At 38.6% G+C, this 72,089-nt stretch overlaps 2 protein-coding genes and 1 long non-coding RNA gene across 6 annotated transcripts; 1 reads left to right on the top strand and 2 right to left on the bottom strand.

Moving 5' to 3' along the window:
* The first annotated feature begins 25,770 nt into the window (after positions 1-25,770).
* Positions 25,771-30,346, top strand: LOC115982265 (thioredoxin reductase NTRB-like). Of its 3 annotated transcripts, none has more exons than XM_031104813.1 (3): positions 25,771-26,194; positions 27,221-28,322; positions 29,929-30,346. In XM_031104813.1, the coding sequence occupies exons 2-3, from the start codon at positions 27,233-27,235 to the stop codon at positions 29,997-29,999; spliced, it is 1,161 nt and encodes a 386-aa protein (XP_030960673.1). In that variant the 5' UTR covers positions 25,771-26,194; positions 27,221-27,232; the 3' UTR covers positions 30,000-30,346. The 3 variants fall into 3 exon arrangements, with proteins under 3 accessions (XP_030960673.1, XP_030960671.1, XP_030960672.1); XM_031104811.1 differs by having other exon boundaries at positions 27,206-28,322; XM_031104812.1 differs by having other exon boundaries at positions 25,772-26,194; positions 27,212-28,322.
* A 1,708-nt stretch (positions 30,347-32,054) lies between these two features.
* Positions 32,055-45,307, bottom strand: LOC115978719. Of its 2 annotated transcripts, none has more exons than XM_031100563.1 (5): positions 42,507-45,307; positions 36,449-36,973; positions 35,021-35,758; positions 32,790-34,082; positions 32,055-32,444 (listed from the first exon to the last, which is right to left on the bottom strand). In XM_031100563.1, exons 1-4 carry the CDS (start codon positions 45,288-45,290, stop codon positions 32,811-32,813), a joined length of 5,319 nt encoding a protein of 1,772 aa, XP_030956423.1. In that variant the 5' UTR covers positions 45,291-45,307; the 3' UTR covers positions 32,055-32,444; positions 32,790-32,810. The 2 variants fall into 2 exon arrangements, with proteins under 2 accessions (XP_030956423.1, XP_030956424.1); XM_031100564.1 differs by having other exon boundaries at positions 32,055-32,438.
* A 50-nt stretch (positions 45,308-45,357) lies between these two features.
* LOC115978712 lies at positions 45,358-55,626 on the bottom strand. The gene is made up of 3 exons (XR_004088833.1): positions 55,361-55,626; positions 54,822-55,011; positions 45,358-45,755 (listed from the first exon to the last, which is right to left on the bottom strand). It is a non-coding gene; the product is annotated as an uncharacterized LOC115978712 (long non-coding RNA).
* Between the last annotated feature and the right edge of the window lie 16,463 nt (positions 55,627-72,089).

The raw sequence follows: 72,089 nt of genomic DNA, 5'->3' as shown, positions 1-72,089 counted from the left end.
ACTGTGTTATATAAATTACTCATTCTTCTCATCATTATTTAATGTGAGACTTCACTCATACATATATACTCAACAAATTATAAATGAATCTTTGTACAAAACCTTCTCTCTCTCTCTCTCTCTCTCTCTCTCTCTCTCTCTCTCTCATATTATAGATTAGTTGAGAAGGTTTGTGCGGCACAATAATTATTTTTACAAATAAATGTAATCAATAATTTAACCTATTACTTTTCTTTAAAAAAAAAAAAAAATCAAATGGAATGAGAAAAATGAAGAGGAGGGGAATTTGTCTTCCTATTTGTCAAATATAGGATTAGTGATGAAAATTCAGCTCACTTCATTTTGCATTGGTTACAGATTCCTCCACAAGAGAACGAAAATATAACCTAATTTTAAAAATAGGGATTGATAAAGGAGAGTGACAAGTCTCTCCCACTCCATTTCGTACCATCTTGTCAAATTTTAAACATATATATATATATATATATATATATATATATATATATATTATTCTTTAATTTTTTATGAATTATTTTGCATACCTTCAATAATACCAAAATTATTCTTATATATTAACAAATGAGGTGATAGTAGAAAACTTTTATTATTTAGAATAATATGAATGAGTTTTGACTGGGAAATAAAAGGAGTGTAAGTAAATAAGGGTGATCACACCATAATATGGTGCATGCACATTTTTGCTAAATAATACATTGAAAAAGACGTTTACCAAAATAGTAATGTTTGAAAGTTCTTTGAAAAAAAATAATCTTTTTGATATCTCGTATCTTGTAGAGACAAGTTCAACATTTGTACTAGACATCATATCCAATTGAAAATTGTCTTCTAAAAAGATGAGTTCCATTTTTCAAAGGCTATTTTGACAAGTAGGTATCAAACATTGCTATTTTGACAAATATATGTTTTTAAAGTATTATTTAGTAAAAAATGGCCCATGGTGCATCCTCATGCAATTTGCCAAAATATAAAATACGAATTAAAAATGCAAACCCCTTGAAAACACTAAATATGTTGTCAAAGAAGAAAACCCAAGCACCTGGGCGAAACAACCTCTCTGTGGCACCTTTGTTGAAACTCCACTAGTGAATAATTGCAATTCAAGATACACAAATAAGCCCTCTACACTAAAGCTATCCTAGTACTTGAACCCTACAAGCATGTATCAAGTATCAATCGACTAGACCAAGTCCGTTCTTCACCTAGTCTCTAGAGTCCACGCATTGAGCAGCCAACAATAAGCCACCATGTCCCCTTGGAAATGTGGCTTGCTCCAAAATATTTCTAGCTCCAAGCCAACTTTTAACACTCAAGTATGTTGATGAAGATGATGGAAACAATCTCCTCTCAAAGATATGTCTATAATGAGAGATAAAGAGAAGAAAGAATGGTAGGGATTCAATCTATGAGGAGGGGTTCTCTTTCACACAAAGGGATGAGCAAAATATTGCTCTAGACAAGCTCTCCAAATGCTATCTTTGTTTTTCTCCTGTACAAATACAAATGAAATGAGTTATGTCTCTTTTGGACTTAGAAGTTGGCCAGGTAATAAGAATGACTTGCGGGACTTCGTCCTTGAGCAAGTTCCAATAGTGAATTGCTCGCGAGCAGGTCGTGACTTGCTCAGTAAAAATGTCTCTCCTTTTATCTACCACATGTCCAAGTCACGAGCAAGGCAAGTATCTCATTGGTGAGACTAGTTCATGACTTCTTCTTCACTACAACTTTGACTAGGGCTCAAGTTCATGTACCCAATTAGAAAATATTTTCATAATACATGAAAATTAAGCATAAATACAAGTAAATTTGGCACAAAATTAATTAAGTTAAGGAAAAACAAGGACTCAACAATTTCCCACTTTGACGAAACATCCCTAATGCAGTCTCTAAAGTTAAATGTGACGGAAACAACACACTCACATCTAATCTAAACCCAAACTTGAACTTAAACCTGACTCTTGAAACATTCTCACAAGATGAATTAGACGTTAGATGTAATAGTTGAGGACAGTTAAAAGTATCGAATACAATGATATCGAGTAAATATGATATATCTTTATGAATGCAACTTGATCAAAAAAGTGAAAACTGAAAGTTCAAATAGTGTAAAAACACCCTTGAACGTTTAGATCCCCAATTTACAAATAAACCAATTCACGCTTTATGTCAAACAACTAGTGTGCGGAAAATGAACAAAAGCTATAATGTAGAATTGGAAAAACTATCTAAGCCAAATTAAAATCACAACCCACAGCAGATAATAAAAGGCAAAGATAAAAGGGAATGAAGATGCAAACACAAAGACAACATGCGATGTGTTATCGAAGAGGAAATCGAAGCCCTCGGCATAAAACCTCTCCACCGCCCTCCAAGCAGTAAACAATCCACTAGAAAATGTAGTTGGGATACATGGACAGCAATAGACCCTCCAAGCCTAATCTACCTAGTGCACCTAAGCCCTCCAAGCTTCTTGCTCCAACGAGGTTGCGCTGAACTTTTTTCTTTTCTAACTTCCCGGATTCCACTACTTGACCATAGTATTAACCAATGTAGATTGGTTCCTTCCTAACTGCTTCCCAGAACACCAAACAGCCCTCTCACAGTAATGAATATGGTGAGAACAAGGTTTTGGTAAAATGCCTCTCAAGGGTTTGACAATGGAGAGGAAGAGAGTTGAGGAATTTGAAGAGACTCTAATGTATAGATTGTAGGTGAATCAATCTTATTTTACTCTAGGGTTTTTCTCTTAAAATTCTCTTTGGAAGCTCTTTTTCATTTGTGGGTATAAGGGGTATTTATACTGAGGTGAAAGGAGAATGTGAAACGTCAGGTTTTTCAAAACAGGGGTGACTCGCAGCTTGGCCTCGCGACTTGACTGAGTCGCGAGATCCAGTCGCGAGATAACCATATGGCCAGTTGTCCTGTTTTGTCCTGTAGTGCTCCAGCTAGCATGACTGTTCACCTTCTAGCATGCTTGGCACGTGTGCTGCATCTGGCGGATTCCAGCCGCGAGTCACCCGTGAGATCAAGCTGCGAGTCTCTGTTTTCTTGCACACTCTTGAGCAATCAACACTCTATCTCACTCACTACCCTTACAACAAAATCCACCTAAATATAGGGTTACTAAATGCTGAAATACAAGCAAATTTGGCACGGAATAAAACCAACAAGATGGTTGATTAAATTCAACCTTACAAAAACCATTAACTACAATGATAATCCGAACATATAAGCAATTAAGTACAAACTTAATAAGTTAATAGCATGTCGAATATTATATTATAAAATAAAAAAATAAAAAACTAAAAGCAAGATGTAATGATTTGTATAAGCACATAGTATCTAAGTACTAAAAGATTAACCATAACATCAAACATAAAAAATAAAAAAAAATAAAAAAATCTCAAAAGAAAACAACATTGTATCAATGTCAGTGTGAGTCTCCCCCTATCAATATATCTCCTCCTATGCATGTGCACTAAAGTCCAAAAATTTCTCAATTTTTTCGTCATGAATGTCAAAGGGATCAAGTAGAATAAGAACAAATACCAATTGGGGAATGAATGTATGATATGTATGAACAAACTTATGAAAAATGCAAAGTATGGATGCATACAGACAATGCTTAAATAAGCACAAATAAGCATGCAAAACAATGACATGGACAAAGTGAAAAAATTGGCACAAACCAATTTGTATGATAAAAAGAATGTCGTGATGCATAAGTAATGTTCTTGTTAGGTTCTAAAGTTTAGGATTTTATGTATTTAGAACTCTAATGTGTATTGTTGGCAAACCATGATCAAAACAATGTGTTTAGAAGTATTTAAGTCTAGCTCAAAGTTGTGCGTCTATGTAAAGTTGGAATCGAGTTAAAGCAGGAAAGGATTGTGCCTTTCGGCCTGGCTCGATCGATCGAAAGACAGGCTCGATCGATCGAAGCTCGGGCAGAATGTTTTTCTGCAGATTTGTCTAACTCAGCCCTAGTTGTTTTAAAACGTTTTTAGGGTTTCTTATTTGTCCTAAGTATAAAAGGCAAACCCTAACCCTGTTTTAGTGTTGCTCATATTTACGGTTTGTGTAAATCTCTTTTGAGATCTAGAGGAGCTTTCCTTTACACAAACTTAGGGTTTTCAAGGAGAAGATTTATCTACACCTTGATGATTAATTCAGTTGCTGCCATTGAAGTTTAAAGAAAACACAAGCGAGTGTGCTTGTGTCTGGAGGTGAATCCAAGAAAGAAGGAGTCCGTGGATTTGAAGTTTGCACATGGTCGTATCAGTAAGTTCTACTGATTGGTAGCAATAAGAAGTCGAGCGTGGGGGCTTGTAAGTCTTATTGTATGAACTTCGATTCTTTCAAGATAGTGGATTCAAGTTTACCTTGAGGATAGATAGGTCAAATCCTCCCCAGGTTTTTACCAATTTGGTTTCCTAGGTGATCATATCTTGTGTTATTTATTTTCCGCTGCTTTGAATGATTTGATCTTTTATATTGTGATAACCTAGACTTGTTTAATTGGACTAAGTAACTACTTAGCTAATTACCTAGGTTTAATCAATTGTTTAAGGGGTCTAAAAACCATCAAGTGGTATCAGAGCGGGTAGCTCTTTTGTTGTTGATCCTTTGATCTAAGAGCTGATCCTTGACCCCTTTGATATGGATTTTTGGAAATTCTTTCTGCTTATTCATCAACTTGCTTACTTTGTGTATTTGTCTCTTGTTGAGTTTGTTAAATCATTCCTTGAACATCTTGGTCTTATCATATGTGGTAATAATTATTTGTGTTATACTGCCTTAACCACCTTAAAGGCACGTGATTCTTGTCTGTGGTATTTGGATAGTGGTTGTTCCAAGCATATGACAAGAAACAAAGGATTATTCAAGACCCTTTTTGAAGGAAAGATTCGGACAGTCACTTTTGGAGATGGAAGCAAATCTGTCATCAGAGGCATTGGAACTGTGGACATCCCAGGGTTACCGGTCTTTGAAGATGTTTGGTATGTTGATGGACTAAAGGCAAATTTACTCAGCATCAGTCAGATTTGTGACAATGGACTAAATGTTCTCTTCACTAAGTATGAATGTGAGATACTTGATGGTGGAGGTGACTGTATGTGTGTTGGTGTACGAACAACGGACAACTGTTATGGATTGACACCAAGCATAAGCAACAAGTGTTTTAGTGCAAAGATTGATCAAGTTGATTTGTGGCATCAACGGCTGGGGCATGCAAGTCATAAGCAGTTAGAAAAGATTTCAAAATGTGATGTTGTTATTGGTTTACCTAAGTTTAAGAAGATAGATAAGTGCATATATGGACCATGTCAGATAGGTAAACAGATAAAATCTAAACATCCGTCTGTGGCTAGTGTTCAAACTTCAAGACCTCTGGAGTTACTGCACATTGATCTTATGGGTCTTGCTTGAGTTCAGAGTTTGGGAGGAAAGAAATATATTCTAGTGGTTGTGGATGACTTTACTAGATATACTTGGGTTGTGCTCTTGAAAGATAAAGCTGAGACTCCTGAGAAGATGATACATTTGTGTAAGAAATTGCAGGTTGAAAAAGATACAGTGATAGCCAGAATCAGAAGTGACCATGGAAGAGAATTTGAGAATACCAAGCTAGCTACCTTCTGCAATGAACAGGGCACACATCAAGAATTTTCATCACCCAAGACACCGCAACAAAATGGAATAGTTGAATGAAAAAATAGGGTCGTTCAAGAGATGGCACGTGTCATGTTGCATAATAAAAAATTACCAAAATCTTTCTAGGGAGAAGCAGTTAACACTGCTTGCCATACAATCAACCAGGTGTATTTTAGACCTGATTCCAAGAAGACTCTTGATGAACTCTGGAGAGGAAAGAAGTCGGTCGTCAAGTATTTCAAGATTTTTGGCAGTGATTGTCACATTCTATGTGATAGAGAGTACCTAGAGAAATTTGATGCTAAGAGTAACAAATGATATTTTCTAGGGTATTCCTCTACTAGTAGGGCATATAGAGTGTATAATCTGAGAACCAAAACTGTCATGGAATCTTCAAATGTTGTGATCAATGATGAAGTATGTCCAGAAGCACATTCAGAAAGTACTACTCAGGTTCAAGATAAGCCTATGGAGGTTAATGACTTTCTTCTTATTGATTATGTTGTGAAACATAGTGATGAGGAGCTAATGGTGTTGAATGATGCAATTTCTGTACCATCAAGTCCTGAACCATCCACTCCAGTTCATGAGACTCAATAGGTTCAACATAAGTTTAGTCCTTCATCAGAACAGAGAGGTACATCCACATCTCTAGTTAAAGGTCCTTCCTCTAGAGTAAGGTTTAATCATCCCTCCTCAAATATATTGGGAAGTCTGAATGACAACATGAGATTAAGGTCAAAAGCCTTAAGTGTAATTACACACTCATGCTATCTGTCCCAATTTGAACCGAAGAAGGTAGATGAGGCACTTCAAGATGCTGATTGGGTAAACTCTATGCATGAAGAACTTCATCAATTTGTTCGAAATGATGTGTGGGAATTAGTTCCTAGACCAAAGGGTGTGAATGTAATTGGAACTAAGTGGATCTTTAAGAACAAGTCAGATGAACATGACATTGTCATCAGAAATAAATCAAGACTTGTTGCTCAAGGCTACACACAAGTGGAAGGGATTGACTTTGATGAGACCTTTGCTCTAGTAGCAAGATTGGAATCCATTAGGATATTGCTGGCTATAGCTAGTCATTTGAACTTCAGGTTATATCAAATGGATGTCAAAAGTGCTTTCTTGAATGGAATGCTACAAGAAGAAGTTTATGTTGAACAACCTAAAGGATTTGTTGACCCTCACAGACCGGATGATGTGTATAAGTTGAAGAGAGCACTGTATGGTTTGAAACAAGCTCCATGGGCTTGGTATGAGGTATGATAGATTGACTGCATATCTTACTGAGCATGGTTTCAAAAGGGGATTTGCAGGCACTACTCTCTTCATAAGAAAGGATAAGAACAGTTTTGTTGTAGCTCAAATTTATGTAGATGATATTGTTTTTGGTGCTGCTAATGACTCTCTTGATCATTCTTTTGCAGATGAAATAAAGGCGATGTTTGAAATGAGTATGGTCGGTGAACTAACATATTTCTTGGGATTACAGGTGAAGCAAACGGATTCAGGGATCTACATTAACCAAGCAAAATATGCAAAGAATCTAGTCAAGAGATTTGGACTGGACCATGCTGTCCATGCTAGAACACCAATGGCTGCCAATGCAAAATTAATAAATGATCCATCAGGTGAGTCTGTTGATGTTCCATTATACAGAAGTATGATTGGATGTTTGTTGTATTTGACTGCTAGTCGGCCTGATATTGCATTTAGTATTGGTGTTTGTTCTAGATTTCAATCTAATCCTAATGTTTCACACTTAAATGCTGTCAAAAGAATAATTAAATATGTTGCTGGAACTTGTGATTATGAATTATTTTATAGCAAAGAGTCTAATCTGTCTTTGCTCTTTTTTTTTATTCTGATTAGGCTGGTAATGCTGATGATAGAAAAAGCACCACTGGTGGATGTTTTTATATTGGTGCTAATCTTGTTGCCTGGATGAGCAAAAAGTAAAATTCTGTGTCTTTGTTTACTGCCGAGGCAAAATATATTGCTGCTGGAAGTTGTTGCTCATAACTTCTTTGAATGAAAAAGGTTTTAACTGATTATGGGATATCCCAAGATACCATGGTGGTTTACTGTGATAACTCTAGTGCTATTGACATATCTAAGAACCCTGTTCAACATTCTAAGACTAAGCACATACAGATTAGGTATCACTTCATTAGGGATCTTGTTGAAAGAAAAATTGTGTGTCTTGAGTATATTCCTACTGAGTGTCAGAATGCCGACATTTTCACCAAACCTCTTGATAGAAGTAAGTTTGAGACTCTTCGTCAAGTGATTGGTGTGATTCTGTGTCCCTGATTTGTCATTGTCTTCATGGTCCTTGTGCTTCATTTGCTCTACCCTTTGTGACCATTGTTCTTTGGTTTTGTTTTGTTTTGTTTTTTTTTTTTTTTTTTTTGGTTTCTAGGATTTGCATAGCATAACATTCATGCAATTCATTCTAGGTGTTTTTTTATTTTTAATAAAAAAAAAAAAAAGGGAAGAAAAAGGAAGCACATTTTGTTTTGCACTATTCTTCTTGGTTTTTGAGAACAAGGTTAGTCAATTTATTTTCACATAACATGTCTTTTGTACCTTGTTTAGCTTTGATGAGCTTATTTATTGCACTTTACTAGTGAAGTTTTGTAGTGCATGTTGTGTGGGAAAGATGTTTATGGTTTTTGATTACTATGTCTTAATCTTGAAGTCACATGTTTTTAAATGTTTGACTTGAACTTTTAGAGAAAGATATAAATAACCATCTCACCACAGTTCACTAGCCAATCATGAACACCTCATTCTAGGTGTTTTTTATTTTTAATTAAAAAAAAAGGGAAGAAAAAGGAAGCACATTTTGTTTTGCACTATTCTTCTTGGTTTTTGAGAACAAGGTTGGTCAATTTATTTTCACATAACATGTCTTTTGTACCTTGTTTAGCTTTGATGAGCTTATTTATTGCACTTTACTAGTGAAGCTTTATAGTGCATGTTGTGTGGGAAAGATGTTTATGGTTTTTGATTACTATGTCTTAATCTTGAAGTCACATGTTTTTAAATGTTTGACTTGAACTTTTAGAGAAAGGCATAAATAACCATCTCACCACAGTTCACTAGCCAATCATGAACACCTTAGTGCATATCATAAGATTTTGTACTCGAGAAAGTGTAGCACATGCATAAAAGGAACATAAGGTGAAGCCTCGGATTAAATTGCTTAATTCTTAAAATCAAAATTGGTGTGTACTATTAGGCTTGATACCAAACTCACATAACTTAAAATTGGAATGTATATTATGAGGCATAAATACAAGAAACTTACATGATTGCAAGCATATGATCTAGGAGATGTAGGAGTTATATGATGTAACTCTTTAGGTGATAGTCTCTTTTAAATTCTTTGTGATGAATTTTGTAGACTTTGTGATTGATTGATATTCACATATCACCTCACATGTATCTCAAGTTTTTGCTAGTTGCACACACTATACGAGTTACTCTTTGCTAAACATTGTACATGTTATTGTGTGTGTTTATGGTCTGACCAACCAAAATTTTCAAATACTTTGAATTATGTGCAAAATTAATTTGTTGCTTGAAAATTTGTAGAAAATGCAAGAAATTTTGTTTTTGGGAATTTTGGGCTTAAAATCCTTGATTTGAAAATCATATTATCCTATACTCATGCATTTTTATTCTTAAATTTCAATGCTTTGGTTTAAATCAACTTGTTTTTCAAAAATTGTGTTTTTCCTCAAAAATATGGTGAGCCTCTGCCTAATTCGATCGGTACATTCTGTTTTTCGATTGATCGAAAATTTTTAAATTTGAGAGAGAGAGTCTTTGTCTGTTTCGATCAATCGAGGCTGATTTTCAATCGATCGAAACTCGTGAATCAAGTTTTTAAAAAGACAGATTGGACTTTTTCAAATAGTTTTCAACTTTTCTCTCTCTCCGCGTTGTCTCTAGGCTCCACCATCCAATTTTGTGTCGTTTTCCTTCAAGATTTTTGCAAGGTTTTTGTCCTTGGAGGCCGGTAAGTCCCTTTTGCCCTTCCTTTTCCATTTTATTTCATGATTTCATGCATTTTTCATGCATTATAATGGATATTTTCGGCACTTTCAACATATTGGGGTTTTTGATGATTCGAACCTATTTTGGTGAAATTGATCAATGGGTTTTTGTGCTATAATGCTATAATGATGTTCCCTATAGTTTAATTTGATCAATTTTGTGGTTTTTGAAAAATTGGAAATTCTAGGGTTTTGAATTTGATCCGAATTGGGGATTTTGTCTAATTGGGTTAAATTGATGAAATTGCTTATCACATTGATGTATTTGGTCATTATTTTTGTTATTATATCATGTGTAATGATCAATTCGTCAATATTTTTCAAATCGATCAAGTGGTTTTCCAAATTTTGGGGTTTTTGTGTTAAAACCTTAATATTCAAGCCAATTTTGTAAATTTGAACTTTTTGGACTTAATTCGCTGCATTAGAACATGCATTATGTCATTTAAACTTGTTCATGCATCATATAGATTTTTATTCTATATTCTGTTTTTGTGCTAACTTGCAGTCTGCCCTTGGTTTTTGTTTTGTGTTTTTGTTGCTCTGTGTTTTGATTCTTATCTTAGCACCATGCCTAGGAAAACTAGAGCCCATATGACCACTTCCACTTCCTTTGAGTCTCCCACTAGGATTGAGCTATTTAAGAATGATAAGTATAGAGAAGCCTATGAGACTTTGAACTGTAAGCGTAAGATATAGTCTAAGCGAGCTGTTGTGTTAGATGAGCTTGATCCGGCCATTAGGGCCAATTTTGAGTCTAGAGGTTGGTTGCCTCTCTTAGCGATAGATCATCCACCCCTGACCGCCCTGATTAGAGAGTTCTTTTCTAACCTCTCTTGCCACATCTATGATTCCAACACCCTTGTTATGAGTTGGATACGAGGTGTAGAGTTCACCACTACCCCTCGAGTAGTGGCTGAGGCTCTTGGGGTGCCGGCTGTTCGGGACGCTGACTATCCCTATGATGAGTCACCCTCATTAGATGTTTTCATGTCTTACATCACTAGGTCATCTATCCAATGGGATTCTGATCCTCGGATCACGTCCGCTGAGCTTATCGAGACGGCCTATCTCTTCTTTAGGATAGCATGTCATTCCTTGTGGCCTATCTCTCACTTCTACACCATCCCTCTAGAGTGATGTGTGTTTTTGTATGCCTTTGTTTCTGGAGCGTCTATCAGTTTTTCTCACTTGTTCCTTCGTTCTTTGAACGAGGTTTATAGGAGTTCTGCCGTAGGGCATGCACTAATTCATCCTATTTTCATTCATAGGATTTTGCTCTTCTTAAGTCTAGATGGTTTTCCATCTGGTGAGCCTATTCATGTGATTGCTCCCATAGGTGCCACTTTTCTTCGTCAGAGGGCTGCTCAGTTGAGAGTTGCTCCTTCTCATCCTAGAAGTGCGTCATCTAGTGGTGTTCCCCCTCCTTCCTCTTTTATAGGTACAGTTGTTGCTGAGACTTCAGGTGCTATTGCTGATGTTGATGTTCCTCCACTAACTGCTTCGGATGATTCAGACATTTGTCGCACGTTGGATCATGTCTTGACCGTTCAAGCGGCTCAAGGACAGATTTTGGTGGACGTGCTCGATGAGATCCGTGCCTTGCATGCGGAGTTGGCGTAGTTTAGACCACCTCCCTTTTGATGATGGATATCTTGTTTGCCCTTTGGCATTCCGTCACAAAAAGGGGGAGTACTTTGTAGAGTTTTTGTTTTCAGGGGGAGTTTATTTGTTTTTGATTGGAGCTTGTGGAGTTTAGATTGTATCTAGGTGCTTCACTTTGTACTTAACATTTTTAGCTCTTACTTTGTTTTTGATGGGATATTCTTGTTAGGGGGAGTTTTATGTTTTGTTGGTACTTTATTTGTTTCTTGTTTCAAACTGTTTATTGATTTATATTTATGAGTTATTCATTGATATATGTCTTTATTTGTGTGTTGTTTGAAATCAAGAAGTTATTTTGTTTACTTGTATTGTTTCCACACATGCGGTTATGCATTTTATTTAGTGTTTCAGGAAATATATAGGTTGATTCAATTGAGTTGCTGTCTACACTTGCAACTGATGGATAGTAGTTAGGATTGAATTTGTTTTATGAACATTATTTTGTAAAGGGCTTTTTATTTTGTAAACTTTGAGCTTCTAATTGTGTTTTGTCACGGATTGCCAAAGGGGGAGATTGTTAGGTTCTAAAGTTTAGGATTTTATGTCTTTAGAACTCTAATGTGTATTGTTGACAAACCATGATCAAAACAATGTATTTAGCAGTATTTAAGTCTAGCTCAAAGTTGTGTGAAGTTGGAATCGAGTTAAAGCAGGAAAGGATTGTGCCTTTCGGCTTGGCTCGATCGATCGAAAGACAGGCTCGATAGATCAAAGCTTGGGCAGAATGTTTTTCTGTAGATTCGTCCAACTCAGCCCTAGTTGTTTTAAAACGTTTTTAGGGTTTCTTATTTGTCCTAAGTATAAAAGGCAAACCCTAGCCATATTTTAGTGTTGCTCATATTTGCGGTTTATGTAAATCTCTTGTGAGATCTAGAGGAGCTTTCCTTTACACAAACTTAGGGTTTTCAAATTAATCTATATGATCTGTTTGGCATGGCTTGATCACCATCCTCATTATGCAAATGGATGAGTGTTGAGTCCTAATTGAAGCCCATTCTTTTGAGATGCAGAGCCCATTCTTGAGCAAACCCAAGCTGGTCTAACTTAGGTTTTGGAAATATGGGGTAATCACAACTATGAATAATATTTGGAACTTGATTTTGTCACTTTAAGCTTGAGCTGGGCTCTGGCTGTTTTTAGTGCTTGGTGACCTGAGATTGAGTGACATGAATGTATGAATTCTGCGCAAATTTAAAGTAAGCCTGTGCTTAACCTTAATCTCACAAAATGAATATATTGCAAGATACTTGAATAGCCCTGGATTGTTTGTCTTTTTTAATGTGATTTAAAAAATAAACAATAAAAAGGCTACATTGATGTGGGAAAGTGTTTTTTGTTAATTTTTTTAGTTACTTTGGGATGCAGAAAATTTGAATGTAATTCACTATAAGAATTGTGATGATACAAATAATTGTCAGTGGCATATAAAATTTATGAAAAAATAGTCAGTGGTACATATATAAAGTATAGCAAGCTGTAGCTTTACTGACTCCAATCTGAGTGATTCTATTATTAGGAACACATGTCTTTGTAAAATATTCATTTTCATTCTTTTTCATTGACCATCACATAGAAATCATGTGAGCAGTGGTTTTCATTGTACCATTGTTGTGTTGACCTATTTCTGTCACCAATATTTGGGTTTCTTGAACAACCAGAGTTATCATTTAAAATTTAAATAATAAGACAAGTTTCATTTAATATATGTTTTATTCACAGGTTATGTATTAAAGGCTTCTCTATTTAGTTGACTTGGTTTCTTTATGATGCAAGTTGCATGGCAGCCTTGGAAGCAGAACATTACTTGCAAGAGATTGAATCACGAGAGGGTAAAAGTGATTGACTACTAGGATGTGCCTGGGATTTAAAAGTTGCTCAATTAGGAGCAATATTTAATCAAGGACAAAAAAATTCTCTTCAAAACAATGACATTTTGGCATGTCACTATTGGATATGCATTAATAGATTTCTACATTATGCCACATCAACTGTAATTTTTTATGATTGATTGGCTTGGATAACCTATAAATCATAAGGCTTAGCTTTTTCTCTTTTGGTGGCTTTTAATCATGCTGGTTGTAGCATTTTCTCTTGGATCATGGCTACTCTGCTGGTTTCTTGAAAATTTGAAATATATTCTTGCTTTAGCAAGGAGGGCATACCAATAGGATCGGCTGAAGTTCAGGTTTGTAGAGTACTTGAACTTCAGCTGATCCAATTGGTTAATTACTCATCTTTTTGTGAGAGAGCATGCTAATTTGAATTATGGCATATAAACGGATTTGTGTTTTGGGTGAAAAAAAAAAATTTTGGCAACAATTTTGCCAAAACAAATATAAAACAAAAACCAAAAAATAAATTTTTTTTTTTAAAATACCAAATAGGCCCTACAAAATACTACTATTCCATATTAGAATTTATGAAAAAATGGTCAGTGGTACCTATATAAAGTACAGCAAGTTGTAGCGTTACTGACTCCAATCTGAGGGATTCTACTATTGGGAACACATGTCTTTGTAAAATATTCATTTTAGGACCAAGATGGGGGGAGAGAAAGGCTGCTGCTTGTTTTTGTTTTATTCTTGTTCATTGACCATCATATAGAAATCATGTGAGCAGTGGTTTTCATTGTACCATTGTTGTGTTGACCTATTTCTGTCACCAATATTTGGGTTTCTTGAACAACCAGAGTTATCATTTAAAATTTAAATAATAAGACAAGTTTCATTTAATATATGTTTTATTCACAGTGTATGTATTAAAGGCTTCTCAATTTAGTTGACTTAGTTTCTTTATGATGCAGGTTGCATGGCAATTGAACTACACTCTCCGGAGTATCTTAATCCACTTTTATCAAAAAAAGGCTTTTGATGTGCAAGCACTTCGTCAAGTTTCTTGGAGGCAACGCGCTCCACTTTGGCATTAGCTTGAATTACTTCAAGCTCGAGAAACTTGATCTTGGAGTAGGCCTCAATTAGTTCTCCATTTAGTGCTTCAACTTCACACTTTGTTTCCTTGTATCTTACAAGTATGCTCTTGTAGTCTTGTTCCGCTTTCTTCATTTTTTTTATGGTTGCCTTAGACACTCTAGCATACTCTCCGATTTTCTCAAGAAGAGATATAAGATTCTTGTAGTTCCTTGGTTCCTTCATCTTTATCATCTGATTCTTCCCCAATTCCATAGACTCTACTTTGGTGTGCTCACCAAGTTCTTCCACTAGAAGGCTCAAATCTTCTGATAAGTCCATGGGTGCAATGGTCATAAATGCGGAGTAATTTCCTTCTTCATCACAATTTTCTTTCAAATCAGCATTTGAACCATATGAGTCACTAAGGGTAGTTGCAAAGACTTTACCCTTCACTTTCAAATACGTGGGGCATTCTTTCTTCATATGCCCATGCCCTTTGCACTCAAAGCACGTGACCATTTTAGACGGTGAGGAATCTCTTGAATCCTTCTTCTTGAAGTCTTTCTTGTCCTTCTTGAACTTTGAGAATTTGTCATTCTCAAAGGACTTTCCATCTCTCTTGAACTTTAGGAACTTACGGAAGTTCTTAGCAAGATATGCCACATCTTTTTCAACCTCATCCTCATCTGAGGAGTCTTGAGCTTCCAATCTCTCATTGACTATCTTGAGAGCAAGAGATTTGCTATTCCTTTGAGAGGGGAGAGATAGCTCATAGGTTTGAAGAGAACTAATGAGTTCTTGAATTTTAATCTCATCAAGGTCTTTGCTTTCTTTGATGGCAGTGACCTTTGCACAGAAACTCTTCAGCAATGAACGTAGAATCTTCCTCACAATCTTGGAGTCCTCCATCTTTTCTCCCAAGTTGAATTTCCCAATCACCACTTCATTTAGCTTCCCATAAAATGAGTCAAATGACTCGTCTTTCACTCATCTTTAGCTCCCTAAAGTGTGTGGTAAGCATTTGCAACTTGGTTTCCTTCACCTTTTTGGTGCCTCTATAGGTCATCTCCAAGATTTGCCACGCCTCCTTAGCAATTGTAACATGAGAGATCCTGTGAAATTCGTTAAGAGAAACACCACAGAAAATAACATTTAAAGCCTTGTTATTAGCATTAGCTTCTGCAAGAGCTACCTTATCCCATGTGGATTTGGCGGTCTCTGCCCTAGTCCATCCTATCTCGATAGCGTCCCAAACACTATCATTAATAGGACATAGAAATGCCCTCATACGGACTTTCCAAAGAGCATAATTGCTCCCATCAAAGTACAGAGGAGCATTAAGTGATTGAGATTGATCCATCTCAAATGGGTCTAGGATCACACTTAAGTAATGAAACCACATCAACTGTACCCGCTTTGATACCAATTGAAAGCTCGAATTTGTGTGAAAACACAAGAGCTGTTTAGACCCCCAAATTAAAATTACGGCTTGGTTGATTTTACTCTAAATTAAACTAAGTGCAGAATAGAGTAAATGAGAGTGGATAAACAATATAACTACTCTAAGCCATATTAATCAAATCGCAGTAGTAAAATGAAAACTAAAAGAGTAGGGAAGAAGAATGCAAACACAAGATAACATGTCGATGTGTTATCAAAGAAGAAATCGAAGAACTCGGCAAAAAACTTCTCCACCGCCCTCTAAGCGGTAAATCGATCCACTAGAGAATGAGTTGGAGTACATGAATAACAAAAGACCCTCCAAGCCTAGTCTACCCCATGTACTTGAGCCCTTCAAGCTCTTGCTATCAACTGACTTAACGAAGCCTTATCTTCTCTAGCTCTCCAGATCACGCAATTCGGCCCGATCCGCCAAACAAATGACTTCTTCCAATGCTTCCTGATTGCACCAAAACCTCACTTTACATTCAAGATGGGTGTGGTAAGTGTTTGGGCTATCAACCTCTCAAGGATTTGGAAATGGAGAGGAAAGAATTGAGGAAAACCACAATGCATTAAGTAGAGAATTGTGGGTATGACAATCTCTCACTCTCAAGGGTAATGGCTAGGGTTTTCTCTCTAAAAAGCACTCCTCTCAATATGTGGGTAATGTGGGTATATATAGTGTGGGTAAAGACCAGGTGTATTAGATATGTCAAATTGGCAAAACAGAATGTTTCATGGGTATCTCGCGGGAATGCCTTACCCGCAAGACATTCACAAAAACCAACTGTCACCATCTGTCATGACTCTTTGCATTCCAGTCATGCGTTGGGCACATGCTTCACTTCACAGGAAGACTTCTCGCGAGCTACCCGCGAAAACATCTTTGATCTTCAATGAGTCTTAAGTCTTCACACTTTCTTTCACACACAACCCTTACAATGAAATCCCACATAAATTACAGGGTACAAAAAATTAAACAGAATTACAATCAAAACACATCGTGTGTCGTGGTTACAAAAAGACCCCAAACACATGCTTTATTTATTTATTTTTTGGCAGGAAGAGTAGGCACAAATAAAAAGAATGATGGAAATTGAGAGATGACAAGCCAATCTATAGACATCACATACCTAAATAAGGATAGTTTTATTTTTTATTTTTTTTAAGGACCCAAATAAGGAGATTTAGTTATTGGAAATTAAGCTCTATTTTCTTGCATAATAATCATTTTCCACATCAAAATTCAATAATAATGTTAAGAGTCCTATACATCAACTATATCTCTCGGTGTTTTTTTCAACGGAAATGTTCAGAGTTCAAATCTCCATTCTAATGATCAAATTATTAAAAAAAAAAATCATTGTAATGAGCTATGTTCATGTAATTTCATAGAATTCCTTCAAAATAAATAAGAACAAAAGATGCGGTAGATGAATCAAATCATAGGGAAATAAAGAATTCCGATACTACTGTGCTATAATTTGAACTTCAGAAAAAGAAAATAGAGAGAAGCAAAGCAAGAGGCAACATGATTACTAAAAGCACCTACTTCTCTTTTACAACTTTGACTTAAAAGAGTGCAAAACGGAATTAGCAACTGGAATGAATCAAGAAACCAAGATCAGAGTTTTGCAGTGAAACATTAAGTACAACAAAAATGGCAAAGTGTGTAGAGCTTGAAGAATGAATTATGAGGAAAAAGCACACGGAACCAATAAAAGCATTATGGGGAGAGTTAAAGGCACAAACAACCGATAAAAACTATTTAAAGGCAGATTTTTTTTCTTCCTTTTTCTTTTCAAAGGCCTATAATAAAGGCACATTCAAACAATCGAAATGAAAGCCACCAAACAAAAGACAAATGATATGGCCCACCAGGTAACCAACCATAAACCACAAAGAATAATGATAACGGTTTTTAATTCGTCACAAACCCAAAAAAACAATGAGAGCAAAAAGCTCTGTTCCACAGTCCCACTCACCAAAGAAAAGATATTATTCTTACTCAATATCACTGAAGAAGGAAAGAAGATTTAAAAGAGTTAATTTCCTCGAGGAAGTAAAGAATATTTGAAAATCTGTAACCTTTAAATTAGAGGCACTTTTATTTTTTGAGTAAAAATTAATAATTTACATTTATTATAATTTAGAATTATATTTTTTTTTCAAACAAATAAAAATGATAAATTTTAGAGATAAGTCGTAACTGTAATTTTTTTTTTTTCAACGTGAAGGGGAAAAATTCTAAATTTTAGGAGTTCTCTTTTTGAATTCAAAATAAAATTTGTTATTTGACATTTATGACCTTATTTCTAAATGAAGTTACCTTTTATTAATGAGGGTATTTTTGAATTACAAAAAAATCCAGTTGAAAGAGGAGAATCCTCTTATATATATAGTATCGATTATTCATATAATAAATAAATAAAAAACCAACTTAATGATACGATATTATTTTTTAAAAATTAGGATTCTTTAAAATTTTTAAATTAACTCAACATTAAAATTTTAAAATTCTAGTTGTAAGGACACAATTTGAGTCCTAAACCTAAAAGGTAAAAGGATCTAGGCTCAAAGAGTCCAATATAATGAATTTGTAGAGAGTGGGTTGAAAAAGTAGGTTCTAATGAGTTGGGTAGCAATTATAGCGGATTCAAATGACAATAAAGTAAAGACAGGATGGTTTTATCTAAAGAAGAATCGTCATCGGCACAATCCGAGAAAGTCAGTTCTTGTATATAACTCTTTAATTTGATTACAAGTACAGTTCTTATTGTTACAGTATTTCTCTCTCTCAATTCTCCGATCCCCTTCCCTCAAGGTATCCTTTCTTTTTTATACTCTCTTCTTCTTTCATCTCCACCTTTCACTTATAGACCAGGTTATTGGTGTTGATCCTTGTTCCATCTGCCTCTTTTCAAAGTCTTTGGGAGTAGTTGTAAGGCTGAGAATTACTCTTCAAGTATCATTTCGTCATTAATGCGGTTAGAGAGTTAGATACAGAGTATTCAATACTGATTATCAAATTCTTACTGATTATCATTTGAGCCTATTATTAATATCACATTTTACTTACAAATAACTACTTATTACATTAGCAGTTTGTAAAATAGTTTGTAACTTTAGCATTTTCTTTGTATGTATAATCTTCTTCTTATTGTAGTTATTATTGTAGTTAGCAACATCTTGAATGAAAATATGTATAGATGATATATTTGTTTCAATATTTTTAAAAATGCTTCAAAAATTCGTTAATAAAATGGGAAAAAAAAAAACGCAAATAGATATACAAATGAGTATAACATAAATTTGAATAAAAAATTAATCAGCATATATTCTATTTAATTTTTACCATCTTAAAAAAAAAATGACAAACAACTTTATTTATATTCTCATATTATTATAATTTAAAACCATTTAACTTTTTATTTAAAATATAATTCATGTGCGTACGCACATAGAGACCAACATATGAACTTAAGACCTAATCATACAAGTTATTGAAAAGTCTTAATAGATCAAAGAAAAAAAATATAAATGATAATAAAAATATAAAAGAGACATATGTTTAATGTAAATGGTAAAAATATAACTAATGCATAATTTTTTTGTGATAATTATTGTCATATATGGTAATACGCTTTAAACCTACAAACAACTGCAGTATCCATAAAAGTATCAAAATTTGATTATAAAATATATATATATATATATATATCAAAAAATTGTTAAATTTAAGTATTTTTGCATGAATAAATACAAAAATTATTTAAAATGTGTTTTATACTTTTGATTATAAAAATATGTCTCTTTTAAAGGAAATATGTTTCTTTTCTTTCTTTTTATTAAGGCAAGTCATTGTGTTTTATCCGGTTAATGATAATTGTTTCCCCCACCTCCTTTAAGTACGCAACAGTAATTGTCTCCGAGCTTTATTTTATTCACTATGCTTCTGACAAGCTTTGGTTAAGAATCTGTGTCATGGGTTTCTTGTCATGGATGAGCTTCTCTCTCTCCGAATTGGTTGCGCAATTGGATTAGAGCATTCACAGCAGTGGAGGCATATTGCTATATTGCTAAAATTTAGCTCCACATACTCAAAAGTAGGGGTGTGCGCGGTTCGGTAGAGGCGGTTTTTTTGTAAATTTATTACCGAACCGATAAAGATCGGTTTTTTCATAATTGGAACCGATACATACCGTTAGGGTCGGTTTTTTGACCTATAGCGGTGCGGTTTTTTGCGGTCGGTTTAGTCGGTTTGATCGGTTTGAAATATTAAAAAAAAAAAACATTTTTTAATGATAAAAAAATTGGGCACATATATCAACCTGTTCAAAATTGGGCACACATAATTTGTTCACATATACTTGTTCAAGATTTCAAGTAACCTGTCTTTTAATACTTGTTCACATATATCAACCTGTTCAAGATTTCAATATATCAATATATCCAAAAAAAAAAAATGTTCAACAAATCTGTTCACATAAAAAAAAAAAAAATCTATTCAACAATAAAAAATCTGTTCACCCAAATAGTAATGATCCAAACTATCCAAATTTTTTCATTTCATTCACCATGCAAACATATTTGAAATTGTCTAAATAAGAGTTCAACTCCCAAAATACTATCATGTAGCATATAATATCATTAGTGTCACTGTGTGTGTCAGTGTCAATAACAATAAGTGTTAATGTATCCACTTAATAACGTATTACAGAACCATTTGTCACTGTCCACAAATGCCAAAAGAAAGATATACAAATTAAATTAGCATATAGGCAAAAGAATGCTAATTGCTTGTATCCCCACAAATAATCCCACCCATGAATACCTAAATAACTACCATTAGTGAAAAGTCTACTACTAATAACATGTACAAATATAATTAGCATATTGGCAAAAGAATGCTAATTCTTGTAAGTCCATTGTCCAGTAAGTCTGTGCACTATGCATCATTTTAGAACTCCTACAAAATACTAAACAAAACAAAATAAACACGTGTTAATAACAATAAAATATTTATGAACAATAGAATATTTATAATTAACACAAACAAATGATAATAGCAAGTATACTTACATAATACTAACTACTAACTAACTCCAAGTAAAGAGTAGCACATCACTCATCATCATCCAACACAACGGTGCTTGGATCCTCCTCCATAGGCATTGGGCAAACCGATGCAATTTCTACAATCCCATTCAAAATAAAATGATTCGTAAGCATTGAGCAAATAAATAAGCAATTGATATATACAACAAACAAAATGAATATATATTTACCAGTGTCAATCTCAAAACCCTCAATATCCTCCACATTATCCATGCACTCCCGAAGCTTTATTGGTCTTTTTTCCTTTGCATCTTTCAACCAATTTTGGGTACAAATAAGGGCTTCAACTGTATTAGGAGATAGTGAACTACGAAACGAATCCAAAACACGCCCCCCCGTACTAAAAGCAGACTCGGATGCAACTGTAGAGACAAGAATAGCCAACACATCACGGGCAATTTGGGAAAGGACTCGATATCTAGAAGAATTCATTTTCCACCACATCAAGATATCAAAATCTTCCACATCAGGGTCCTCAGAAGATTCCAACAAATACCTATCCAACTCAGATTTGGTTTCCACACTATCCTCGTCCGCCAAGTGTTGCTTAAACCTATTATTATAACTTTTAATACGATCAGACAATGAAGCATTACCAACACTTGGCCTGGAGTCCCTAGACAATGAAGCACCACTACCCGTAGAACTCGAAGCTCCATTTTGACCCACTCTCTCTACATACAACCTCTTCAATACATCCCGAACCTTAGAGCTCATCGCATCCCCCTTGTCCTTTCCATACCACTCCCTAAACCAAAACTTTACATACTTCAATCTATACCTTGGGTCAAGAACAACAGCAACAAAAAGCATCAAATTGATATTATCTATACTTCCCCAATACTTATCATATTTTTTTTTCATCTCTACCGCCATACTCTTCAAGAGTGGATCCCCATCAACACTACACAATTGTTGCAATTGATCTTCAATGCTAATTAGCTCATGGAAGTATGTATTAGAAGTGACAAACAAGGACCCAGAAAATCTAAGTGTCGCCTCATAAAATATGCCAAGAAATTTCACAAAAGTTTTAACATTTTCCCAATCAAGATAGTTAGGAGGACCAACGGGCTTTTTCCCATTCCCATCTGATTCACAAAAATAAAGTTTATAATGCCCATCCTCCTCTTCCAACCTATCAAATGCTCTCACAAATTTCAAAGCACAATCTAACATAAGATAAGTGGAATTCCACCTTGTTGGCACATCAAGAGACAACAAACATTTGGCTTTGATTTTTTCATTTTCAACACATTCTTGAAACTTCTCAAACCTTGCGGGAGAGGCTCTCACATATCGCACCGCATTCCTAACTTTGGCAATTGATTCATGAATGGACTTCAACCCATTTTGCACTATCAAATTCAAGATATGCGCACAACAACGCATATGCATGAACTCACCACCCAATATGCTACTATCTTTTCTTTTGTTTTCTTTTGCACATAATCAATTGCCACATCATTAGAACTAGCATTGTCCGCAGTAATTGTAAACAACCGGTCTATACCCCACTTCAACAAACATGATTCAACCGCTCTACCTATAGTGTCCCCTTTGTGATTAGCTATAGGGCAAAAGTTTAAGATTTTTTTTTGGTAAGTCCAATCCTCATCAATGAAGTGTGCCGTGACAACCATATAATTCAAGTTTTGTATGGATGTCCAAGTATCCGTTGTCACACAAACCCGTTGCCCAACAAAAGCCCTTCTCAAAATGTCCACCTCACTAGAATAAATCTTCATACAAGCCCTTGCAATGGTAGTGCGATGGGGAATAGGAAACCTAGGCTCAACTATTTCCATAAATTCTTGAAAGCCTTGACGCTCCACAAATTTAAAAGGCAATTCATCAATGATGATCATCCTTGCCAATGCCAACCTTATCCTCTCTTCACTATAGTTTGCAACCACTAACACACTTGAACCACTTTCCCCTTCTCTCTTAGCTTGGAAAGACAAAGTTTTTTGCTTATCATCACGGGGAAAAGGCCACTTCTTACACACCTTCATGTGTTGCAACATGCCCGAAGTACCATTTTTCTTACCATGACATTTATATTGATTTTTACAATACTTGCATTGAGACCTAGGATTATTGGGATCAAAACCAGCCAACTTAATGAAGTGTTGCCATACTATAGACGGGTCCTTACCACCTTGTTTAGGTGATAGTGGGGGAAGTGATGCACCAATTCCAATGGGTGCTACAGGTTCAGGTGGGTTAGGGTTAGCACTACCAGAAATAGGAGGAAGTGGGTTAGGGTCCCCAGGTGCACCAAATCCAGGTGGAGCATCGACATCCATCTAATAAAAAAATTTCCAATCAACAAAAAAACAAAGTTTTCACAATAATATCAAATTATAATTTTTCCAACAAATACAATATCAAATAGGTCACTCTCAATCAATGAATGTCACAACCAAATTCAATAAGAGCAACAACTAAGTACTAAAAATTTAAAATCATAACGTTGAATATAGTGAGTGTTTAGTGATTACCTCTCCGTGAAGGATTGAAAGCGTGAACTCTCTCAATCTCGTCTCCCTCAAAAATTAAAATGCTGAAGAAAAAAAAAAAAAGTTAGTGCTTACTACTTACTAGACTGTGAGTGTGACAAATAAGTGCTGAAAAATTGATAAAATCTAAACTGATAAGCATTAACTATAAGCAAGAGAGCATTATAAAACTACATGGTATAAACTAATTAATCTGACTAAATAAATAAATAAACTAAAAACTAACTAAATAAATTAACTACACTGTATAAATTAACTAGACTGACTAACTAAATAAATATACTAAAAACTAACTAAATAAATTAATTGCACTGTACAAATTAACTAAACCGACTACACTCAACGTACAGTCAAACGACTCAAACCAAACAGTCAAACCAAGACTATTTTATAAACTACAAAACAAAGTATCACTATCAGACTATCAATATCAACTATCAAGTATCAACTATAAACCCAAGTCTCAAACAGTCAAACCAAGAGTAAGACTACTCAGTGACTACTCACAGTCTCAAACAGTCAAACCAAGAGAACCATATAAACTTATAAACTATAAACCCAACTCAATGAGTCAATGATGCGTGTCCAGCAAAGAGGAAAGGAGTTGATGGCTTACCGGTGAGCTGCTGCTGCGCCTGCAGGCGTGACTCAAGCCGGCGAGACAGCGAGGCTGCGAGAGGCTAGACTAGGTAGAGGCGACTGGCGGCAAGAGCGGAGCGAGAGAGAGAGTTAAGGGCTATGAGACATAAGAAAGGGTATTTATAGTTGGGAGTCTTGGGACTTTGGTGTGTCTGAAGACCTAGCATCAAACGGTGCTGTTTCATACTTTCAAGTTTCAGTGTTTTGCGTTTTGTGTTTTTTTTTTTTTTTTTTTTTTTTTTTTTTTTTTTTAAATAATAACCCAAACGACGACGTTGTAGTAAGAAATTTGAAATGGATACTCATGCACCTAAACGATGCCGTATTCAAGATCTGAAACTTAGTTTGCTCTGTTTGCATCGGTTCGGTTCGGCTCTACCTCGGTGTGTGCTTTGCGTCTCCGACGTCCTCACCGCACCGGCATCGGAGCTCCGTTCGCTTTCCGCTCGCCGGTGTCGGCTCCATCGGTCGGTGCCAGTGGCGGTGCGGGATGGTCGGCGCCGGTCGGTCTTGTCGGCTCCGGTGATTGTTTGCACACTCCTACTCAAAAGACACGCTGCAGCAGTGGAGGTATAAGCCAAAAATTTACATGTTCCGCTACAGTGCACATCTATATATAGATGTGCACTGTAGCTGATAGCAAAAAAAAAAAAATTAATTTTTTATTCCACCGGTTAATAAAAAATTCCCTCATCCTCAGTCTCTCTCTCAGTCACTCTCTCATCTCCCCAGTTTTTGTTTTTGCTGAATATCTACCCCACTCTCTCATCTCTCTCGCTCAAGCAAACTTCTCTTCCACCGCCGATCTCCTCACGCCGCCTCACGCCTCACGCCGCTGATCGCCGCCGAATGCTTGCTCATCAAGTCGCCGGTCTGAAGCTCATCGAAGGTCGCCAACGTTGTGTCGCCGATCGCCTCATCTCACGCCGCCGATCGTTTGCTCATCAAGCCGCCACGCCTCCGATCGTTTGCTCATCAAGCCGCCGGTCTGAAACCCATGGAGCTCGCCGACGTGCTGCTTGTCTGTGATTTGTGATTTTTTATTTTATTTGTGATCGGTGAATCTGTTTGGTCTGGTAGAGGAAAAAGATTGGAGATACCGGTTGTTGTTGTTGTTGTTGTTTTTTTTTTTTTTTTTTTTTTTTTTTTTTTTTTTTTTTTTTTTTTTTTTTTTTTTTTCTGCTGTGACTGGTGGTGGTGGGGTGGTGGCGGTGGCGGTGGCTGATGGTAGAAGTGGTTTTGGTTGGTGTTGTGAAAATTTTTTTGGTAGTAGAATATATTATTTTATTGTAGTAGTTATATTATTTTATTATGGTGTTTATATTATTTTATTGTATAGAAAGCTAAAATAGATCCACTGCTGTAGTATATGTGTAGGTAAAATAGATAAAGTAACTTTTGGTGGAGCTAAATTGCTATATTTTTAGCTCCACTGCTGTGGATGCTCTTAACGCGTTAAATTTGAGATATTCTCGAGGAAAAAAAAAAAAAACCCAACTCTCACAAGCGCAGCTTCAAACAAACTCATAACCAGGCCGACTTTGAAGGCACATACCCAGTCAGCCCACACACACAAACCCATCAATTGGCCCAAACTAATTTAATCAACAACTCATGTCCAACTCGTAATAGACTAAGCCCAATCCCAAAACACAACAAGTCAGCTTACTGGGACAATAACTCATCTACTCAAACCACACAAGCCCAACCCGAAATCAAATCAAGTTCACACATCCTTCACTGTTGCTTTCATCAACGTCCTAAGCAACGTGATCCGATGTCTCTCACAACCTAGCTAACGGAGGATGTTAGGATGACATTGATAATTGTATTTCCACCCTCAATATATTTATATTACTTTATTTTCTTTAAATAGATTTCAAAAAAAAAAAAAAAACTGGGATTTCCTGTTTTGTTCTTTCTGAGAATACCTTTTGGTACTGCATTAGTGCATTAGCATTCTTTCTTTTCCTGTGTCTCAACTCTCAAGGCCCAAACCTACCGCCCAAGCAAAGCAAACACAAGAAGTTATGGATAACCAACCCTATGAGCTTATTCTTTCTACTTCCGCCTCTGCCAAGGAACCACCAACCCACCTCCTCCATAACCCCAATCTGAATAGCTCACTGGAAACTTGGAAAGTCTAGACATTCAGGTAAACATTTTCATCTTCTTCACTTGGTTCTTTAGTTTAGGATTCCTTTATCTTTTTGGGGTTTTGTATCACATGATCTTAGGTGGGCTCTTGAGAGGACAAAAAACCCACTTGTGGGTATTGGGAGTTTTCATTTGTTGAAGCTTGTTGTTTGTCAGCTGTTGTGTCTTGTTAATTTGAGGTTTGAACTTTAGGAAAACGTGGGGTGTATCAAATTCTTTTCCATAATACGTCAGAAGGGCAACCCCACATTGTTAAAGGCATAGAACTTAGGATCATTTGAGGGTTATTCTTTTTTCTTTTGGGAATTTTCTTTACTGGGTATGTGCTATAATTCAAAGTTAATATGTAATCTCCCTTTAATCAATTCTAAGCTTAATTCAGGTTTATCCATAATAAAAAAAGCTTAATTTGGTTTTTTTTATTTGGTCCTGTTAATTTTATCTTTAACTCTATGTAAGTAACCTGGAATTAGCCAAATTTAGATTTAATTTGTTTTCATTTGTTTAAATTATTCAATCTTTGCTGTGAAGTGTGTCGCTGTGTCTGGTTTGTTTTTCTTCATTTTTCATTTCGGGGTTTGCTGCGACTTGAACCACATTGTTTTTGAAAATCAAGTACTTAGTGGGTGTTCTGTTTTTGTTTATATATGTCCAAAGTTTTTTTAATTCTTAGGTTTGTTTGTTATTCCTCTTGATGTGCTATATCATGCAAGGCTGTTGGTTGTTTTTATTGACTTGTTGGTGGTGATTGTCACTGCTGTTGTTGTAGTCGAATGGTTTTTTTTTTTTCTTTTTCTTTTTTTAATGTGTAATATTACTATGTGAAATTTATTTGTTTGTTTAGACGTTGTACTTTAAAGAATTGTTATTGTTTAAATTTAATTAGCTTGTTTATGCTTTATTATTTTATACTAATGGTCCAATCTTAAAAACTTGAACCTCTCTTTTTTTATTATTTTTGTTCTCTTTACAATTTGGTTTTCAAAACCATGCCTTTTAACTTTTATAGCAATAGAGACTGCAGAAAGGAGAAGTTATGAGTTATTGCCCTAAAAACAACCTCTTAAATCTACTCAGAAGAGGTTCCAAGTTTTTCCGAAAGGCCTCCAACTCTGCTGCTCCCACCGTAGCTCCCACTTCCACACCTGGACAAGCATCCTCCTCTGCTGCTGCCATTTCTTCGACTTCGGCCATGGATGATCTCCATATCCTCAAAACAAGATTGTGCATCATTGGAAGTGGCCCAGCTGCCCACACCGCTGCCATATATGCATCACGTGCAGAGTTGAAACCCATCCTCTTTGAGGGGTGGATGGCCAATGGCATTGCCCCTGGCGGTCAGCTCACCACGACCACTGACGTGGAGAACTTTCCAGGATTTCCAAATGGAATTAATGGCATTGAGCTCATGGACCACTGCTGCAAGCAGTCACTCCGCTTTGGCACTCAGATTCTAACCGAGACTGTCAACAAGGTGGATTTCTCCACCACCCCTTTCAAGGTCTTCACTGATTCTAAGACTGTCATTGCTGATTCAATCATTGTGGCAACGGGTGCCATCGCCAAGCGATTAGACTTCCCAGGCTCTAGTGAGGGCCCAGGAGGGTTTTGGAACCGAGGGATATCAGCTTGTGCTGTGTGTGACGGTGCTGCACCCATTTTCAGGAACAAGCTCTTGGCAGTAATTGGAGGAGGCGATTCAGCCATGGAGGAGGCCACATTCCTCACCAAGTATGGGTCCATTGTGTACATCATCCATAGGAGAGATACATTTAGGGCTTCAAAAATTATGCAGCAGAGGGCCTTGACTAATCCTAAGATTCAAGTTCTATGGAACTCAGCGGTCGTGGGGGCATATGGGGACGAAAACACTAATAATAGGGTCTTGGGGGGGTTGAAGGTGAAAAATGTGCTGAGCGGGGAGGTTTCAGATCTCAAGGTATCGGGATTGTTCTTTGCGATAGGGCATGAGCCAGCCACCAAGTTCTTGGATGGTCAGCTGGAACTTGATTCTGGTGGCTATGTCACAAGGCCAGGGACCACCCTGACTAGTGTGCATGGAGTTTTTGCTGCCGGAGATGTCCAGGATAAGAAGTATAGGCAGGCCGTTACTGCTGCCGGAACTGGTTTGTCAATATCCTCTATCTCCCCCCTTCATCATTTAAATTTCGATTTTAGAATTTTTATGTTTGCAGCACCGCTTTTCTTCATTTTATTTGGGATTATATGTTTTGTGTGGGTAATAAGGTGTGTTTGTTTCTATTTCTGTTTTTTGCTGGGTCAAAATTATGTGTATCTCATTGATATAATGCTAAACTTAATTCCCTGCTTCACTTCTCTTCTGTACTGCTTACTCAGAAGCATATTTCAACTGCGAGTTGCTGGTTCAAATGTTTCTTTGTTCTTGATCAAATTGCCCTCCAGATAATAAAGCGTTTGACTGCAAGAACAGAGAATATTTATGCTTTCTAAATTTGCTAGTGTCTCTAACTTGCTTGTTGCATTATGGTATTTTCCATGTGCAACACATTAATGAATGTAGTTACCCTTTACCGATGAAACTGATAATAATCAAAAGGAAATTTTAAGATTTATTTTTTGACTCCCTCTTAACTGGTATATAGTTAAGAAGGTTCTAAAAAGTTCTGTTTCCTGCCCATTCTATGCTTGTGGATTTAAAAACAAATTTAGTCTAACCTTGTGTGACCATGTACTTTTTTTGTTCTTCTTTATCAAAATGATGAAACTTGTGCTCTAGGGTTGCGAAGAAAGTAATCCATTTATGATATGTTTGACATGGCTTGATCACCATCTCTCTATGCAATTGGATGACTGTTGGAGTCTTGATTCAAGCACATTCTTTTGAGATGCTGAGCCCATTCTTGAGTAAACCCAAGCTGATCTAACTTAGCTTTTAAGAACATGGAGTATTCAGAAATGTGAATTTTAAAACTTGATTATGCCCACCCATTTTTGACCCCTTAAAATAAGATCAAATGGGTTGTTCACTTCAAGGGTGAGCTGGACTCTGGCTTTTTTTAGTGTTTGGTGACCTGAGATTGAGTGACATGTATGTATGATTTTTGCACAAATGTAAATTAAGCCTGTGCATGACTTTAATCTCACAAACTGAACTTATCGCAAGATATCTGACTAGGCTTGGATTGTTTTGTCTTTTTAAATGTGATTTACAGAATAAAAAATAAAAAAATTACATTGATGTGGGAAAGTGTTTTGTGTTCATCATTTAGCTACATTGGGATGCATAAAATTTGACAGTTTCTGTAATTGACTATAAGAATTGAGATAATACAAATAATTGGTAGTGGTATATAAATAACTATAGGTTGTTGCTTACTGACTCCAATCTAAGTAATTCTGCTATTGGGAAAACATGTCTTTCTGAAATGTTCATTTTGGTCCCAAGATTTGGGGGAGAGGTGGGAAGAGAAAGGCTGCTGCTGGTTTCTGTTTCATTCTCAATTTTTGGAACAGTCGAATGGAAAATTAGAAATCATGTTACCATTGGTTTTGATTATACCATTGGTCATTGCATCTACCACTGTTACGATAACCTATTTCTGTCACCAATATTTGGGTTTCGTTGAACAATTTAAGTTATCTTTTTAAATTTAAATAAAAAGACCTGTTCCTCTTTAAGTTATGCTTTCTTCACAGTATATGTATTAAGGTATTCTCTATTTAGTTTACTTGGTTTCTTTAATGATGCAGGTTGCATGGCAGCCTTGGAAGCCGAACATTACTTGCAAGAGATTGGATCACAGGAGGGTAAAACTGATTGATGAGTACACGTCAGGGTGCAGCCTAATGGTTGGAAGCTTGGGATGAGTTGTAGATCCAGACATCCTAGGTTCATCACCACTAGGTGAGTTTCCTTGGATCACCTGATACACGATTTTGGCAGGTGGGATTGTGTATCCTTTTAAAAAATTGTTCAAAAAAAAAAAAAGATTGATGAGCGATATTTAATCAAGGGCAAAGAATTGTCTCCAAAACAATGACATTTTACTATGTCACTGTTGGATGCATTAGTAGATTCCTACATTGTGTTGTATCTATTTTCAGTTGTAAATTTTTCTTGATTGATTGGCTTTGATAATCTATAAATCATAAGCCTTAGCTTTTGCTCTTTTGGTGGTTTTTAATCATGCGGTTGTAGAATTTTCTCTTGGGTCTTGGCTACTTGCTGGTTTCTTGAGATATATCCTGCTTTAACGCCAGGTTTGATGTGCTATATGACAGGTGTTTTTGTTGTTTTTTTTTTGGGGTGCACTTGGTTAGTGTGATGGCATTTCATGTTGGTATTATTCTTCTCTACAAAAGGACATGCCAAGATGAACAAAGGAATTAAAATTTTTTTTCACCAAAGTTTGTAGAGCTCCTGACCTTCAGCAGATCCTATGGGTTATTTACTCAGCATGCTAATTTGAATCATGGCATGAATGATAAATCTTCGTTAACGTATTCCCAGCAGGAAAAAAATGTTTAATACTTTATTAAATTTTTAATTAGTTATTCAATAGAACCAATTGTATATATGGGCAGAAAAAGCTTAATCGTAGGACCTTGAAAGCTTGTTAATGGCATGGTGGAATTTGTAGCGGAAAACCTTGAAAGTTTTTTAATGACATGGTGGAATTTGTAGAGAAAAACACAGGTCAAAAAAGGTGTTTGTATCATTCGTGTCTTTAAATCAAAGAGACATTGAGTGCCAAAAATTGAAAGAGTAGAAGCTTTTGATAATTTTTGAAATACTTTTTCATTGTAATTTTTATAGGGAATCCTTGTTTTTAGCAGTTTGCAAATTATGGGAAGTTTTGAGAAATTAGAAAAGAGCATTAGTATGTAAAATCTAAATGTATAATAAAAAACTCAAATAAGAATAGGAAGTTGTGATTAGTACCTAGCATTAAAATCTCTCCTCTCCCCACTAAGTGTAAGTAGGGAAAAATAAAATGAAGATAATTTTGATCATGTATGTTGAAATATAAATATGATCTTCATTACCATCTTTCAATAAAATTTACACCCCTTTCATTTTTGATGAACTGGAAAATTTTATTCAAAAGCAAAACTAATTATAGGGAGAGCAAACTAGCCTCCAATCTAATAACAGATACAAGTTGCCCAAAATCAAAAGAACCACAGACATTGTTCAATAAAGGCCACTTTGCCAATGTGTGAATTGCGATATTTGCTTCTTTAGAAATCCAATTAACAGAGCAGTGAAGGATTTGATAAAGAGTGCAATAAATATCAGTGCAAATGCCTCTAATTCTCTAGGGGTGCAAGTTTACACCCTTTCATTAAATGGTGGATCTTTGATTCATGAGATTTATGGTTATTTCAGGTTTTTTTTTAAACAAATGCATTCATCCTATTTTGGTCATCAATGTTGCTATTTGTTCTTTTCTTGCTCCATAAAATATTGATTTGGGTTTCAATTACATTCAATTGTTTACGAATTCACAAAGAGAAGATAATTTACTCATGCATGGTTAAAATCATAAAGATAAAATATTTTCTTCTAACCATCTTTAACTAAAATTTCACAACCATATACATGATCATTTGTTTTTTGTAACCACGATGCTAAAAGTCAAGGGAGATCAAATTGGATATGTCAATCTATACAACTGCGTCTATGACAACCTTATATTGTTGGACCCAAATTATCTCCCTCCAGGAGTCTATTATGTGCATGGGTGAGCATACATGCATGCACGACTGAGTTAGAGAAACGTTTAAAAGGATAAGCAACTAGAAATTCATTATAAACTATCAAACACTTAAAAACTTGACACTTAATGATAGCATGTAGTTTATAACACTCATCAAAATAATAAGCATAACTTCATTCAAATAGCGATATGGTCTTTCTTCACCAAGAAGAAGTAGTTTATAACACTCCAAATAAATGCATCACACAAGTAGTAGTACTTCTATTATTATTGCTACTGCAGCTACTTTTTTTTTCAAACGTGGAAAAACAAGAAAATAATGAAACAATATCAGAATAAACAAAAGATGAATGAACTCTATACATTTCCATAACCATGGGGATGACGACCCAACTCTATACATTTCCATAACCATGGGGATGACGACCCTCTGAGCACATGATTTCAGGAGAAAGAAACACAATTCCAAGTACCACAAACTACAATTACAAGTCACGTTTCCACTGCTTCATATTTAGGATGATCTCCATCTTTAGAATTCTGAACCTTACGTGATAGAAAACAACATATTGAAGAAAAAGCATCAATCATTGTAACTGTTGAACTCAAAGTATCATCAAGGAAAAATAATTATCCTTTTAAATATAATAACATTATTTTTGTGTATGCTTATGAAGTGAAAAGGGACACAATAATATGTCTGATGGATAAATTTTGATGCAATTTACAAGGATTTTATTGCTCCTAAAAATTGGCATGTTCACGTAATTCTATTGTGATAATTATCTAGTGGGAGAGTGAAAATGTTGCTCGTGTTCATGCATTATTGCATTAAAAAGATTAAAGTACATGGTGTGGGAAATTAGGAGAATTGTTGAATAATATACTTACCCTTTCTCTTCTTCAAAAGAACTATTGTGTGGTGGTATTATATTTGCTCTTCCAGAGCCAATGTATGGTGGTATTTAGGTTAGCCTTCCAATGCCATTCATCTTCTTGTGTTGCTTGTACTCTTTCTAGCTTTGGTGTCCCTAAAGCTCCATGAGAGAAAGTCTTCATCTCTGGGCACTGCCTCACAATTACTTCTTCCAAAGATGGGAACTTGAATGAATAACTTATTGAGCAAAAGCTTGAGAGGTTTGGCAAGCAATCAAGTTTTAAGTATGTCAGCTGGGTGAAAGTAATCACCTCACTCGCTTCACCTCCCTCCCCTGTTACAACTTCTGTTATCCTTTCGCATTCACTTACACTCATTTTTTTGAGTTGTATCAAACTTTTGGCTGTTGAGGATGTAACTAAATTAATTAATCCATGACATTTACATATTTCCAGATTTGTCAAATTTTGGAAAGATACCGAGGATGGCACTAAATTTTTCAATTTGTCACAAATCAACACTTTTATAATGCTTAGGTTACGGAAGGATGCCGAGGGAATTTGGCCATGACATATTTCTTCCAAGTTGTTCATGTTTTTGAGAGAAAGCATCTCCAAGACAGGAAAGACAACATCAGAGATAACCATCCCTCTTGAGTTGATGATGTACTTGATCTCGACATTGTTTTGGACATGGAGATGCTTCAGTTGTTGGAAGCCTGTCATATCTAATTCATAGATGACGCTCTTAACACCCTTTAACTCATCCAACCACAGATTTTCAATACCATTCAACAACATTTTAATCCCCCTCTCCAAATGAAAGCTTGTATTCAACTTGAGTTTCAGTGCTCTTGAGTTTTCATGTTTATCAGACCAATCCCACACATCTCCTACGAATATTTTGTATCTTTGCAACTTCTCGAATAACAGATCTTTTGGCAACATGTTGGCATCTGGAATGTGCACTTCTAAAGTAGTCAATCGTGACAAATGCTTTAGCTCTGCAAGGCTAGCTCTTTCATTGTTGAGTCCTTCAACGTCCCACTCAGTGAAGCTATTGCCGACATATAGCTTTTCTAATTGTATCAAACATGATATGACATTTGGTGGAATCAGTTTAAGTTTGGTACAATTGCTCAAATTTAAAATCCGTAAACGAGTCAAAAGCCCTGTTGCTGTCGGCAACTGCTCAACATTGGAGTGAAGAAGGCTAAGAATTTCTAAATTTCTCAGCTCTCCAATCATAGCTATGTCTTCCAACACATACTGATCCAAATCCAATGTTTTCAAACTAGGGAATGCAACCTGCAAGTCCATCTCATGTGTGTAAATAAAATAACTAATCATAGTAACTCACATAATAGAAAATAAGATATATACTAAGTAAAACAGGGGATTATAAAAATAGAATTATCTCTTCATTGAAGAGATGTTGCATAGAGAATTCATTGTACGTAATTAGGAAGCAGTAAATTCTCTTTTACAACTAGATTAGTTAAACTTTTGATATCAGTTTCTCATTTTTTATATCAAAAAAATAAAAATTTATAATTTCTGATTGCTCTGTTTACTACATAAAGAAACAGAGCCTCTCATTGTAAGATATACTCACATTTTCTTCTTCAATAAAGATCACAGCAATTCTACTTATAGAGACAGAATTTTTGACAAACCAAAACTTTTCATAAGCTAGGTACCTATATTATTGCTATTTCATTTGAGGCAACTTGGCAAGCAATGTGAGGAAAGAGCCATCAAAAGATAAATTCATTACAATAGCACATTATGATCCTGCCAAATAGCTAGGTTATAAATACGGGTTGCATCTTACCTTTATTAATTAATTTTTATTTTTTTTATAATACTATTTGTGCTATAAGCTTTTATTACAATAAGATTTTATTAAAACACGGTATACATATACATATATTTTATCACAAAAATATGAGAAATGTTATATTCATAACATTTTCACAACAAATCATAGGTGGTAAATTGCTATTGATTCTAATTTGAATCTATAACTTAATTTTTAATTTTTTTTTGCCTAGTCATAACAACCAATAACATTTAGAATTTGTAGTGAAAATATTGTGTATGTAGCATTTTTCTAAAAATATATATAATTTAATCAAATTATTAAAAAATAAATGTAATTAAATGAATAATAAATTTCAAATTTGAGACCAGTTCTTTTTTGAGAGGGATCAGCTATAATTTATGTTATACCATTAGTCTCTTACCTCTTCAACCAAGAAAAGTGGTTGTTGAATGGATGTCTCTAGTTGACTCTGATCATCTTGTTCTTGAATTCTATAATTTTTTGAAGCAAATATCTGAATTTCATTAGATCCAGACACCTCTAAGGATTCCAATAACGGCCATTCCGAAGTATGTACCCCTCGGTAAAACCACTTGAGCTTTGACAACTTTCGAAGTATCAAGAGAGTCAATTTAGGGAACACAAATCTCACATCTTCTTTTGCACCTTCTTCCTGTTCAATAATTTCCTCAATCCCACATTCGAATATTCGAAGATCATTCAATTGCTGGAGACATCTGGCCACTGAGGTTGGAAACAAACTCTTCAAACTCTCACACTTCCCAACTACTATTTCTTGTAGATTTGGAAAGGAGAACGTTCCCTGGGGGTCCTTATTCCATACACGCTTCAACTTTGGTAGACGACGTATATATAATTTTTTCAACTTAGTAACTGTTACTGCATGTGTTTCCATAACTTCTTGCCCTTGTGGTTCAAATATTTCTTGTAGTGAACCACAACCATCTACTATAAGGAAGTCCAAGCTATGGAATCCTGACAGCATATTAACTTGGAAGATTTTCATAAGATTTTCACAGAGTTCAACCTTCAAGGTCTGAAGCTTCATAAAAGAGCCAGGGGCAAATTTGTCATGCCATATAATTTTAAGGTTAGGCAAATGAGAGATTGTCAATGATTCCAAATTGGGGAATGCAACCTGCAGGACCCATACCATTAGTTTTTGATATAGGAAACAATCATGAAACTAATGCAGGACAAGATATAAACTAAATGAAGACGCCAATGAATTCTATGTTTAGATGAAAAATGTATTTATTGTTTTGCATACAAATTTTTGTGAATATGGTCCCAACATGTTAAAGGAATTTATCTAGATGAAAAAAAGAAGAAGACATGAACATAAATTAAAGATTAATGAAAAATGTCATGAATCCTATAAACAATGTTAATGTATATAGGTCCATAAGATGAAAATATGGTGGTTTGGAATTAAAGACAATATTAAAATACGTTCCTAATATATATATATATATATATATATATATATTAAAATAGAATGTTACAAGTTGAAACTTTTGAATGGTAGAAAACCACTACTTCTCTCTTTCCTATCATACTACAATGGTTGGAAAAACTTAATTACCACCATATTCGATCGTTAGCGAATTGGCTTGTGTTAAGTCTATGTTTTTGTTGACTTAATTTAGTGACAAAGTTTATATATTTTTTCTCTCATTTTAAATTTTTTTTGGGCAAAATTGTATTTGGGAAGAAAATACTTAATTATGTTCAAACTGTTGTCAAAGCTATTTCTTGCATATTGCTTAGCTCGCGAGCAAAGAAAATATATACGAAGTAAAACAGGGGATAATAAAAATAGAATTACCTCTTCATTGAAGAGAGGTTGCATGGCAGTTTGAGAGATCTCCTCTGAATTCACTTCCTTAAGTTCTTTGCTTAATGTCATGTCTGAACTAACAGGTTTGAATATGAATGACTCCAATTTAGGGCATTTTTCTATCACCATAACCTTCAATGATGGAAATTTGATATTGCTTCCTACACAGAATCTTTTGAGGACTGGAAGATCTTTTAGAATTAGGACTTCCAGTTGAGGGAACAACACCTTTGGAATTATTTCTTCTTCTCCTAAGTCTTCTATGAGTAGTATCTTTTCCATTACCTTACAGTCCCCAATGTCAAGATATTTGAGCTGAACCATAAATGTCGCTGTAGAAGAAGACAATAGGTATTTTAAATTGCCAGAGCCTTTCACCTTCAAGTTACGCAAATTTTGAAATCTCGGGTCTGTTAATTTTAAAGAGGAGCTTGCCCGATGTTGGTTGTGAAGTAGTATCTCTTCAGAGTGTATAGAGGACAGTTCCAACGTTTCCAAGTTGGGGAACACAACCTGCAACAACAATTAATTATCTACTTCAGCAAACTTGTTAAAAGAAATGAAGAAAATGGTGTCATATTTGCCTAGTACAACAAGGTCCAGACCTCAAACGGTGATGAAGTCCAGACTCAATTGGAGGTACGTAGCCTTTCTTACCTGACTAATATTCTTTAGCTATAAGCCTATAACCTCACTTGAGGCACATGTCTCTCTCACGTGTCCATGAATTATTTACGCGTGAGAAAGGATATGTGTGTCACAAGTGCGTCCTGATATGTTACTTCCCATTTACTTCAATTAACAGTTGATAATACATTCTCAAAAAACAATTGATAATAGAGACTATTAGCATTGCCATGTTTCTAATGGTCTAGGATTTTTTTTAGAGCGTTACGTTTGGAAGGTGCAATTGTGCAAAGATTGGTTAGGTTATGAAAAAATAAAATAAAAATCTGCTTATGCTAGTATAAGAAAAAATTATTTAATGCTCTAGGGTTAATTTTTCCCTCACATAAATAGTGCACCTTAATTATTTTGAATTTAGCCACTGTTGTGTGAAAAGGGAGCATTATTTTGAACATAGGAATCGCATATTTATTGTAATATATATATATATATATAATCATAATATCCTAAAAACTCTTGTAGTTTCATCCCTTCATATCCTTTCATTATTAATATTTCTCTATGATGGTGACTACCTTGAATTAAATCAATTTTTCTACAATTTTCATCCATCCCATTCAGGATCTAGTAGGTTCTTAACATAATAGTAATACTACCTAGTGAGTATTTGGATTGTATTGAAATGGAGAGCATGTCTGCGTTTGTGCGTTTTGCTGAAAAAATGTGGGTCTCACAGCACTGTTCACTTCACAGACCCACAAAAGTCATTTAAACACAAATTTCAATATAATTTTGGGTTCCACAGCACTATTCACATATTTATAATTTATTTTACTATAGTGTTTTCAGTTTTCAACAATAAGCGGTATCGAAACAGACCCCTAATATGAATTGTATTTGAACTATAAAGATAATTTATATAAAATATTTTCAAATGAACTTATAATGTACACACACATCATGTGGGAAATCCATTACTATATATGCATATAAAAAGTAAAAACAAGAGCCTCATATGTCAAAACATAAGATTTTACCATGTGGTGCATTATTTCATTTTACCTTCCAACTTATTCTTTAATTAGTACTATGTATCACTCTTTGAAAAATTGTAACATTCATTTAACCTTCAACCTTGGCAAAAGTTTTAATGAAGTGATTCATTTAACAATTAACATTCCACCAAAGCAAAGATTTATTAATTTATTTAATTTTTATAATTTATTTATATTCAACAATAATTAATTTAATTTCCTAAGTATTTAATTTTTTTATAAAATTTCGGAAACCACTTTGCAGGATTATATATATTCTGGAATTATACACCATAAATGGCTTGCGAACGTGTAAATACTAGATGATGATGCACAGGATCGTCAGTAACAGTGAGCGGATGGAATCCTTAGTGGTGCGAGAGAATATGCTCAACGATGATCACCGGTGTGGTGCCTGCCACAACGTCTCCGATGCTAAAGTTAGAATGATAAAAATAATAGTCAATCAAGATGTATATCTGTGTGTATGTATATCGTACCTTTCTACTGACTGTATGGGAGCTTTATACTTGCAACCTTGGGGGCTAGCCGTTGGGGTGATTAATGCTTTCTCAAGTAACCCCCCTGGTCCAATAATGAGACTTTTAAGAGGTTCCCAACGGTCTGCTGGGCTGATTTCGTAACCGCTCAAGTCATTGATTGACTGCATTGAGTGACTCCCTGTCTTCGTCAGTGATGATGGTTTTCCTCGTTGTTCCTGATGACTTCGTCAAGGATGCTTCCTCCGTCACTAACGTTATCTTCGTCTAGGGACGCAGCATCGTCATTCCCATCAATTGCCCCCCAGGTTCTGGGGTCGTCGGTGACGTGTCATGACGATCACAGAAGATGAAAAGCTTCTCTTGTGACTCTTGGGGTTCTGTTCCGCTTTTAATGCTTAGTGGCGGCGCTGCAGGCAATCATGGCCACGTGGCGTGTGACGATCCGTGGAGTTAATGGTATGACCCTTGGGTTTCCCGCTGGTTTTCCAATCGCTTTTTGGTCTAAGTTTAAAACTTATCTTCTTTAATTTTTCTCTTTCACTTTTCAAAGAGCGAAGACAGAAAGTTTTTTTTCAGTGATACTCTGAGCGTTCTTTTGAGACTGTCTTTCTTCTCCGAATCACCTTGCGCTGTGTTTTTGCCGTTCCGCCATTGGAGGTGCGTGTTTCTTTCTTTTCACTTCCTTCCCCTTTTTGTTTTTGCATAATCTCTGATTCTATGTTTCCTTTTATTCTTCTTTTGTTGTTGGTTTCTGTTTTTCTTCTTTTTGGGGATTTAGTTTGAGTTGTATTTTTCTGCCCCTTTGATTTCTGCATTTCCATGGTTGATAGTTTGGAGGTTAGGATAGCTTGTCCGTCGGTCTCCTTCCTCTTCGCGCGTCTAGGGGGGTCTTTGGGCACTTATCCGTTTCTAGAAAATTTTGTGTTTGAGGGCAATTGTCTGAGCGTGGTTTTGGGCGACTTGTTGCCCTTGCTCCGTCAATCGCTGAATTGGTTCGAGGGTTTAGCTAGGAGAGGGTCAATGTCTGAGGTTAGATCTAGCGATCTTGAGACTGGGTTGTCTTCTAGTGACGACCCGGTTGAAGGAGACACAGCCGTCTCTGGCCAACGGGTGGTTAGGGCTTTTCACGCCCTCGAGGAGGTTTGTGGCCTGGATGCTGAGACCGTCAATAGATTCAAGGATCGGTTTCAGTTTCCATCTAGGGTTCGTGTTCGTCTACCCAGGGAAGAAAATAGGGCCTGCCACTTTTTCCCGGGTGAAATATGTTTTTATGAGTCATCTTTCGCTTGCGGGCTTAGATTCCCCGTCCATCCGTTCCTGATGGAACTTCTAGATCACTTCGGTATTGCCCCCGGGCAGCTCATGCCTAATTCGTGGAGGATCGTGATCAACTGTATGCAAATATGGTTGGCCTCCAACGGGGATATGATCAGGAGGGCTGAGCTCACCTACTTGTACCGCTTGAAAGAATCCAAAGAGTAGGGGTATTATGAGTTAGTCCCCTGGGAGAGAAAGACTAGGATTGTCAAGGGCTTGCCCTCGTCCTTCAGGTATTGGAAGTCGTGCTTTTTCTTTGTGTCTGGGGACGACTTCGAGACTCAATCCAGCAGTGATTGGGATGATATCCCGAGGTTGCTCCGTCGGTGGGGAACCCCGACCTTAGGTGCGTCAGTATTTCTCCACGTTGTTTCAATTTTGCCAATTTTGAGGCTCTGGTCTTGCTAACTTCTTTGTTTCTGTGTTTGGTGTAGTTAAGAGACGGTCTGGACTGAAGAGCAGGTACAAGGAACGCATAGAGACTGCGATCGGGTACGCTGAGACGATTGAAAGCTGGGACGAGCTGGTTGACCCCCGGTCTCTTGCATTTTACAATCTCGGTCCTGACCCTTCTCCTTTCGTTCTTCGTCAGCTTGGTATTGAAGGCAAAAAGAGTAAGTTCTGACTTCGTCAATATTTGATTCTTCTTTTGTACACTTAAGCAGTTTTTGACTAGCATTTTCTTCTTACAGAGATGACGACAAAGTTCAACAAGGATATGTACGCGAAGATGAGGTCGAAGAAGGACGAGCCCCTGTCCAGTCTAGGGAAGAAGGTCGTGCGCGTGACCGGGCAGGGCTCCACTCCTACTCCTCTTAGTACCATTCCTCCCATAGCTCTCGAGACGACGAGAACTGCCTCTCCAACTGCGTCAATAGAGGAGATCGTCACTCCAGGCTCAAAAAGGCAACGCGTGGCTGGTAAAGGGAAGGAGAAAAAGAAGGTTGATGTTTTCTCGTCGACAATATGGGATGACGAGAGGTTGGCACTGGACAGGGCTCATGAGGTTGTCACCCCAGCGGACCTGAGGGCTCTCTCAAATATGTGTTTGAACGACGTTGCCTCCCGTCACGTTCATAAGCTCGTCCAGGTACGGAGTTCGTCATTTTTTCATTTTTTTTTTTTTTTTTTTTTTTACTGACGACTTATAACCTCTTTCCAGGTGTTGGGAGAGAGCCTCCACATTACTACTGAGTATATCACTCAAGAGGCCAAGGTGGCGTCTCTGACGACCCGGATGGAGGCCCTGGAGAAAGAGAACTCCGACCTGAAGAAGGACCTGATTACCTCCATGGACGAGGCGACCACTTTGAAGCAGAAGGTTAAAGTGTTAGATTACGACCTCAGGGTTGAACGCCAGTTGACCCAAGAGAAGGATGAGCAGCTTCTTTCAGCCAAGGAGAAGCTTGCAACTATTGCTGCCAGGTCAGTGGAGGCCTTCCAGACCACTGACGAGTACAATACTGTACTCTTCAGTTGGTATTTCAAAGGTTTCGAGCTGCTCAGAAGGTATCTCGTCAAGCACCCTTCTGGGGTCAACATGGAGAGTTTAGATTTGGAGGAGGTAGATAAGGAGATGGCTTTGGACGAGGCTGCTCAGTCCTCTGCCCCAGATGGTGATGCTCCAGATCCTGCCACCGATGCCCCTGCCGCTGTGGACGCCTCTGCTGATACCTGACCCTGTTACTTAGGAAAATTTTTGTTGTATTTGGTGGATGCCCTTCTTGTTTTGGGGCACTTTTTTTTTTTTTTTTTTTTTTTTTTAATCTAATTTCAGAACAGTTAATTTTATTTTGAAGACAATGATAGTGGCCCAGTGGTTATGGGCTGGAATGAAGTTTACTTACTTTTCTTCTAGATGCTTTGGCTGATTTACATTTGTTTACAATTTTGTGTTTTGTTGCATCCTGTTTTGATTTGATGCATTGCACTCTAAGGGTCGTTGTAATTTATATTAAGATTCATATATATTTTTAAAATGATTCGGAATATGGCATACCTTCAAAAATTTAATTACTTTAACAACAATTAAAAGAAAACCAGCAAAAAAAAAAAAAAAAACGAAAATTTAATAATACACATAATAAACAATATAGAAAATAATTATGTGGTTAAGTTAGTTAAAATAATTATATATATGTGAATTCGTTTAAACAAAATGTTCACATATGGAATTATATCAATCATAATAATTCACATTTCCACTTTTTTTAATGACATTTAATTTAACTAATTCTCAAATATAATACCGTCTAATAAGTATTATACATGAACTACAAAGATTATTTTTTACAAAATATTTTCATATGAATTTTAATATACTCGCAATCGCGCAATACATACACTAGTACTGCTACAATTAATTGGAAAGACATATATAGCAAACTTGTATACAAGCCTTATGTCAAAATTAATTTTGGTTGTTTTCTATGAATTCGGCTATTCCTTAATTGATATCTAACTTAAATAGTCATCATTGAAACAGTGCTAGAAACATCTATGAATGGCTCAGTGTGTGTATAGTAGGTGTCAGATCATTATTTGAAGAATTAAACTTTGACGTACCTGTTCATGTAGAACTGGCATGTGAAAATCAAGCCTTCCCTCATAAGTGATTTCTCCAGCCTCAGTTATGAATGCCTTTTGTGTGTTTAAGAAGCTTATAAGCTTTGGAAGACACTGTAGTGCCAAGCGACGTAGTTGAGGGAACAGAATCTTATCTCCATCTTCTATGTCGCCCTCTTCTTTTATGACTACTGCACCCATAACACTGCATTCTCTTATCTCCAATTCTTGGAGTTGTAAAAGGCACTTAGCCATAGATGACGAGAAGACAAACTTCAGTTGATCACAATGTTCCACTTTCACAATTCGTAAGTTACAAAAAGTTGTTGGGGGAAGCTTGCCATGACATATTTCTTCCAGGTTGATCATGTTTTTGACAGAAAATTTCTCCAAAACAGGAAATACAATTTCAGTAGCAGCCAATGCCCTTGAATTGATGATATGCTTAATCTCGGCATTATTTTGGACATGGAGATGCCTCAGTTGTTGAAAGCCTTCCCTATCGAGTTCATACAGAATACTCTTAACACCCTTCAATTCATCTAAACAAAGATGTTCAATACCATTCAACAACATTTTGATCCCACCCTGTAAGTGTAAGCTTGTATTCAGCTTGAGTTTTAATTCTCTTGAGGTTTCAGGCTTATCAGACCAGTTCCACACATCTCCTACAAATATTCTGTATCTTTCTAACTTTTCAAATAATAGATCTTTTGGCAGAATGTTAGCACCTTGAATCTGAATCTCTAAAGTGATCAAACGTGACAAATGTTTTAGCTCAGTAAGACTTGCATTAGTTCTATCAATATTGAGTCCTCCATTCTCCCACTGAACAAAACTGTTTCCCATATACAATGCTTCTAATTGCACCAAGCGTGATAGGACATTAGGTGGAATCACTTCAAGTTTGGAACATCCGCTCAAATCCAATAATCGAATACTAGTCAACAACCCTATTTCCCTTGGCAATTGGGACACCTCGGAATTTAAAAGGCTAAGAATTTCTAAATTCTTGAGCTCTCCAATTATAGCTATGTCTCCTAACACACAGTAATCCAAGCACAGTGTCTGCAGATTTCTAAGGAGATGAAGTGAGGAAGGAAGTGATGAAAGTTTCATTTGTGTCAAATCTAAAACCTTGAGTTTTCCCATCCCCTTGAAGAAAGTCTCTGCGATCTGAAAAGAATGATTTCCACCACTCACACGAAAAAGTTGCAATTCTGGACATTCCATTTCATCTGGAAGTTCACGAATATCTCCCCCATCAATAGAGAATATGGTGCATCTTTTGAGTGCATCTACATCCGGCCATTCATTTACCTCGCCACCGTCTCCAACCATAAACATATCACAATGTTTTGACGCAATCAAAATAGCAACATCACGGACAACATCATGCATATGAAGATGCTCACGAGAATGACGGCAATCTAACAATAGACAAGAGTCTCTCAAGTTACGAACTAGTCTATATAGTCTGTTCCTCGTGTCTTCCAATGTATTAATGCCGTCAAATAAACATAAACCATAAGAATATTTCAACAAGTCAAGATATACAATGCTTGAACTCATTTGAGAACATAGCAAAAATATTTTCTTCTCCTGACTTCCAAGATGACTATAACTCAACCTAATAGAAGAATATATAGTTGACTGCATTTTTGTGAGGTGTTCAGGAGCCGGTCTTCTTAGTAGATGAAGAGCATCCTTCCACTCATATAAACTCTTATTCTTTAATGCCTTAGAAACTGTTACAAGTGCAATAGGTAGACCTGCACACTCTTTAGCTACCTTAGTAGCCGTGGGTCGCAAGTTAGGTTCTTTAACAGATTCACCCGCCATCATTTCAAACAAACTCCATGCTTCTTCTACTCGTAAAACACCAAGTCCAAAATCCTTCTGGGTGCCGATCTCACAAGATAATATATCTTGATTCCTGGATGTTACCACTACTTTGCAACCCTTACTAGGAATTCCAACCTCCTCTAAATCAAGTTTGTCCCATATATCATCTAGAATAACAAGTATCTTGTTGTGCTCTGATAACCTCTCTCGAAGCCGGATTGCCCTTCCTCGTACTGTCTCCTTCTCAAACTTTAGATCCAGCATGTCTGCAAGTTCTCCTTGAATTCGTCTCAAGTCTAGATTCTGTGTCACTTCTGCTATGGCCACCTCATTGAATATTTTTTTTTCCTTGACTTGCTTAGCAACTTCTCTCACAAGTGTAGTCTTTCCCACACCAGGCATCCCCCACACCCCAATCACATTGATATTTGCATCTCCTAATGCATCCATAAGTTGCTCCACAATTGACATTCTTGACTCAAAGGTCATGTAATCCTTATATGTAGTAGTCATTGTCGCCTGTGATGGAGGACGGAAAGAAACTTTGTCAAAGCCGCCATTTTTCACGACTTCATCAATATCTTGCACCATCTTTTTTGCTTTCTTGCTTTGCTGATGTCGTAGCTTCAGGTTCAGGCATGCCCCATTGAAACTCCTCATTTTTGCATTTTCTTCACCCTCAAGAACTTCTTTGACCTTTCCCATAATCACATCTACATTCTCTAACCACATTTTAACATCAGCTTCAATTTCTTCAGCATCTCTTATAGCAGCATCAATGGAATGTTGCACCCTATCTCTAGCACCCTGCAACTTGTCTACCTGTTTCTTCATATTCTGAATGTTGCTACTGTAGTAAAACAAATAACCTAGACACTGTCCAACTGGTTCAACCGTATACTCAGCAATTTTTGCTGCAATGGAAATAACAATCTCCATTCTTGACTCTTTTTTTTCTTTTTCTTTTTCTCTTTTTTTTTTTTTTTTTTTTTTTTTTTTTTTCGGGTGTTTGTGGAAGTAGACACAAACAAAAACTCAAAACCAAGAAAAAGACAATTAGACCCTACAATGAGAATAAATCGTAAAGGGAAACAAGGAAATACACTACTCTCCTTGCCCTTAGGATATTGAAAGACCGAAGTAAGGCGGTCAAATGAAGGAAGTTGGAAAAGGAGACTAGAAGCACATATCTCTCTTTCTATAAAAATGAATATGAGAAGCAAGATACAGAGATTGGAGTACGGTATGGTATAAATGGCAAAATGACCACGAAGAACGAACAGTGAATTATGGAAGTACAGGAATATTATCTATATGACCGTCGTACCACACCGATCTCGCTTTAGAGCTTGACTTTCACACTTGAGTTAATTGCTTCACCAGCCCATCCAGTCATGCCTAGTTCTGAATATCCACAAGTGAGCACAATTAGAAAACAGGAATTGATCGGTGGTAATATTAAATATATTAAGATTCAAATACAACATTGTGTATATTTTGTTTTAAGAATCGTACCGTCAGGTACGGCCAGAATTTGCTGTACCGGTGGGTAGGCAGTAGGCTGGTTCATAACAATGTTATAAATACTATTTCAAATCCATTTCAGTTTGTTTAGTGGAATTAAATAATATATATTAGCCTCTGAGCGCACAAGTTCAGTGTTCAGAGGCTCTTCTATTTTTTAGGTAAAGATTAATAATTTGTATTTGTAAGGACGCGATTCGTGACGGACCGTAACAGTGTCGGGTTCGCACGTAAAAAGGCCCCTAACAATATCATTTGTAGAGCATGGGTTTGAAAGGCTAGGCCCTGGTTGATAGGCGGTGGGTTTTTCGCGGTGTTCGTGCAAGTTTAAGTTTCCCTACACCCCTGGAGTCTTTCTCCTGGAGGTGGGCTGGGAGGCTCTGGTTTCTGGCCATTTTTCTCAACCTCCCTTTTAGGTTACTTCTTTTTCCTTTTATATTCGCCTGCGTTCATTGTCCTTCGTCCACGTATAGGGTCAATCTTTCCAAAATTGATACTTGTCCCATCAGCCCATATTCAAAGTCGTTGGGGGTGGTTGTAAAAGCTAAAGACTGAGGCTCTGTCAGGTTCAGAGCATTAAATGGCAGTAACAGCAGCTTTCCCTTGATATTTTAGATCTTTCTTCCAAGTTTCAGTCCTATACCGTCTTTACCCTTATTTCTTCTTTGGGGGGACTTTGGGTCTGCCGAGGATTGAGCTGTCCTCGGCGGTATCCAAAGGCTATTTTGTCGAGCTTGGGCCATAGCCCTCCTCGGCTTGGGCCTCCGGATTCTCCCTGGGTAGATGGGCCTGGCCCATAGATCATTTGGGCCCCACAATAGCCCCTCAAAACCCGGCTGTCCAACCTCTTGGTTGGAAAGGGGGGTTTTGGTGATGTCCAACCTCGTCCTACGGCCCAATCAATTTGGCCTATTAATAATGCTGGCGGCTCTTCATCTGTCCAAGAAATGCACCGGTCTATGAGACGGTTTTTTTTTTTGATTTCGCGCTTGACGCGTTCTTATCGTTTGGGTATTCCAAAACGTGCTTTTAATGACCACTATTTACGAGACTACTTTAATTTGGCGGTTTGTTTTGATGGGGTGGAGAAGCGGAACCGGCATGTTTGTGTTGGCAGATTCCTTTGGAGATCTGAACCTATTAAATGTCTCCCGCTCCACCCTCTGTATAAGAAGGAAAGGAGGAGGTTATTGTTTTTGTAAAGAATCCCTTTTCATCCTTCTGAGATTTGAAATACTTGGCCTCCCCTGGGGTTCATTTCACCCACTAGTTTATACACTAAATCGTGATACACTTTACCGCACCAACAAGGGATGCAAAAGCCCCACCCCTCCCAAAAACGCCACGTTCCGATAAAGCTCATCATGGCTCGATCGGGACAAGGATGGCGAAGACTCAAAATCAACCTCATCCTTCTTTCAGTCAAAATCCGAAGCAGGGACTCGTCACGTCAAACTTTCGACGTGACTGAGTCGAGAACACCCAAGATCATTACCATCCGGCTCCTCACGAGCGTACCTAATATGGCACCGGCGTGTTAGGAGTCAGGGTTGAGGCAGGGGCTAAGTGCTTCTGTTTCTCCCTCTTTTGCTCCCTGGTGCCCTCCCCCGCCCTCTCCTTATAGTCTTCCCAGCACCAGTTCCGACCTGGTGCTCTCTCTTCTCCCTCTTTTGCTCCTTTTCTTTCTTTTCATTTCTTCTCTCCTCTTCTCCTCCTTCTTTACTCATGTCTTCCATCTTCTTTATTCATCCCCTCCATCATCGTCATTGATTTCTTCCTTACTATTTCCTTCTTCTTCATTCATTCTCTTTTTTAAAGTGAGTCCCTCTCTTAATATGAGCAGCAATGAGGCGGAGATTGGAGAAACTTTGAAGACGAGTTTAAAAGACGCTTGACAGTTTACTTTTCTGTACTACAGATGTAATGGTTGCTTAGGCAGTCCACATTTTGTATAGGCTCGTTTGAGCCCCTTTTTATATGTTGTAGCAAGTTCTCATATTAATAAAAATTGTTGTCTACCTTTTTTTTTCGCATATTATGTTTTTACGTTTTCATAAATTTACAAGCACTGCTCGGCACAATGATATAGCATCTAAATCAATGACGACTAAAACCAAAAGACTTAATAAAAAAAGACGTCGCCATAACTTTAATAGAAATGCTTGGCCTAATAGGCCGATCAATGAAGAGTAATACTTACCCAATGTCAGCCGAGGTGAAAAACGAAGGCTTGATGTCATGTAAGGAATAACTATTTGAAGATATAGCACCCACCAAATGAGCGGCCTTCTTATATGACTAAGCGCTGGGGCGTTCCACCCCCTTCCTTACACCTTTATTGGCCTTAACATTTTATGGCGTTTAAGCCGTGGATGAAGTGACCTGACATTTTTACCAAGTAACCTTTCTTATGAGATTCAAACCTTTTCTCATCCAAGTATTTGGTTTTCCCATAGGCTTGAATCCGAGGACCATGCAAGGCCTTGGTTCTGTCCAATAACTTGTAATTTTATAATTTTTCGTGCTTGGCTTCCCCATAGGCTTGAGTCCGAGGACCATACAATGCCTTGGTTCTGCCCAAAAACTTGTAATTTTTATAATTTTTCGTGCTTGGCTTCCCCATAGGCTTGAGTCCGAGGACCATACAAGGCCTTGGTTCGGCCCAAAAACTTGTAATTTTTATAATTTTTCGTGCTTGGCTTCCCCATAGGCTTGAGTCCGAGGACCATACAAGGCCTTGGTTCTGTCCCTGGGCCCATATGCCGAACGGGCCTAGGCCGCGAATTTACTGGGCCCACAAATTAAGAGGTGTTTCCATAACTTTTGATCACGCGGTACCTTTTGGCGTCCCAGTGTTCGAGGTGCACCTTCTCGAGACTCCTTTAACCTCAGGGTTGCAGACGACGTTGGAAGTCGAGCCAGAGACGTTTTGTCTGTAGCGTTCCTTGGGACGCTGCGCGAATTAAATGCCACCACCTTATCTTTTAACATAAATAGGAGAGAAGGTTGCCCCTTTTCACACACAAATCCTTCAGATTCCTCCCTTAGTTCATCATGCTTGAGGCAGGGCTTGGGAAAAAGGAGCTCCCTCCGCCACAAAGGCGTCATGTCCCCCCGAGACTCAAAGTAGGGAGGTACAGGCCAAGAAGGTGCAAGTTCAAGGGAGCATTCCATTTCGTCATAGGGGAGAGGGTCCTCTTCCCTCTTTTAGTCAAAATCCGAAGCAGGTTCTGGTCATGCCAGTTTTTCGGTATGTCCAAAGAAGGAGTTTCCACCATCAGCACTGTCTGCCTTGTGGCAGGCAAATTTTTGTGGGGGCTTCCCAACCTCAAGCTCCTAGCACCTTTTCTGTAGATGGTGTTAGCCTGAGGTCAGGTTCTTTGGCTGCCTGAGTTATGGGCAAGCAGAAGTGTCGAGGAATAGTTTCCTTAGACAATAACTTGGCGCAGTAGCCAACCTCTCCTCTGAGCTGTCCCCACGGCCTTATCTCCACTCGCTTGTATTTTCCTTTACTTATGTAGTCAGTTTTAGTGTAAGCTTGTTTCAGCTTTTCATTGTACACTGTACTGTTCCTTTGTCTTAATAAAATATGTGTCTATTTCTCCATACATATCTTTCTTCTCCGTAACAACTACTTTATGCATGAATATTAAATGCAAGCTTGCCCTTAAGGATATTCCAGGCAGAAAAAATGCTTTAACACAGGTTCTTACTAATTTAAACTCACAAATATTATCAAGTATAACAATGGTAACTTTCAATAAATTAAATTCTTGGAACTAACTGGGATAAGCGCTGAGTACTACGCGATGTATGCTAGACCCATGTCCGAGAACGATAATCTCTAAATAATTCGTCTGAAAGGGTAGCTAAGTAGCGAGGGACTTTGGTTGTGCTTTTGGGGTAATATGTTGCGCCGTATCGCATCAACCCCTTTGATACTGGGGATCCGAGGGTAGACCGAGGAATCCGCGCAATCAAGGTATTAACCCGTCTGCTAACGCGGAGTTCTCTTCGGAGGGATTTCGAGGTTTACGGGCCATAGTTTTTTCTTTAAATAGTTGGTTCCTCATCCAAGTAGTTGGTTTCCCCAGAGGCTTGGGTCCGAGGACCATGCAATGCCTTGGCTCTGTCCAAAACCTAGTTTTCCACATCCAGGTAGTTGGTTTCCCCTGAGGCTTGGGTCCGAGGACCATGCAATGCCTTGGCTCTGTCCAAAACCTAGTTTTCCACATCCAGGTAGTTGGTTTCCCCTGAGGCTTGGGTCCGTGGACCATGCAATGCCTCGGTTCTGTCCAAAACCTAGTTTTCCACATCCAGGTAGTTGGTTTCTCCTGAGGCTTGGGTCCGTGGACCATGCAATGCCTCGGTTCTGTCCAAAACCTAGTTTTCCACATCCAGGTAGTTGGTTTCCCCTGAGGCTTGGGTCCGTGGACCATGCAATGCCTTGGTTCTGTCCAAAACCTAGTTTTCCACATCCAGGTAGTTGGTTTCTCCTGAGGCTTGGGTCCGTGGACCATGCAATGCCTTGGTTCTGTCCAAAACCTAGTTTTCCACATCCAGGTAGTTGGTTTCCCCTGAGGCTTGGGTCCGTGGACCATGCAATGCCTTGGTTCTGTCCAAAACCTACCATCCAGTTTTCCAAAACCTATCCACCAGGTAGTTGGTTTCTCCTGAGGCTTGGGTCCGTGGACCATGCAATGCCTGGTTCTGTCCAAAACCTAGTTTTCCACATCCAGGTAGTTGGTTTCCCCTGAGGCTTGGGTCCGTGGACCATGCAATGCCTTGGTTCTGTCCAAAACCTAGTTTTCCACATCCAGGTAGTTGGTTTCCCCTGAGGCTTGGGTCCGAGGACCATGCAATGCCTTGGTTCTGTCTAAAACCTAGTTTTCCACATCCAGGTAGTTGGTTTCCCCTGAGGCTTGGGTCCGTGGACCATGCAATGCCTTGGTTCTGTCCAAAACCTAGTTTTCTCATTGTGTGGGATCTTGGCTTTAGGGGAGTTAGCTCCTCGGCCAAGCCCCTAGTCAAGAAACATAGTCCCTAACAGAACTTTATACTAGAACTCTATAACCGACGGTTAGATATAACGAAGAAATTCTATCGACCCACTTCCTATACCAACACACAAGCCTTTCCCACAGACGGCGCCAATTGTAAGGACGCGATTCGTGACGGACCGTAACAGTGTCGGGTTCGCACGTAAAAAGGCCCCTAACAATATCATTTGTAGAGCGTGGGTTTGAAAGGCTAGGCCCTGGTTGATAGGCGGTGGGTTTTTCGCGGTGTTCGTGCAAGTTTAAGTTTCCCTACACCCCTGGAGTCTTTCTCCTGGAGGTGGGCTGGGAGGCTCTGGTTTCTGGCCATTTTTCCCAACCTCCCTTTTAGGTTACTTCTTTTTCCTTTTATATTCGCCTGCGTTCATTGTCCTTCGTCCACGTATAGGGTCAATCTTTCCAAAATTGATACTTGTCCCATCAGCCCATATTCAAAGTCGTTGGGGGTGGTTGTAAAAGCTAAAGACTGAGGCTCTGTCAGGTTCAGAGCATTAAATGGCAGTAACAGCAGCTTTCCCTTGATATTTTAGATCTTTCTTCCAAGTTTCAGTCCTATACCGTCTTTACCCTTATTTCTTCTTTGGGGGGACTTTGGGTCTGCCGAGGATTGAGCTGTCCTCGACGGTATCCAAAGGCTATTTTGTCGAGCTTGGGCCATAGCCCTCCTCGGCTTGGGCCTCCGGATTCTCCCTGGGTAGATGGGCCTGGCCCATAGATCATTTGGGCCCCACAGTATTTATTATAATTTGAGATTTTTACTTTTTCCAATCACCAAAAAAAAAAAAACCTAAAAGTGTAATTAAATTTTTTTTTTAAAATTGAAAAAAAAAGAAGACAGAAGAAACAAATACATCGTGATGAAGTAAACAAAAAAAAAAAAATGAATACATGAGATGAGTTTTGTAGATTGGAGAAATTTTAAAACTAATAAAAGAGTAATTCTATTTTAGAGGAAGTTGGTGAGTAAAAGTATAAATTTAAATCAACCTAAAAGTAGGAGTTTATTAGAAACAGGAAGACATTTCAATGTAGAAGCAGGAATTTATTATTTTTATTAATTTATTATTTTAACCCCATTTTTAAGTTTTAGATAGGGGTATTTTTTACAATAAAAAAAATAATAACTAACTTTCTTTTTCTAATTTACTATTTTAACTCCATTTTTAAGTTGTTGATTAATTAATTTAGGGGTATTTTTGATAGGAAAAAAGAGTAATAACTAACTTTCTGAATCCTCTTAATATATACAGAGATATATATATGTGTGTGTATATAAAATATATAAAACTATCAATTCAAAGAAAATTCATCATTTAATTGTATAAAATTATAAATTAAACATAAATCTACAAATCACAAAGTGTCAAAAAAATATTTTAAAAAATTACCCAAAATCAAAATCATTACACAAATCCCAGATACCACAAATCAAAATTTAAAATTCAAAATCAAATGTATACCATTTCTTTTAAAAATATATATATACCACATTATTTATTATATCTATATATATATATATATATATCAATTTAATATCAATTAATAGAATATCTTATATATTTTACTGTCAAAATATATTTAAAATAGAATAAATTATAGACAAAACTTAGGTATAATACTTTAGGTGTTGTTCCTTAGATTCTCCACTTAAGATTGAACCATGTGGCTAGTTAACTAAAAAATATACTTCAACCTTATAAGAAAAAATTTATATGATAAAATTTTAAGAAGAAAACCTAAAGAACAGTACTAAATATTGTACTTTTAAGTCTTACCAATAAATTATAGTGCCTAGAGAGTAAAATGAATGATAACTTGATAAGTTCTTAAGCTTTTAATTTTGTAAAGAAGGAGAAAACAAATTTAAAAAATAAAACATTGCTACGTAAGAGAGAGAGTAAAGAAAAGACCAAGGAGCAAAGAAAAGGTAATAAATAGAGAGGAAGAAAGAAAAGTAAAAAGAGAAGTAGTGGTCCCTGACAACATGACATGAGCGGGAGAAACAAGTAAAAGAGAAACAAAGCTAAAAAGCAAACTAGCAGTGAAACATTGTTCCGGCCGAAATTTAAGTTTTAGCCGAAATAGTCCGAAATGTACTGAAATTCATTGGAATTGATGTTGAGGTCGAACAAGGGGGTTTAGTGTGCTGGGTTCATGACTGGAATGGAATATTCCGTCCATTCTGGCCAGAACTAAACAGAATTCACAACAGTACTATCAGTGACGGAGTTAAGATTTTAGATTAGAGGGGGCAAGATCAAAAGTCAAGGTTGGAGTAAAATTAAATTAAAAATGTATTAATTGATATTAATAACAAAATAAATAAACAACTATATACAAATGTAATTGTCGTCCACAGTTAAAATTTGGCTTTGTAAAAAAACTTGGGCTTGAGACTAAAAAATGTTGGTAAAGAAAGAAAAATTTGTTATATGAAACGAAGGTGCCATGACTAGTTCTAGATCACAAATTATTTTACAATTTTTTTGTCAAAATCCTGACATGAGAGATTATGAGTGGTTAGCCAATACTAACACATAAATCCACCATTTTTTTTTCAACAATCACATTTTGTCATGTAACAATTATGACAAGAAGTTGGAAAAAAATTTATGTTCCTCGACTTTTTCGAGATGCTTTGGTGACTAGTGAGTGAAGGTAAATATTTTTTTTTCTAATGATGGTGGAGAAGTAGACCGTACAAGTGGTTTTATTTTATTATAATATTATTTTAGGTGGGACCCATTATTCTACTAAAATAATTGCAGTGGGCCGTGGGAATGTGAAATGGGGTTTTCCTGTGAAACTAATACACAGTATTATATTTATGTAAAAAAGCTGATTATCCTTGTGTATACTAATAATTATTACTTGTACTATATACAATACTAGTACTTAAGAATTTTTGGGGCATCAGAGGGGGCATTTGCCCCCCCCCTGGCCCCCCTTCCCTTCGCCCCTCGGTACTATTGTTATGAATTCTGTTCTGTTCCGGCCAGAAGGGGCGGAATATCTCGTACCAGTATGCAAACAGGAACGGTGACCCTCCTGTTCCACCTCGGGTAGAATTTCGGTCCATTCAATACCATTCCGATCATTTCGGTATGTTTCGGTCAATACCAGCCGAAATTGAAGATTCGGCCGGTATGCGTTTTGATCCTTTTTTTTTCCCCTAAATCTAATGTCTGAATTGAACCACAGCTTTTCCAGAAAGAATTTTTTTTTTAATCCACTGTGACTGTCTTCGTCTCAATTTAAAACATCGAAGAAAAAAAAAAACAAAACAATATAGTGGCAGCAAAAAAGTCTGAGAAAAGAAAAATAAGAAGAACAAGATGAGAGACCCAGAAAGAGAGAATGCATTGGTGTGAAGAAGTGTGAGAGACAGTTGAAATAAATTGGGTGGGAAATGGAAAAGTGAATTTCAAGAAGATTCTATGCTTTTAATTACTCAAAATGTTGACTTTATTTACAAAACTACCATAAATGATTTTTTTTTTTAATAAAAATAACCATATGCAAATATGCTTACTTTTTCTAAGAGTTGAAAAAAAAAACTAATATATTAAAATTTTTATTTTTTATATATATGAATAATATATTTATTTATTTATTTGTGGTAATTATGAAATGATACACCGTAATAGTCTGTTACTAATCCTGTGCCATAATATTTCATTCCAATTAATAAACTGAAACAAGTTCCAAAATAGTATTAAGAAGATTGAGAAGAACTATAAAGTTCTATAGTATCATATATCCTACCAAGTTCCTAAACTTTTACTCAAATATATATACATATATATATTACCCAAATTTGTTTTTGTTCAAAAACAAATTTGGGAAGCAAAGCAGAGATGGACAATAGAAACTAGAAACACGTACGTACCTCTCTTTACTCCCCTAATTTCAGAGTGCAAAGTGAATTGATAGTAACTAGAGTTGAATACGAAGACCCAGATCAAAGTTTTTTTGAAGCTCGTACAGTGCCGGCTCAACCATAGAAGCAATTGATGCAATGACTTAAGGCCCTCAAATAAAAGAAGGCCCTCGATGCAAATTAATTCCGGCTCCTTCACCTAGGAAAAAAATTTAAGGCGCCACTAATAGAAATAAATTGATATGAAGAGCAAAAATTAAGGATGTTTAAAGAGAGAAAATTAGGCCCCCTTGTAACCGACAGTTTATAAAAAAAAAAAAAAAAAATTAAACCCCCTTTCCCACAACATAGAAATTGAAGAGATAATGTTCCTATTTAAAATCTGAATTAATAGCTTTGTAAATAACTTCACTGATAAAAACTAACATTTATTACTTGAATCTATAGGAAAAAACAAACAGAAAAAAACATTCTCTCTCCATCTTAAATGAGTTAAATTTCAAGAAATCAAATATAGTACCGATTAGTATTTTTTTTTCCCTGCTCACCTTGCTTCTCTCTAGTCTCCGTCTTGATTCTATTTTTATAGCATTCTTCGTTGTTGGCTAGCTACTCTTCTTTGATCTTCATTCAGGTTTGCTTCTATTTGCTCTTCCTTTCTTTTTATTCTTCTTGCTACTAGGTTTTTTTTTTTTTTTACTTGTTGCCAAGTTTCACTGATTTGGGTTTCTCTCTTTTTTTGTCAAGGAATTGGAACGAAACACTCTAGTCATAGTCAACACCCAGAACTTTTTACTAGACTTTTTAAAAAAATTTTAATATTTTTCTCCAAAGTACAAGTCGTACGTGTTTATAGCTGGAAAGCATTCCATCTTTTTCTATGCTATGAGTTATCATGTCAATCAGCAAGAGTTATCAAAAGTCAGAATCCATGTGCATTGCAGTCTTTTTTTTGAGAAACGTGAATTGCAATTTGCAGACTATAGTTACATCAAGACTATAGTTACATGTTTACATAAGCATTCAACTTTATTTTAGTGCTTCTATTTTCAACCTACGTACATCAAGTCTTTTTTTTTTTTCCCCATCCATTTAAAAAGTCATTAATTTGTTATAGGTAGAGTATTGTCTTAATTTAATAAAATTATAAGTTTAGGATAATATATTTTGTATTAAAATTAATTTGTTAAGCTATGTGATAAATAATTTTTTATTCCATAAAATTAAAAATTTTTCTATTACATATCATGTTTTATTTTAATTACAAATTATTACTAAAAGATTAAGTGATATTAAAAGGAAATGTTAATAAAACTTAAATGTAAAAATTTAATTAATAATTTTGTATCTCAAAGAGAATGATAAATAGATACTAAATATAAAAAAAAAATTTAAAGAAATATTATCTAATTAATATTTAAATAATTAAAAAAAATTATGCCTAAAGTTTTCGCCTAAGGCCTCCAAATTTGTTAAGCCGGCCCCGAACAAAACCCAACCAAACCAACATCAATAAAACCCATATCCAAAAATTCCAATCACCACTTCGTAACCCACAACCGCCTCACTACAAATCCACCCTAGATCGGGGCCGGCTTAACAAATTTGGAGGTCTTAGGCGAAAACTTTAGGCATAATTTTTTTAATTATTTAAATATTAATTAGATAATATTTCTTTAAATTTTTTTTTTATATTTAGTATCTATTTATCATTCTCTTTGAGATACAAAATTATTAATTAAATTTTTACATTTAAGTTTCATTAACATTTCCTTTTAATATCACTTAATCTTTTAGTAATAATTTGTAATTAAAATAAAACATGATATGTAATAGAAAATTTATTAATTTTATGGAATAAAAAATTATTTATCACATAGCTTAACAAATTAATTTTAATACAAAATATATTATCCTAAACTTATAATTTTATTAAATTAAGACAACACTCTACCTATAACAAATTAATGACTTTTTAAATGGATGGGGAAAAAAAAAAAGACTTGATGTACGTAGGTTGAAAATAGAAGCACTAAAATAAAGTTGAATGCTTATGTAAACATGTAACTATAATCTTGATGTAACTATAGTCTGCAAATTGCAATTCACGTTTCTCAAAAAAAAGACTGCAATGCACATGGATTCTGACTTTTGATAACTCTTGCTGATTGACATGATAACTCATAGCATAGAAAAAGATGGAATGCTTTCCAGCTATAAACACGTACGACTTGTACTTTGGAGAAAAATATTAAAATTTTTTTAAAAGTCTAGAAAAAAGTTCTGGGTGTTGACTATGACTAGAGAGTGTTTCGTTCCAATTCCTTAACAAAAAAAAGAGAGAAACCCAGATCAGTGGGTGAAAATGGCCAACTGATCTTAAAATTGTAACTATCTAGTTAGTAGGTGCTGTTTAGAAACATATTTTGTTTATAGCATCTCGAGTCTTAAAGACTCGATTTTGGTCTTCAAAATCGAGTCTTTGAGGCTCGATTTGTAACTTGGACCAACTCTGATGTGGCAGAAATGCCACATGGCATTTACATGGAAATCGAGTCTCTAAGACTCGATTTCTAAGCCCTATATATAACACTCAGACCAAACCAAACACCAGAGCATCAGAGGAAAAACCCAGAGAAAAAAAAAAGGAAAAAGAAAAGAAAACCAGAAACAGAAAGGGAGAGAAGATCGAGATCGAAGACCCAGGCGCATGCAGCATGACCAGAAACTGACCAGCGACCCAGGCAGCCTGGGGCTCGCGCCGGCCAGGGGCTCGCGCCGGCCAGCGTCGCGCGTGGCCAGGGGCTCGCGCGGGCCTGGGGCTCGCGCACTGCCTGGGGCTCTCGCGAGCCTGGGTCGCGCGCACCTCCCCTGGCCACGCGCGACGCTGGCAGGCGCGAGCCCCAGGCCGCGCTGGTGAGGTTCTCTGTTTCTCTCCCTCTGATCTAATCTGAGTAGCTGTGTGTTTCTCTTTCTCTCCCTCTGATCTGATCTGATCTACGTAGCGGTGAAATTTCTTAAATTTGTTTTGGGTATTTCGGCATGTAGAGACTTCGAATTTTTTTAAAAAAATTTTGGGTTTGAAATCGAGTCTTAGAGACTCGATTTCCAGGTGGACACCCATGTGGACAAAGTGCCATATCAGTACTGGTCTAAGCATACAAATCGAGCCTCAAAGACTTGATTTTGAAGCCCAAAATCGAGTCTTTAAGACTCGAGATGCTATAAACAAAATATGTTTCTAAACAGCGCCTACTAACTAGATAGTTATGATTTTAAGGCCAGTTGGCCATTTTCGTCCAAATCAGTGAAACTTGGCAACAAGTAAAAAAAAGAAAAAAACCTTGTAGCAAGAAGAATAAAAAGAAAGGAAGATCAAATAGAAGCAAACCTGAATGAAGATCAAAGAAGAGTAGTTAGCCAACAACGAAGAATGCTATAAAAATAGAATCAAGACGGAGACTAGAGAGAAGCAAGGTGAGCAGGGAAAAAAAATACTAATCGATACTATATTTGATTTCTTGAGATTTAACTCATTTAAGATGGAGAGAGAATGTTTTTTTCTGTTTGTTTTTTCCTATAGATTCAAGTAATAGATGTTAGTTTCTATCAGTGAAGTTATTTACAAAGCTATTAATTCAGATTTTAAATAGGAACTGTGGGGCCCGGCCCAGAAATGATGGGCTATTCCAAATTCAGGCCCGTCCGAGGAGCGTCCTGTCCGAAGAGAAACCACGTATGAAGCATTACTCAATCCCAATAAACGCCAAGGAAACCTGTCCGAGGAGTAACTCTTCCTCGGACCTCACGAAGCCCATACGAGGAGCTCTCCCCAGCCACTCCAGTTCATCCTCCCAACATATAAAATGAATAAAATCCAAAATATCCCATGGAGAGCTACCACCACATTAATTGCGCCCCAACCACCCTCTTGGCCGCATTAATGAGGAAATGACCCCTGAACAGTACCGCCTTGACCTCTGCAACTCACATGGGGAGAGATGAAGGCGTCTGATGGGACAGCCACTCAAGTAGGTGCTCAGATAGTCAACAAGTGTAGGGTTGAGATGAGAGAAGGGAACTATATAATGTAATGGAGTCCCTTAGAGAAAGGGACGAAAATTTCTGTAGGAAGAACTAAAGAAATAAACTTATAAGGGAGAGATCCATTTTTCATGTCTTTATTTTCTGCAACCATATTGCCCATGCATCAGACTGAATAGACACGCTGAGGCCAAGTTCTTTGACCCATCCTCTACAAATATTTATTGTGGGTTGCGCTTTGGGCCAGGACCTGATCAATCGAATTTGGGCCAGGAAAATCGTGCAACTACAATTGGCGCCGTCTGTGGGGAGAACTAGAGCATCAGTTAGCACAACGGTCAAGCATGGCAGAACTAGGTCTGCACCAGGAGAATCCTCACCAGGCTAACTCCCAACAGACACAACCCGTCGAGTCCCAAAGGCAAAATAATCCCGTCAACCCAGGCCACAGGGGAAATCGTGAGGGAAGTGTGCATACTATCCGGACAAGCCAGAGTCACACCCAGATAGGTAGTCACGTGTCCCAGAAGCGAAATAGTCACCAGGCCATGCAGCGAGAGATAGATGATCTGAAGAGGAAGCTACGACGAGCACAGCGAAGGCGATCTCCTTCAGACTCAGACAAGTCCTCTAATGCGGAGGACGTGAGTTACCGACGGAGGTCAAGGACCCCCCCCAAGTGAAACCTTTACCTACGAAAAGGAACTACGCCCTGTGCGGAAGTATGAGAGCCCATCTAGTAAGGGTTCGGGAAACGACGCCATGAAGAAGGCGTTGGATCAGGTTTCAAGGTCCCCCTTCACGTATAGAATTGAAGGGGCTGAGCTGCCTCGACGGTTCAACCAACCAGCATTCGCCATCTATAGCGGTCGATCAGACCCGGTAGAGCATGTGAGCCAATTTAACCAAAAGATGGCGATCTACTCGCAAAATGAGGCCCTTATGTGCAAAATCTTCCCGTCCATCTTGGGATCAATGGCGATGAGGTGGTTCAACGGCCTGAAGACAAATTCCATAAGCTCTTACAAGCAGCTCACTCGGGATTTCTGCTCTCGCTTTATCACTAACACCAGAGTCCCCAGGCCCCTCGGTTCGCTATTGTCCTTGTCCATGCACGAGGGAGAGACTCTGAAAGCATACTCCGATAGATACTGGGAAGTATATAATGATCTGGATGATAACCACGATGCTGTCGCTATCAGCACATTCAAAAGCGGCCTCCCCACCGACCATGGCTTAAGGAAGTCCCTCACTGGTAAACCAGTTGCCAACGTTGATCAGTTGAGGGATAGGATAGACAAGTACAAAAGAGTGGAGGAAGATCAGCTGCAAGGGAGGGGGAAGGAGAAGGTTACCCACCCCAAAGCAAATGATTTCAGGTCGGAACGGCACAATCATGGTCAGCCGAGGAGAGATTTTTCGCGACAAGCTGGGCAGAGTAGCCCGCAAACAGTGAATGCCATATTCAGAGAGCCCGTACAACAGGTACTGGAGAAAGTAAGAGATGAACCCTATTTCAGGTGGCCGGGAAAGATGGCTGGAGAACCTTCCAAACGTAACCAGAACCTGTACTGCCACTATCATCAAGACCATGGGCACACTACCGAGGACTGCAGGAATCTGTGGAATCATCTGGATCAGTTGGTCCGAGAAGGAAAGTTACGTCACCTGCTGCACCCATCAAGTGGCTACACCGGCCAAGCAACACAAGAGCCTCGAAAGGACGTGACCTTAAGACCACCCACCGGGACGATACATGTCATCTTCGCTGCACCAGGAAGAACGGGACCACCCATCCCCAGGGTGTTAGCTGTTGATCGGCTCCCCTCCGGGAGCAGGCAGAGGGAACACAAAAGGTCAAAAAAGGGAAGCTCTTTGATACTGGGGTTCTCGGATGAGGATAAGAGAGGAACTATTCAACCTCACGATGATGCCTTGGTGGTCACTCTGAGGATTGGGGGTTTTGACGTGAAAAGGGTGTTGGTGGATTCGGGAAGTGCAGTAGAGATAATGTACCCTGATCTATACAAGGGGCTGAACCTGAAGCCAGAAGATTTGGCAGTTTATGATTCCCCCCTTCTTAGCTTCGAGGGAAGAATGGTTACGCCAAAGGGACAAATCCGACTACCTGTACAGACGGGGGCGGAGGTGGTGGAAGTGAATTTTATCGTCGTCGACGCTTACTCACCCTACACCGCGATAGTCGCCAGGCCATGGATCCACGCCCTGGAAGCCGTAACCTCCACACTTCATCAGAAGGTGAAATACCCGTCCAAAGGACAAGTGGAAGAGATCCGAGGAGATCAGTCCGTATCCCGGCAGTGTATGGTGGCCGCCGTCTTACAACGGCCCCATGCCGAGTCCTCGGCCCCTGAAAGTTTATAGCAATCAGCCTCCTCGGCAGAGCAAAACAACGGACTGGCCGAGGAGATAGGGTGTGAAAGTTTAGATAAAATCGCTGTCAATGACGACCCGGAGAAGTTCTTTCTGGTCGGCTCAGAATTGCCCTCTCAAGAAAAGGAGGAACTGGTCGGATTTCTTAGAGAAAATGTCGACGTGTTCGCATGGGACGCCTACGACGCCCCGGGCGTCGATCCTAGCCTTATTTGTCATCACCTGAACGTCAACCCCTCTTTCACTCCGAAGAAGCAGCCACCCCGACGCCCTTCAAAGGAACATGCCAGTGCCGTAAACGACGAAGTGGCAAAGCTAAAAAGAGCGGGGGCTATCAAGGAGGTATTTTACCCAGAGTGGCTGGCAAACACTGTGGTGGTAAAGAAGAAGACAGGGAAATGGAGGGTCTGCGTAGACTTCACGGACCTGAACAAGGCATGCCCAAAGGACCCATTCCCCCTACCCCGAATTGATCGGTTGGTGGATGCAACCGTGGGGCACCCTCGAATGAGCTTCCTGGATGCCTTCCAAGGCTATCACCAGATACCCCTTACGCTAGAGGACCAAGAGAAAACGGCTTTCATGACGCCCATCGGAAACTATCATTACAAGGTGATGCCGTTTGGGCTAAAGAACGCAGGTTCAACCTACCAAAGAATGATGACTCGGATGTTTGAACCACAACTGGGCCAGATCATTGAGGTTTATATAGATGATATGGTCGTCAAGAGTAGAAGGGCGTCCGAGCACGTAAAGGACCTCGGAACAATCTTCACCATATTAAGGGAGCACCGGTTGCGGCTGAATGCCTCCAAATGTTCATTCGGGGTCGGGTCTGGGAAATTCCTAGGGTATATGGTCACCCACAGGGGAATAGAAGTAAACCCCGATCAAATCAAAGCCATTAACAGCCTACAGGCTCCTCGGAATCCGAAGGAAGTACAGAAGCTCACTGGTATGATTGCGGCATTGAACCGGTTCATATCGAGATCGGCGGATCGATGTCGGCCTTTCTACCTCCTGATAAACAAGTGGAAAGAGTTTGCATGGTCGGAGGATTGCGTTCAGGCTTTCCAGCAACTTAAAGACTACCTATCCCGACCACCCATCATGTCCAGCCCTGAGGCGGACGAGGTGCTGTTTGCCTACATCGCCGTAGCTCCCCACGCTGTAAGCCTAGTACTGATACGGGATGACAATGGGGCGCAGCGACCGGTGTACTATGTGAGCAAATCACTACATGAGGCCGAGGTGCGATACCTACCTTTAGAAAAGGCAATCCTGGCAATAGTGCATGCAACCCGAAAACTTCCTCATTACTTTCAGGCGCACACGGTCATCGTTCTGACTCAGCTTCCCATCCGAGCAGTGCTTCGAAGCGCTGACTATACAGGAAGGATCGCCATGTGGAGTGCGCTCTTGGGAGCCTTTGATATAAAATATATGCCCAGATCCTCCATCAAAGGGCAGGTCCTCGCAGACTTGGTAGCGGAGTTTGCTGAGCCCTCCATAGAAACAGTAACCGAGAAGAGAGGCATGGATGGAAAGTCGGTTGGTGCGATCTCAACAGGGAGGAACACGCATTGGAAGGTCTACGTAGATGGCGCAGCCAACCAGAGAGGGTCAGGAGTTGGGATAGTTTTAATATCCCCGGACGGTGCTGCCATTGAAAAATCATTAAGGCTCGGATTCTCGGCTACGAACAATGAAGCCGAATACGAAGCCTTACTTCAAGGGATGACGATGGTTCAAAGGTTGGGCGGAAAAATGATAGAAGCGTTCTCGGACTCCAGACTGGTAGTCGGACAGGTTATGGGTGAGCTGGAAGCCCGAGATACTAGGATGCAAGAGTATCTGGGACAAGTCAAGCGGCTGCAGACGAATTTTGAGTCCTTCAATCTGACACACATTTCCAGGAGTGGCAACACCCATGCGGACTCGCTAGCCACTCTCGCCACGTCCTCGGCACATAATCTGCCACGAGTGATCCTGGTTGAAGATCTAGCCCAGGCAAGCCCCATTAGTAGAGGCCCTGCCAGAGTCCACCAGATCAGAAAGAGTCACAGCTGGATGGATCCCCTAAAGAACTTCCTGCAAAACGACGTCTTGCCGGAAGAAAAATTGGAAGCCGAGAAGATACGAAGGAATGCTCCTCGGTTTTGGCTGTCAGAGGACCACAAACTATATCGGCGCTCCTATTCTGGACCGTACTTACTCTGCGTACACCCAGAAGAATCCGAATCTCTGCTTGAGGAACTACACGAGGGGATTTGTGGAAGTCATACCGGAGGGAGATCGCTGGCACACAGGGCACTTACCCAGGGGTACTGGTGGCCGAACATGCAGAGAGAAGCCCAAGAATACGCTAAGAAGTGCGATCAGTGCCAAAGATTCGCCCCGAATATCCACCAACCCGGAGGAGTTCTCAACCCCCTCTCGAGTCCATGGCCGTTCGCACAATGGGGCCTTGATCTAGTTGGACCCTTCCCCAAGGCCGCAGGGAACAAACGATACATAATAGTCGGAACGGACTACTTCACTAAATGGGTGGAGGCTGAACCATTGGCCAACATTAGGGACGTGGACGCCCAAAAATTCATCTGGAAGAACATCATCACCCGCTTCGGGACCCCGCGTACACTCATTTCCGACAATGGTCTGCAGTTCGACAGTAAAAACTTTAGGGAGTATTGCCGCGGGTTTGGAATCATCAACCGATATTCCACCCCCGCCTACCCTCAGGGAAATGGACAGGTCGAAGCCGTGAACAAGGTCATAGCGAACAGACTGAAGAAAAGGTTGGACGAGGCGAAGGGGAGATGGGTAGAAGAGCTCCCCCATGTCTTATGGACTTATCGGACGACGCCGCGACGATCGACCGGTGAGACCCCCTTCTCGATGACTTACGGGGCTGAGGCCGTGCTCCCGATTGAGAACAACTTTCCCACACTGAGGTCTAGATCGTTTACCCCAAGCGATAACGACGAGTTATTGGAACGGAGTCTGGACCTAGCCGAAGAAAGAAGGGAAAAAGCGATGATTCATGTGGCCTATTATCACCAGAAGCTGAGACAAGGGTATGATGCTAACGTCAAACCACGGCCTCTGGGTCCAGGTGATCTCGTAATGAGGAAGGTTCTTGGCAGCGCAAAGAACCCCTCTTGGGGCAAGTTGGGGCCCAATTGGGAGGGACCGTACCGTGTCACATCCGTGGCCGGAGTAGGCGCCTACTACCTAGAAGATTTAGATGAAAAACCTGTACCTCGACCATGGAATGTAAATAACCTTAGAAGATATTATTATTAATGAGAAGGGCTTAGCACGCGTTTTCTTTCATGATTATCCGCTGCTTGCTGGGCTACTGACAACTATCCATAGTTTTAAACAGAACCCAAGTCCTGCATGGCTCCTCGGACCACAGGCTTGGGGGAAATTATTACTAATATAAGTTTTAAACAGAACCTAGTCCTGCATGGCTCCACGGACCACAGACTAAGGGGAAATTAATACTTAAGGCAACTATCCATAGTTTTAAACAGAACCCAAGTCCTGCATGGCTCCTCGGACCACAGACTTGGGGGAAATTATTACTAATATAAGTTTTAAACAGAACCTAGTCCTGCATGGCTCCACGGACCACAGACTAAGGGGAAATTAATACTTAAGGCAATTATCCATAGTTTTAAACAGAACCCAAGTCCTGCATGGCTCCTCGGACCACAGACTTGGGGGAAATTATTACTAATATAAGTTTTAAACAGAACCTAGTCCTGCATGGCTCCACGGACCACAGACTAAGGGGAAATTAATACTTAAGGCAACTATCCATAGTTTTAAACAGAACCCAAGTCCTGCATGGCTCCTCGGACCACAGACTTGGGGGAAATTATTACTAATATAAGTTTTAAACAGAACCTAGTCCTGCATGGCTCCACGGACCACAGACTAAGGGGAAATTAATACTTAAGGCAACTATCCATAGTTTTAAACAGAACCCAATTCCTGCATGGCTCCTCGGACCACAGACTTGGGGGAAATTATTACTTATAAGTTTTAAACAGAACCTAGTCCTGCATGGCTCCATGGACCACAAACTAAGGGGAAATTAATACTTAAGGAACTATCCATAGTTTTAAACAGAACTAAGTCCTGCCATGCTCCTCGGACCACAGACTTGGGGGAAAATTATTACTTAATATAAGTTTTAAACAGAACCTAGTCCTGCATGGCTCCACGGACCACAGACTAAGGGGAAATTAATACTTAAGGCAACTATCCATAGTTTTAAACAGAACCCAAGTCCTGCATGGCTCCTCGGACCACAGGCTTGGGGGAAATTATTACTAATATAAGTTTTAAACAGAACCTAGTCCTGCATGGCTCCACGGACCACAGACTAAGGGGAACTTAATACTTAAGGCAACTATCCATAGTTTTAAACAGAACCCAAGTCCTGCATGGCTCCTCGGATCACAGACTTGGGGAAAATTATTGCTTATGGTAGATTGGGAGATCATTACTTAAAGGAAACCATTTTAATACGTACGCGCAGTCTGGCACCATCGCAACCCTCAGATGCACAGCCCAAAAACCCATTTTTATCTTGACCGTTAATCTGTATCTACATAATTACAAATGTTTAAAGAAGAGCACTACTGACGTGCATCCATAGTAAGCAAAACGAACATTTTATATTAATATTCCGTGTACATTAGAAGGAGAGGTCCTTACAAAAGAGCGGGAAAATTGGACGACTCTCGGTCAAAAAAAAAAAAAAAAAAAAAAAAGAAAAAGAGTACAAAGATCGAAAGCCTAGAAGGCTAAGCCTCAGCAGGAGGATCTCCTTTCTGCTCGGGCTGAGGGGGCGGAACCTCGATGGTAGAGTCTACGACGGGGTCATTCGCCATATTGGGCACAAGGATAGAATCAGGCGTCATCAGATCCTGCTCAGAGGCAGCTTGGACACCATCAGGAAGCGCTCGGATCTCTTTAGGATAGAAGATGCTCTCGGGCAGTCTCAGCGCCGAGTCAGCAGGAACTCCTGCAGCGTCGAGGGCACGAGACCACGAGATATCGCAATACTCCCGGCATACCTCGGGGATCTCCTCGGATAGCCTGGCCTCCGTCTCTTCGGCCCCGAGCTGGCGGGCGGCACTCTTCTCAGCCTCTGTGGCTTCTCGGATCAGTTGGACCTCCTCTTTGGCCCGTCGCAGCTCATCCTCGACCCTTTGCAGAGCGGTCTTGAGATCCTGCACTGACTGTTTCTCGGTGGCAAGGTTGATCTGGGTCGAGAACAGCTCCTTGTGCTGGTCCTCCGCCTGGGCCTCAGCACTCTTCAAACCAGCCTCTGCATACTTGCGCCGGTTCTCCGACTCCTTGAACTTGTCCATAAGTTCAGTGTAATCGTGCTGGAGGGACCCCAAGGTTTTCTCCACCTCCGCTCGCGCCTGATTCTCGACCTCAGCCCGACTACTATTACCACGGCAAAATTCCTCAGCCACGAACACCTGCTGGGTAATCTACAAACGAAACAAGATTGCGGTAATCTAAGGTCAAAGAAATTAGTGAAACAATAAAAGGATTACTTACCATCGCGAGATCCCTTTTAAGGGATAGGAAGATCTCGGGCTGAGAGAACCGCCTATAAGCCTCCATATCCCGAGGAAGGAGTAGGGGCTGCTCTAGGGCCTCGGCCACGTAGCCCGCCCTGCCTCGATTGTACTCTCGGATCGAAGCATTGTAGGGAATGGCCACCCCATCCAGCTCCAATCTGGGGCCCCATGCACGCGGGGTAGCTCGTACATCTGCAAGAGTCTCCTCGTCTCGACTCTCCGAGGAGTTGCCCCTTCTGCTCCTTGGCGCGCGAGTGGTTTTTTGCTGCTTGGTCGGTTGAGCAGCCACCTCGCCCTCCTCAGGAGTGTCGGCCGGCCTTTTCTTCTTTAAGTCCGGATTAACCTTAAGGCCGAGGTCTGAGGTGTCCGTAGGAGCCACAGGAGGGAGGGTCTTGCCCTGTGGTGGAGTTGGTGCCTTCGAGGACTGTCCTTTCGGCAGCCGGCCTTTCCCTCGGGAGGCCATCAGCTCCTTTAGAGTTTTTCCTTTTTCTGCCATGGGCTCTATCTCCTCGTCCGAAGTATCGTCCGAGCAGAGAACGATGGAAGGAACACCAACCGCAGAATGTCGGTCCCGCTCTCCTTCGGGATCAGAAAATTCCACCAGGGGGGTCTGTTGAACTTCCTCCTCAAAATAAAACTCGTCTATTTCTGCCTCAAGGGAAAGACGAGATGATTCAGCTTCCTCTTCGACCTGAGCGGCAGCACCAGGCTCGTTTGGCGGAGGTAGCTGCTCTGCCAAGTAAGGATCTCTAACACCGGGCAACACAACTGGTGGCAGATCGTGTTCAGCTAGGAGCCCGTCCCTGGACACGTCAATCCTAGCCAACCTCGGACTACCAGCCCTTATAGCGTGACCGATAGCCTGGAAAGAGCTGCTCAGGGGTTGATAGCCCAGAACCAGATGGGCAGCACGCAACTGCCTGTCCTCGGAAACGTAGATCTCCGACCTAAGAAGGTAGTTCAGTGCTGGCACGTTCACAAAGTTTAGCCGAGGGGCGACGTGAATTTTATCTGCAAACAATCAAGGAAAAGAGGATTAGTCCACGAAATCTTCCAATTATAAAGAAAGCAAAAAGTGTAACCCCTCAATGCTAAATCCTATCCCAAAAGGGACCAATCCTAGAGACGCCGCACCTGGGTTTCCTGCCCGAGTTGGACAATGAATACCGTCGAACCACTCCCCCAAAGCAATAAGGAAGTCATTCTTCACTGTCTTATTGGATATTGGGAGACAAGAGATCAACCTAACGTCCTCATTCCGGGATTTAAGATAATACCCCTCATCCCCGAGGCGATGACATTCGTACAGATAAGCCACATCATGCCAAGTAAGGCCTAGATTCATCCGCTCGTTTAAGACGTCTACACAGCCTAGTATCTTGAACATATTCGGGGCACACTGGTACGGCGTCAACCTATGGTTGAACAAGTACTCCCTTGTAATCCTACGCATGGGAAATGTCATCCCTCCCTCTATAAAGGCAATCATGGGGATAACGACTTCTCCCGCACGCCTATCTGTCAATATTCCTTCAAGAGGACAGTACCGCAACCCAACCCCCGGGGGAATGCGATATTTAGCCCTAAAGGCCTCCATAGCGGCGGGGGTGTTAACTAATTTCTCAAATCTAACCATCTGGACTGAACCGGGGAACAAAAGTAAAGACTCAGAAAAAAAAAGTAGAGTCCGAGGAGGAAATTGAAACAGCAAGATGAACGAAATGTACTGGTACCTTCACAAAACGTTCAATGAGGCGCCTGGGAATCTCTCGTGGACGAAACGCTTCACAAAAACGGCTACGATGGCGTAACGGTCGCAAGTGTTCGTGTATCTCTGGGGTTTCGATGGAGTTCTCTGGAAAGCCTCTAAGGTTTGTGAAATGCAGATAAAGAAGAAACTGAACCCCTATGACGTCTTATATAGCCAGGAAGAGAGAGAAAAGATCGCTCCTGCCTAAAGATACGGAAAAAACGATAGCCGTTCGATCTACGCCACACCGTTGGATGAGGGAACATAACGCCTCCAGAAGTTAATGTCCGCGCCTCGAAAATTGCAGCGCGTCAGAAGTAACGGTCCGCACGCGGGCCACGCGCTCTTCTTGTTTCCACCCTCTCCCAAATATCAAAACCCCGTCTTTTCCTCCTCGGAGGGAGATAGAAACCGGAGTTTTGAGGGGCTAATGTGGGGCCCGGCCCAGAAATGATGGGCTATTCCAAATTCAGGCCCGTCCGAGGAGCGTCCTGTCCGAAGAGAAACCACGTATGAAGCATTACTCAATCCCAATAAACGCCAAGGAAACCTGTCCGAGGAGTAACTCTTCCTCGGACCTCACGAAGCCCATACGAGGAGCTCTCCCCAGCCACTCCAGTTCATCCTCCCAACATATAAAATGAATAAAATCCAAAATATCCCATGGAGAGCTACCACCACATTAATTGCGCCCCAACCACCCTCTTGGCCGCATTAATGAGGAAATGACCCCTGAACAGTACCGCCTTGACCTCTGCAACTCACATGGGGAGAGATGAAGGCGTCTGATGGGACAGCCACTCAAGTAGGTGCTCAGATAGTCAACAAGTGTAGGGTTGAGATGAGAGAAGGGAACTATATAATGTAATGGAGTCCCTTAGAGAAAGGGACGAAAATTTCTGTAGGAAGAACTAAAGAAATAAACTTATAAGGGAGAGATCCATTTTTCATGTCTTTATTTTCTGCAACCATATTGCCCATGCATCAGACTGAATAGACACGCTGAGGCCAAGTTCTTTGACCCATCCTCTACAAATATTTATTGTGGGTTGCGCTTTGGGCCAGGACCTGATCAATCGAATTTGGGCCAGGAAAATCGTGCAACTACAGGAACATTTTCTCTTCAATTTCTATGTTTTGGGAAAGGGGGCTTTAATTTTATTTTTTTTTTATAAACCGTCGGTTACAAGGGGGCCTAATTTTCTCTCTTTAAGCATCCTTAATTTTTGCTCTTCATATCAATTTATTTCTGTAAGGATACGATTTTGTAACAAACCGTAACAGTATTGGGTTCGCACGTAAAAAGGCCCAAACAATATGATTTGTAGAGCGTGGGTGTAAAGAACTAGGTTAACTGTGGTCTCTCTTAAAAAGATTCACTTTCAAGCACCTTAAAGGTCTAAAGTTGGTACAACGAACGTTTTCTTTAGTGATCAGTGCAATTCTTTTCCTCTGCTCTTACTTTCTTCTTTTCTGTTTACGTCTTTTTCTCTTTTCTTTTTCTGTTCCGATCCTCTCTTCTTCATGCTATTTTTTTAGTTTATATACCCCCCTTTGTGTTCCATCCTCACCGCACACGTGTAGGTTAGGTCCGGAGGATTTCTTTCTGTTCCATCTAGCATCTCCTGAAACTTCCCATGGGCAGCTGTAAGGCTGCTTCCTTACTGTTCAGGTATCACCTCCACATTAATGCGGCCAGAGAGTTGGTTGAGAGGTCATTAATGCGGAGGCAGCTGTAGTTATAGATATTTGTTTGCCTTATCCCTTTCATCTTTGGTCGGTTATTCTATCTTTTGCGGTGACCTAATTCTGAGATCTGGTCGCAATAAGACCACGTCCCGATCGTCCTCGGACGCGATCGTCCTCGGACACATACTGCCGAGGAGTATGGTGTCCTCGGACGGATACACATCCTCGGATGGGTCACAGGCCCAACAATCCTGAATCAATTCTGAACCCTATGGGCCTATTGATCGAACGGTCCCCACAATTTCTATTAGTGGCGCCTTAAATTTTTTTCCTAGGTGAAGGAGCCGGAATTAATTTGCATTGAGGGCCTTCTTTTATTTGGGGGTCTTAAGCCATTGCATCAATTGCTTCTATGGTTGAGCCGGCACTGTATATGGTTTTTCTCATTGGCGTTGAACATTTCCAAGGTTATTTTCACCTAATACTACATTGACAAATTAATACATTCAAGTTAAATTAATACACTATATGGTTTTTCTCGTTGGCTTTTGAATGGAGTTAATTTGTGGTGTGATTTTGTGTTAGAATTCCTTCCTTCTCCTTTATGTGTGTGTGTGTTTATATCTCAAAAAAAGGTTTAATTTTATATGTATATCTTGCCAAAAAGTATGTATAAAGATTGAGTATACAACTATATTTGTGAGATTTATACTACGTTTCCAATTTAAGCTGGAAAATCTCAAAAGATTGGTGCAACAATTTTCCAAACCTCTTGAAATTCATGAAGTCCTAGATTTAAATTTTTTTTTTTCTTTGGTTTCCCACAGTATTTGCTCAAGACTTTCAATTAAAGACTAATTATTGTTTGTACTGGATGGGCCCACAAAGGAGTAAAGTACTGGTCTAAAAAATTCTTTTCAAAGTGCAGGTAAATTAGTGATGACTGAGTGAATTGCATAGTTGAATTGCATAGGTAAAGCTTGAGGGAAGGTAGATTGCACTGGCCAAAATTGTTTATCATGGGAAGGTAGATTTGTGATAAATGAGTGAACCGCATAGTTGGATTACTTTTTGTAAGAGCATCTCCAAAAAGCACAAGTGGAAAGTGGAAATTCATGGAGGTTTAGGTGGGAAGTGGAAACAACCCATAAATAAAAAGGCACCGACAAAAAAGAGAAATTATGTGATCAAACCGATCTCACCACAATGAAAATCCAAATAAAAAATAATAATAATATGACTTTTGACCCAAAAACCAAAGATACGACCCAACCACCCAATAAAAGCCATCATATTGATCACATTCATACCGGTTGCATTGACAAGCGAAACAGAAAATTCCTGGCAACTTCTTGATGAGTTCAGGATCCTCTGTAAACTACCCGCCGTATCCGGCAATGTTTACTCGTAAGTTTATAGTTTATACTCAACTATAAATATCAAGTGATTGTTTGATAATTGCTTATTTTTGGTATCTTATTTTCATTTATATGGTATTTATCAAAAGTTAATTTATTTCATGAAAATTAGCTAAAAATTAGATTATTTATAGTAATAAAATTAAAATAAAATTGAGATAAAAAGTAAAACTTTTAGCAAATAAGCAATTGACAAAGGCACACCAGCTCTAATATTATAATATATTTGTAAGGACTCAATTTGTAACGACCCCAAAATGATATTAGGTTCGCACGTTAAGGGCCCAAACAATATAATTTGTAGAGCGTGGGCTTGAAAGGCTAGGCCTTGGTCACCAGACGGTAGTTAATCATGGTTTCCATAGCGATT

This window comes from Quercus lobata, chromosome 3, assembly GCF_001633185.2.
Source record: "Quercus lobata isolate SW786 chromosome 3, ValleyOak3.0 Primary Assembly, whole genome shotgun sequence".
Taxonomy (NCBI): domain Eukaryota; kingdom Viridiplantae; phylum Streptophyta; class Magnoliopsida; order Fagales; family Fagaceae; genus Quercus; species Quercus lobata.
This window is presented reverse-complemented; position numbering and strand designations above follow the sequence as displayed.

Excerpts from the sequence above, each read along its gene's own strand:
- LOC115982265 (XM_031104813.1), top strand. The coding sequence starts at position 27,233 with ATGAGTTATTGCCCTAAAAACAACCTCTTAAATCTACTCAGAAGAGGT. Across the intron at positions 28,323-29,928 it reads CGTTACTGCTGCCGGAACTG|GTTGCATGGCAGCCTTGGAA; the intron begins GTTTGTCAATAT and ends TTAATGATGCAG.
- LOC115978719 (XM_031100563.1), bottom strand. The coding sequence starts at position 45,290 with ATGGAGATTGTTATTTCCATTGCAGCAAAAATTGCTGAGTATACGGTT. Across the intron at positions 36,974-42,506 it reads TGCCAGTTCTACATGAACAG|GTTGTGTTCCCCAACTTGGA; the intron begins GTACGTCAAAGT and ends TTGTTGTTGCAG. Across the intron at positions 35,759-36,448 it reads AACCTCTCTTCAATGAAGAG|GTTGCATTCCCCAATTTGGA; the intron begins GTAATTCTATTT and ends TGGGTCCTGCAG.